The sequence below is a fragment of the Capsicum annuum genome, chromosome 2, assembly GCF_002878395.1.
Source record: "Capsicum annuum cultivar UCD-10X-F1 chromosome 2, UCD10Xv1.1, whole genome shotgun sequence".
NCBI lineage: Eukaryota > Viridiplantae > Streptophyta > Magnoliopsida > Solanales > Solanaceae > Capsicum > Capsicum annuum.
In genome coordinates, this window is record NC_061112.1 from 42,179,619 (window position 1) to 42,251,707 (window position 72,089).

A 72,089-nucleotide genomic window follows, 5' to 3' on the forward strand; every position below is an offset into this window, starting at 1 on the left:
TAGAACAAACATAAGAAATAATCCCCATCAGCTAGTGGCTAATCGTTCCCTGCCACATAACTGGGGTAATACCAGGCATGGATAAGGTAATGGTCCTAGCAAAACAATCCATTACCACATGATAGTGGGATAACCAGTCCATGTTTTAAATCATATTAAAATCCACCATATCCAGAATAAAAAGATCAACATAAGTATCAACATCACTAACTATCACAACACATGATCTAAATACTAGATCCACTACTAAAGAATCAACCATGGGGGTAGATACGCATAATGACACAAATAATAAATTACTAGTCAACTCCAAACATGGTGCATAATAAGCAGAAATATAAAAATAAGTGGATCCCAGACCAAATAAAGCAAGGGTTGACTGTGGCATACCAAAATCATACCTTTAACAACAACATCTAAAGTCTCAGCCACGGGTCTGGCAGTACTGCATACAACTAACCATATCTACCACCTGGCTGGGCATCTGATTAGCCTACTATCCTGCCTGCTTGAGAACCATCTTGAGTACCTTGGAAACTACCCGTGTAACCATGAAAACAACCTCTAGCTGAGGGATAAACTACTCTAATAGGGGAAGCACACTGTGCTGAAATAACAATTGCCCCAAGACTAGGGCACTCATGCATAAAATAATCAAAAGACCTATAACTATAACACACCCTCTAAGATGAATCAGAACCAATAGACCTAGCTAACCTGGGGTATCCATCACGACTAGAATAACCATATGATGAACCCCTAGAAGACTGACCATTGCCCTGAACAGGGAAATCATTAGCACAAGTCTGACCTTCATCGATAATTCAAAGAGCTGCCTAAATCGGCCGACTAGGCTGACTTTAAGGCAGATAGGATAGATGCAAAGAATACCTACTATAAGAACTATACTACCTCTCAATTGGTAACTACTATGGGTCCAACTAAAATTTCCCTGATATCTAGCCCTCTTATTATTGTCCCTTTGGACCTTATGATGTATCTCTTTCATCACTCAGGAATGATCCAAAAAGACCTACCTGTAGTGATAAAAATCTAAGATAGACATACGAAGAAGAAGTCTCAACCCCCTAACAAAATAATAAACCCGTTCATACTCAGTGTCCAAAATAGAAGTCACATACCTAGCTATCTCATGAAAATAGGCCTTATACTCTGCAACTGTCATGGAGCCCTACTCTAATCTAAAGAACTGATCCCACAGATAATCTCTAAGGCTGCGAGGCGTATACTTCTCCAAGAACATCTTAGAGAACTGAGTCCAAGTCAAGGGAGATGATTTAACTAACCTAGAATCCATATAACCTCTCCACCAATGATGAAGCGATAAATCCAACTAAAAATGGTGTAATCCAAACCACGAGCCTTAGCAAGGCCCAAATCACAAAGTCTATCATCACAAGCAGTCAAAAACTCATATACATCCTCTCTTAGAGAACCAGAAAATCTAGGTGAAGCCAATCTCAAGAATCTACCCAATATTTTCTGCTTTTCAAAAGATATAATAGGCTGAGCAACCACTGGATGAGAACTATCGGCTGAGCAACCGCTGGTGCAGAAAGAACCTTAACTCTAAGAGCAGCAGCTATAGGTTGCGTCCACTCTAATCTATAGATTGTCCACCATCAAATGACACACCACCAAATATCCCCCAAAATCTGAATCAATGCATCTTTGAGCAATGAAGAAAGAACAAACCCTAGTGGAACTTAGGCTGGTCCCTGACCTACTGCTAGTTATGGCGGAAGAATCCCTAGCTTAGGTGCAAGAATAGGGCCTGGGGAAGGTGTACTATCATGGCCCCTAGTTGGGGACACATCACGAAGCTTTCCATGACCTCTAGGTTGTCTATTAATAGGAGAAGGATCCTTACGCTTGGTCTAGGGACCCTTATCTCATTTAGCGGTAGCACGTGTCCTGGCCATCAACAAAAGAGTAAAGTCAAGGGAATACTTCTACAAACCAATTTAGACTCTTAGCACAATATGAGTGAAAAAGGTGAAAAACTTCTAATAATGTCTCATAGCCTCCCGAAGATACAAAACAGAAGTTAACATTCAAATCCACAGGACTCTACTAGACATTTGATTTTGTACCAATAATATTAGTGAAATCTAGGCTCTGATACTAATTTGTCATGACCTAATTTACGAGTCATGATGGCACTACTAAACCCTACCAGTAGGTAAGTCAATACTATAACCTAGAGCTAGTGCAATGGGTTAGTTCAATAAACAATGCCCGGCATGGGCCAAATTCAATGAACACAAGTTATAAATAAGCAAAGTTTTATAAATAGATATACAAGCCAATACAAGAATACCAATCCCAAGATCTCTAGAGCCAGTACAATATCTAATGTCAATAATACAACCTAAAAGACTCAGAATATAGTAAATACATCTATCTCAATACAAAAGAATGAATAACGATAGGATAGAATAAAATATATGACTCAAAACTCTAAGAGCTCACTCTATCTTCGAAAGATCAACTCTGTATGAGCAATGGTCAACAGCGAGCGCTAATACTCGAATTTGCATCAAAAGGTACAAAAGTATAGTATGAGTATCAAAACAACAGATACTCAGTAGGCATCATTGGCCTACTAAGACAAATCATAATATAAAGATGATATAATGCAAGATAATCATAACTAAGTCAAGGTACAGAATCGAACCTGAGTCGTATCCATCATCAGTTTACATGAGTAGCTAATAAACTGAAATAATAGTAATGACATAACATAAAGAGATCAAACACGAGCAAACATAATTACAAAATTGGCTCACATACACCAATTGGTGTGAAGAGTAAAGAACTCATCACAACATCATATACTATCAGAGAGTACACATAATGATAGAATAATTTACACATAAAACATTACACTAACCATCACCTCACAATTCATCACCATTCAACATCATGCCATCACATAGAAATTTACTGATAATATTCCACAATTTATTAGTTAGCCATTAATTCCTCTAATCACTAACATTATTTATAAACTAGCCACCATCCATACAATATTCACCATTTTTACCAACTAGGCATCCTCTATCATTAGCCATCCTAATATTAACCAATAATATTTTTAATACAATATTACAATATGGGCTATATATAATCATCAATCGAAAATAAAGCTGGGAGTAAATATAATCAAGACTCAGAATCGAACCAGTCACAAGTATCAATAAGACTCAAAATTGAATCGGTCATAAATATCATCAAGACTCAAAATTGAATCAGTCATAAGTATCATTAAGACTCAGAATTGAATCGGTCATAAGGATCATCAAGACTCAAAATTGAACCAGTCATAAGTATCATCAATACTCAAAATTGAATCGTCCATAGGTATCATAACCATCATCAAGATAACATCATCAATAGTATAAATAACAACAAAGTTACTCCTCAAATGCACCAATATAATAATTAAGAATCAACATTTCTCATTATTGCCTCAATAGGCCTTTTCAAGAGTCTAATAAGCATAGAGGTTCACAAAAACTATCATGTTATAGACAAAGGTATGTTAAGAGTCCACTTTAATCCTTAAATTCCAATTTTGGAAAATTTCTAACCAAACTAGGCTTAAGGTACCTATTTTGCTTTTAGATGTTATACAAGTCTTAACTAGCCCTAAGATAGGAAATTTCCCTAAAACATGAGTAACTAGATTAATTATGTCTAATTGTGAGTGACTTCAATAATTCTCATGTTAATAATGAGTGATGAGGTCCAATTCATCTAAAGCACAAGGAAACAATCTAAAGGTTTCAAGCTTACTGTGTCAAAATTAGCCTAAACGGCCCAACTAATCCCAAATCTTGCAATTCATCAGAAAAAAACACCTAAAACCCCTACCAATACAACATAATATCATAAATATAATATGAAGTAGCTCAATCTAACAAGGGATAAACCTAGCCTACCTCAACACCGAAGAATGCTCAAAATTCTGCTAATCTTTTGCTTTCCCCTTTCGAGAAGCCTCTTCAAGATGTTAAGCTGTAAAAATCACATTCTATACATCAATATAAGAATATCAATACCCATATTACACCATTATGCTTCGGGTCCAAAATTCATGCTAAAACCCCCATATGGGTCCCACTCACAAAAATACGCATTTTTTAGACCAACCCAACATGATATCAAGCTCATGGAATTAAACCCTCATAAATGGGTAAAAACCAAGATAAATTTGGGCTAAATTTAAGTCCTAAAGGATTTGGGGCTTTGGTCAAATTTTCAAGAAATTCAAGCATGAATTTGAAGGATTCTTACCTTAAATCCAAAGATATTCGTGGAAATATATGTTAATCAAGCTACCAAGTCACCCCAAAGATTTAATTTGAAGGTATCACACTCTTTTGGGGTTCTAGGCTCTCAAAGATGAGTGGAAAATGTCCAAAACGCGGCCTAAGGGTATTTTATACCCATGCTAGGTGTTCAGGTATTGCAATCGCACATGGAAGATTGTAATCACACAACTGGCTGCAGGAGGAGATATTACAATTGCAATACTTTCTCTGTGCAATCACACTATCTATGCACATGAGGTATAATTGCGGCCCCACACCAGATGCCAGCTGAAGCTAAAACTTGGATAATTTCCAGGTTTATGCTAAGGCCTCGGGATTCATTCAAAATCCAAAATATACAAATAAACTATGTAACCACACTAATTTGATATTTTGAATGCAATGTCAAACTTGTATTTTCCATCCAAAGTTGTTTCTACCAAATGTGGGTCTCACACCAAAATTTCTAGTTTTTCAACTTTCTGATCAATAGGTCGAAATGAGCTCGGGTGCATTGGGACCCAAACCAAAGGTCTATCTAGTCTAAAATTGATATTTTAAAGTTGTTGGCGTAGCCACAATGTGAATTCGAGATCATTTGATTAAAGTTTTCGCCCAGTGGCCATTTGATACTAACGAAGACTTCTAAATAGGGAATTTTCTCTAAAAATACAATGAACTGCCCGGTAACTAAACTATCAGTCCTAGCAAGTCATAAATGACTTAGAAAAACTATGAAAAGTCTCTAAAAGAAAAAATAAATAAAAATACAAAAAATGACCCGAAGGGTCATTACGAGGGGTGAGCTGTTAGCATTTGATAGGGTGAAGTTGCTATTTTGTTATTTTTAGATAAAGGTAGAAAAAAGTATGGTGGAATTTTTTTTCGTGTGGGAAAATTATCAAATAAGGTAGGGTGTGTGGTAAATGGGTAAATTTGACTTATGGGGGGGTCAAATTTACGTGTCTACAAGGTTTACTGAGTCAGTATGTGAATCCGATCTAGAACTTGCCTGATCAATCTCGCTGATATTATTGGCTAGAAGGTTAGAAAACGATAATAGGCCGTTCTTCAATTAGTCCACTAAAATCCTACTGAATGAGTGTATATATCTTGATCCAGATTTTTAATATAAGTACACCTTTTCTTTGAATTAGCTTATTTATCGTTCTGGTTTTTACAATGAACCTATTTTGTACTTTGTCCCTTCTTGAATACTGAGCACCTCAACTCAGAAAAAATTCTTAAATTGGTAGTGGTTATCGTAGGGGTGCTTAAAATGTTAGGTATGAAGAAAAAGTTAGCAAAAAAAGGATTTGGGTGTGGCATGGTGTGAAAGAAATAAGAAAAAGAAGAAAAATATATATATTAGAGAAACAAAAAGAGGAGAAGAAGAAAAATGAGAGAAAAAAGAAAGTTGTGAAAATAAAATTGCACCTAATGTTTGAAAAAGTTGAAAAGAGAAGGGTAAGGAATAAAAGAAGGTAGAAAAATAGAGCCAAATATATTGTATTATCAAAGATGGCTAGTCATTTTAACCATATGTGTCACATCTGTCCCCCGAGATGATATTACAAGTTAATAAAAATACTAAAGTGATCCTAATCTAACTGTATGAGAACTAACGCATTGAAAACAAGGGCAAGTCTACAGTATCAAAGTCCGAGATTTGTTTCCATCCATGTGTTGACAATTATTGCATATTCTAAGTGATAGGGACTTCAATGTTGTGAGGGCATAGGGGTTGCATTATGATTGTTACTTATTCGGGTAGTGTCATTAGTTTAAGTGCTGAGTTGCAATGTGATGTCATTTCTTGATCCTATTGTGTTATGGTGAATGGTTTGTACAGACAGTGCACTTGTTGAATTTTGATGATGTGGAGGGTGTTGAACGAATTTTTGGTTACATGCGTGCTGAAACTAATTTTGTGAAACATTGTTTGTCATAGTGATCTTAGTTTTCTCGTGGTTAAGTGTCGTGATGGTATAGTTATATTTTTTTAACCCGAGGATATTCAAATAGTCTACGTTAAGGGTATTGATGTGTCGTAAACTATGACACTATCTATGCTTAAAACAGTAAGTATTTACAAGTACAAGGGTATTCCCATATGGATATAATAAGTTTTTGGATTTTTGTAGGTCAAATAGATTTGGAAGAATAGAGTGTTGGATTTTGGACAAATAATACATTAGACATCCTCATGTCACGACTGTAGAACCTGACCATGGTCGTACTCAGGCATCGTAGGAAGAAGCCGAGGATCACTCTCAAGATATAATCTGACAGAAGCTCCCCATGATCGTAGGTTGAAGTCATAATCATACAATCTAATGGGAAGTACTACCCAAAACTAAGATTGCAGGACATCAATAATACCACACAATTGGATCCCATGATCATACCTATAAATGACAGTCATACTAAGGTGTCGTAAGAGAAAGGGTCAGAAAACTAGTCTACAGGAGTTGAAGTATAGGAGGATCAGATAACCACATTGTATGGTCATAGGTAGACGATACAGAGTCATACCGAGTATTGTACCAGAGAAAAGCTGAAGATGACCAAGTCCATGAGCAAACCACGAGTACCAAAGACGATCATGAAATCAAACTACAACCGTACCTTCCATTCATTCGAGCTAATCGACACAGAAATCCTGTTAAGTTTAAGATAAGTTTTGTTTGTCAATAAATACTCTTTTGTGTTCTTTTGTATTAGTTTATATTTTTACATTACTGTAAGGATTCTAAGGCACATTCTTGGACTTGTAATTACATACATCAATTTTTTGGATTTTATAACAAAGTGAGATCTTGGAGTTTTTATAATCTTACAAGTTCTTAATTATGTTTTCATATAAAAATTCATCTTGTGTTCTTGAAATTATGAGTAGCTAAACACCACAACTAGAGTTTTGTGGGAACCATGATGGATTAACGAAATATGTTGTTTCCTTGAGTTTGAATGTCTTATGATAGTGTACAATGTTAAAAATCACCTTATCTCTACTCAAGAATAAAGGGAGAGCATAGATGGGAAGAATGGAATGAACAACATAAACTTGGAGCTACCAACCTCTACTTAGTAGTTTGAGCCGATAATCCATGATAATTATCTGAGATGTAAGATAGGAGTTAGTAAAGCAGGCTCAAGAGAAGAGAAAACGTACTTGAGATATTGCTTAGACAAGAGTGTAAAGCTATTCCAAGTATACATAACCTATCAATTTTCCATACCGTACACCAGGGGAGATTACAAAGTATGAAGAACCCGCGGAGTTATGATGTTATTGGGAAACATAATCCTAGTACCTCTCTCATACTAATTACAAATCCAACAAATCAAAAACTGTTACTATTGAATTAATTACTTAAAAAAAACACTTCTTTCATTGGAGATTGTTATTGATTACCTTGATTACACATTGATTGATATTTCAACCTATTTCCTGTGGGATCCACCCAACCTTAGTTTGGGTTCTTTACTTGACAATGACCATTTTATACTTCATTGTAAGATGTAATTTAGGCGAAATCAAAGACCCTGGATGTTGGGTAAACCAAAGTTTAGGCTAGTTAGGATAACATAGATTTACTTGCATACTTTCTTCTATTTTAGACTGTATAATTAGACAGGACATTATTCTTTATTTCTGCGTGTTTCTTATATGTTTATTTTTGTGTGATCTATTCATTTATAGTGTAAATTTAGTCGTTATGAATCAATGAAGCGACTGTATTAAAACCACGAGATCAAGTGGTGCCTCTCACCTTTTCCTCTGTCAATAAAATTCCTTAACCGAACTCTCTATTTGATGATCAGTTTAGAGTCAAATATTTTTGAAAAGGAATACTTTTAGGTGATATGGCACACCAGAATCAAATATTTTTGGAAAGAAATATTTTTAGGTGATATGGCACACCAAAACTCAATATCAAGTGGCAACTCTGATTTTTATTCTAAATTCCTTTTGAAACTCCTTCAGTCACTTTTAGATTTGGAAAGAAAAAAAATGAGCTTGATTAAATCTTTTGGTAAAAAAAAAGTGTAAAAAATGCTTAGCCATGCAAAATTATCTTGAAATCCCCAAGATTGTTTCATTACTGTCGACCTCGACTAAACAAAAAGCGACAATCTCTCTTATGTTACACGTTAAAACACCTAGAAGATGCCCAAAGTTAGATTCACAATACAATAAAAATTAAAGGGATTCCTCCGCAATATAAAGAGGTACAAAAAGGCCAGAGATGCCTAAAGTCAAATTGAAACCGACTTAAATGACGCAAGAGACCCCCAAAATAAAATAAATCGGTGTCAGCAAAAGTCTTCGATCGTCAATTCAAACAACTCAACACTTACTGACTCGACATTGAGCAAACGGGCCGCGGTCAGGGTGTGACTCCCCGAGAGGCACCCACAAAAAATGCTATCATCGCCTGCCGAAACGGCTTAAATAAAAAAAATGAATAAGCTAAGAATATGTTTGAGAGTTAACAAGTGCTGAGTTTATTTACAAAAAGGAAATCAGTACAAAAACTTCCATATAAATAAATGGCAAATAAGTGTATTGTGTGATTTCTTTCTCTAATATAACGGGTTGCCCGAGTTCACCTCATCAACAAGCTCAGACCGGTCCATCATAATTAGGAGTGACAATTTCAGTCCATATTTATAAAAAAGAGTCTATTTAATTCATATTTAGTGAATTTGATCACTCATATTTCAAATGGGTAATATGGACTTCAAATCATTTTAAAAGCTCATACAAATATGGACAAAATGGGTAAAATATGGATACCTATTTAAACACAGAGATCACCCACTTATGCTTAAAGTTTCAATTTTTTTTCTTTTCTAGTTTCTTTTCTTCTTTTTTTTTCCTTCTTCTTTCCTTTAATTTACTTTTTTTCTTTTTTATTTTTTTTTATTTTTTCATTCATTCCTTATAATTTCTTTTTTTCTTTCTCATTTTTCATCTATTTTTTTATTTTTTTATTTTTATTTCTATTTTCATTGTATTCTTTTTTTTTTTGCCTTCCCCTTTCTCATTCTTATTTTATCATTCGTATTCGCTTGAGACCTAAATGAGTTAATAAATATAAGCTTCTAATTATCTCATTCAGTCTATATAATTCATAACATCTCTTATCAATTAAATATAATCCATAGTCTCACTTCTTTAATATTATTTTTTTCTATCTTTTATTTCTCTTTCTTTTTTTATTTTTTTTTGTTTTTTCTTTCTTTTTTCCTTTAATTTACTATTTTTTCTTTCATTTTTCTTTTAATTTACTTTTTTTTCTTTTTATTTTTTCCACTTATTTTTTACTCATTTCTTACACTTTTTTTCTTTCTTCTTTTTCAATTTTATTTCTTTACATTTTTTTTTGTATTTCCGTTTCCCCCTTTTTCATTCTTGGTTCGTCGTTTTTGTTATTTTTCTTATTTTTTTATATTCTTTTCCTCATCTTTTTTTTTGTCATTGCATTTTAAATTTTTTTACTTTAAATTTCTTTGTATCATACTATATATTACAAATAAATTTATTATTTATATTTGAATAGTTTAGTTGTCAATATGTGCAATTTATCATTTGTATTTATATACAAATAAGTATATAAATTAAAATCAACATGGGTTGTGGTACAGTGGATGGGGCTGATCCACCCTTAACCAGAGGTATATGTTAGAGTTATTAGAATTTACCTATAAATTATTAAATTAATTATGAGAAGACCATTTAAAATGGTATCAGTGAGATATATGTTAGAGTTATTAGAATTTACCTATAAATTATTAAATTAATTATGAGAAGACCATTTAAAAATAGAGAAGCTTTTAGAAAAATTAAAGAATCTTTAATTAGTAATTATTCAGAATATATAAGCCTAAATAAAACAAAAGAAAACCCACAAAGATTAGCCTACTTAATTACATTAATATCTAGTATTGAATCAAAATTAATAATCCATTTAAAATCTAGGAGAATGAAACACATACTACCTAATTATAATAAAATTAGATTTAGATATCTGCCAAGATATTATAAACATGGTTTAAATGAATAAAGTGCAGAAATACAAAGAATTAAAACAAATTATTTCTGAAAAACGTAAAGAATTACAAATAAGAATAAAAAGACTACATTATAATATATTTGCCGGAGTTAGTAAAAATTCAATAAATACACAAAAAGATGAAATATCAAAATTAGAATCACAAATAGATAGTTTAGAATATATATATCAATATGAACTATTCACAATAAAATGAACAAAGAAGAATTTATAATAGATGAAAAAATATATGAAAACCACGAAGGATTAAAAATAAAAATAGTATTTTCTAATCTAGGAAGAAGATATAAGAAAATAGGTGAACATTTATATCTAATGTTAGAAAAACAAGAATTAAAATTAGAAGATAAATTGACAGCAATGGTAAGAATAGAAAGAGAAAACGAAGAAATAGATAGGAAAAAGGAAATAGAAAAAATAAAACAACAAACTACGAAAGAAATAAGAAAAATAGAAGAAACTAAAAATAGTACGATTGCTGAATTAGAAAAAGAACTACAAATGTTAAAAGAGTTGTATGAACAAAGATAAAAAGAAAAAGAAGAAAAAGATAGAGAACAAAAATTACTGAACGAGATAAATCAATTTAAGGAAAAATTGGAAATAAAAAATAAAGAATTAGAAATAAATAATATAGACGTTGAAGAGACAGATAATTATGATTCAGAAGATAGTGAAATATATACAGAAATATTAACAAATACAAAAAATTTAGAAATCAATGAAAAACAAAAAGAAATTAATGAGGAAAACTTAGAAAGTACCCACACAGAAATAAATACTCTTGATAAAAAAGAAGATGAAAATATAATACCTAAAACAGCAGAAATAAGAAAACCTATATATTATAAGAGTAAGTTTAAAAAATATAATAAATATGACAAATGGACACCAAAACAAATAGTTAATAAAAATTATAACTTTTTAGACCTAGACTGTGTAATAGATACAGAAAAAACAATACAATTATGGATAGGATATATGACAAAACAATTATTAGATAATAATATAAACATAACAGATGCACCAGAATATATAGAAAGAACACTAATGGGATCAGTAAAACTATGGTTTTCAAATTTAACTGAAAATAGCAAGAAAGTATTAAGAACTAATAAACCTATAGAAGGAACATCATCAACAACAACTAAACTAACACCTATAGAATTATTAAAAAAATATGAAACAGCTATAAAAGATGAATTTGGTAGTACGACAACAATAGAAGAAGAAGAAGGTGAAGAAAAAGATATCAAAAAGAACAAGTTATGAAACAAATTCAATAAGTAATTTAAACCAATATTACATAACAGGAAAAATAAATGAAAAAGAATATCTAATACTCTTAAATACAGGACAAGAAGAAAATTATATAGTAAAATATCTAGTAAAAAATGAAGAAATAAAGACTGATAATGATATGTGCCCAGATCTACCAAGAAGTTTAATAAATAGTAAAAATATAACAGAAAAAGAAATAATAATAGAAGTTAGAAAAATAAAAATAGAATTCGAAGTAAAGGAAGAAATGCAAAAAGCAAATATAATATTAGGAATAAAATGGCTAGAACAAGTAAAACCATATAATACAGAACATACACAATTAACCTTAACATATACCAAAGAGAAGTTATTCTTAAGAAGAGCCTTAACATGAAATGAAAATATATGTATTAATGAAGATAGTTGTAGAAGGATATTACAGTAGATATTATAGGCCTATGATAGATACAGGAGCAGAAGCTAATTTATGTAGATATAATTGCTTACCAGAAAGTAAATGGGATAAATAAAAAAAAAATAATAGTTAAAGGATTTAATAATGAAGGAAGCTTAATTACTTATAAAGCTAGGAATGTAAAAATACAAGTATGGGATAAGATATTAACAATAGAAGAAATTTATAATTATTAACTAACATCAAAAGATATACTTTTAGGAATGCCGTTCTTAGATAAATTATACCCACATATAATAACTAGAACAGACTGGTGGTTTACAACACCATGTAAACAGAAAGTAAGAGCAAAAAGAGTTAATAATAAAATAAGAAAGAAAACTGATTGGATAAAAGGAAGTGAAAAAATTACACGAAAGTTAGAAAATATAAAAAATACTGAAGATACAATAGAAGTAGTAGTATTTTCGATAAATAAAACAGAAATAACTATATTTTTAATAAATAAAATAGAAATAATTAAGAAAAAATTAGAACAATTATATAGTGAAGATCCATTAAAAGGATGGGAAAAACATAAAACTACTATAAAAATTGAATTAATAGATAAAAATAGCATAATAACCCAGAAATCATTAACATATAATTTTGACGATTTAAAAGAATTTAAAATGCATATAGATGAATTATTAGAAAAACAATATATACAAAAAAGTAATAGTAAACATAATAGTGCAGCATTTATAGTAAATAAACATAGTGAACAAAGAAGAGGAAAAAGTAGGATGGTTATTGACTACAGAAATTTAAATGCAAAAACTATAACATATAATTATCCAATACCAAATAAGATATTAAAAATAAGGCAAATACAAGGATATAATTATTTTAGCAAATTCGATTGTAAATCAGGATTTTATCATCTAAAATTAGAAGAAGAATCTAAAGAATTAACCGCATTTACGGTACCACAAGGATTTTATCAATGGAACATATTACCATTTGGATATAAAAATGCACTAGGTAGATATCAACATTTTATGGATAGTTATTTTAAACAATTATCTAATTGTATAGTATACATTGATGATATATTATTATATACAAAAACTAAAGAAGAACATTTAAAATTATTAGAACAGTTTACAGATATAATAGAAAAATCGGGAATAAGTCTAAGCGAAAAGAAAGCTGAAATTATGAAAATCCAGATAGAATTTTTAGGAATACAAATAGATAAAAGTGGAGTAAAAATGCAACAACATATAGTACAAAAAATAATAAATTCGAAAGAAGAATTAGATACAAAAAAGAAATTACAATCATTTTTAGGATTAGTAAACCAAGTAAGAGAATATATTCCAAAATTAGCAGAAACTTTAAAACCACTACAGAAAAAATTAAAAAAGGATGTAGAATATAACTATAATGAAGAAGATAAAAAACAAGTTCAAAAAATAAAATTACTTTGTAAAGAATTACCAAAATTACAATTTTCAGATGAAAATAAAAAATTTATATATATAGTAGAAGCAGATGCTAGTGAATATAGTTACGGAGGAGTACTTAAATATCGATATGAAGCAGAAAAAATAGAACACCATTGTAGATACTACTCAGGTACGTTCAATGAGACAGAAATAAAATGGGAAATAAATAGGAAAGAATTATGTTCATTATATAAATGTTTGTTGGCATTTGAGCCATATATTGTATATAACAAATTTATTGTACGAACAGATAATACACAGGTATGCTGGTGGTTAACAAAGAAAATACAAAATTCAGTTACAACAAAAGAGATTCGGAGATTAGTCTTGAATATATTAAATTTCACATTTACAATTGAAGTAATCAGTACTAACAAAAATGTTATTGCAGATTACATATCAAGACAAAGCTACACAGACTGAAATAATAGAAGAAGATACTCTAGAAAAAATACTTAACACCCTAACTACGCTTTCAATGAAAGTGGACAGTATGGGTAATGAGATAGAAAAGCTAAAGACTAATGAAGATAAACTGAAGTCTATAGCTACAAATCAGCTAACTCAGCAGTGTGCAGAGCTATGTCGATCGGAAGACATTAAAGTTCCAGAGCTAGAGGGAGATGTTGAGACACTCCATAAAACCCATAACATTTATCAATCTACTTCTGTAGGTACAAGCAAAGGAGTTAGTCGACCAAGATACCAGAATATGAATAAAATATTTGAAAAACCATTTACACCAAAAATACAAAAAGACCACTTGTTCATACCCCCACAAGTTACCACATACCGAGATAGCCTAAACCAAGATAAAAAAGTTTACACCTACACAGCCCAGAAATACATAGAGAATATCTACAGAGTACAAACTTTTCTAAACCATAACCCTAGAGCTACCAACATCAAAAAACCAAACACCAACTATATAACCCAAAAACTACAAGGATATAACAAACTAATTGCACTACCCAAAACTAACCCAAGCCTAGTAAAAATTTGTTTTGACTATGAACTATTAAACACCATATACACCCAAGACGGAGTAGAATTAACAGCTATGGAAGAATTACACAAGATATTCACCACCTACAAAAGGATAACGAAAGGAAATTTATTTTACATAAAGTGTTATACTGCACCAGTAGAGATACTATATGACGAAATAAAACCAGTTATACAAGTTGTAAAAATAAGACTAACTAGAGATATGATCATACCAGAAGATATTACACAGCAATCGGAGATACCCAGAATTGAGATACCCGACTTCTACGCAAATAAATGACTTATTGGACTAGCTACGATTATCCAAGAACTAATAAATAATTATACTAATAGAAACCCAATATGGAGCTATTATTCGAGAGATCATCAAATAATTTACTCTAATTCAAAAGAGCTACGACAAGCAGATATGGAAGATGTCAGACAATGGATAATGACATTACTTAACCCAGAAAAACAATCTACCGCAAGAGAAATTAAAAAAGGATTTATTTTAGACGGACTACTGACAAGATATTGTAAAATAATTGGACACAAATATCTAGATCACCAATGTTCAAGATGTAATGGAGAAGATAACATTATTCCAGAAGTACATCTAGAATAAAAGAAGAAATGCCAGCTGGAAAGATAAGATAAGAAGCAATAATGGAGATATAGCAGATACGACAACATCAATGGAAGACAAGATATTGGATCATTTATGAAGCATTGTATAAATTTTTACGTAGAATTGTCAAGATTGTGAATTATGTAGACTTATAGACTTGGACTTTTTTCTTTTAGCCTTTAAAGGCTATGTATAGACTTTTTAGGTTTAGGTAACCTTTAGTAGCCTTTTTGACTTATAGGATAACATTTAAAAAACGTGTAAAGATATGCTTGTAAAGTTTTTCATTCTATAAATGAAGGCAACTGAAGACATTGCAAAGCAAGCCTTCATGTGTTGAAGCAAATACTCTCTCCATTCCACAATAAATATTTTACTCAGTTAATTAAAAAACAGACATATTTCAATGGAAAAAGCTATGGAGGAACAAACTTCAAAAATATCAAAACTACCCGAACAGGTATATTTATTTATGATTATGAACAGCGAAATTCATAATTCCCAACAATCATGATATGATAAAATAAATTCATATTAGTTACTTTATAGTAGAATTATTCGAAGAATAATATGTTAAGAAGTTTATTAACAAAGTGGAAACGGAGAAAAATTCCTAAGAACTATGCCATCCTAAAGGTGAAACCAATGAGGCAAGAAGCCGTGGCGGGGAGTAACCAGAGTAGAGGCGCTGTTTAAGGGAAAAAGTATCCGGATTACCATGTTAATAGTGACCGAAGAACATATTATTTAAGAATAATCTAGTATATAGTAATCTAAGATGACCATATTTTGTTATGTACATGGTTGAAGGGAATATTTTGAAAAAAAAGCAATTTTATGAAAATGAATAATTATTTATCTGATGTGATGGTAGATAAATTTAAAATACTTATTTTGTATGCACTTAAAGATATAAAAGTAGTAGATATAAGAAAAATCATATTAGAAAAAGTATTTGATAAATATTACATGACTAGAGTAAATTATATACCATACTTGCCTAACTACTCTTACAAATACTTACCATGATAAATTACATAGAATTTTTAGAAAAAAGATATGAGAAACATACAGTTACTAGAAAAACAGATGAAAATAAATATAGACAAATACATGGAAAATAAAGATATAAAATACATAGAATTTCTTAATAAAAATATGCAAGAACTACTAAGGCTAAAACAAACAACTACAAAATATTATAATAAAATCAATTTTAAAAGATAGATCATCTAGATTAACTTAAAGTTTTAATCTTATATATACTTAAAGATATAGAAATAATAGATATTAAGAAAATAATATTAGAAAAAGTAATAGACTATGAAATTGAAACCATAAATTGGCTAGAACAGTTATACGAAGAAATTTACCCAGAAGGATATTATTCAGATTAAGAGATGTTAGAATATATTAGAAAAACTAGAGAAAATCAAGATAATCTAAATAATGAAATTAATTATAAAAACCAAATTAGGAAAATAATAGAAAATCTAAAAGAAAAATTAATATGGATAGAAGAAACCTTAGAAAATTTAGAAAAAAGTACATGTGATAGTTTATATAATTTAAAAAACTCACTACGAAAAGACCAACACAAGATAATAAATAATATTGAAAATCTAGAATTAGATATACATTACAGTACAGTTAGGATAAATTATTATACAGAAATTTGTAACTCTGCAATTACTAAAGGATAAAATAATAAACCAAATAAATTAATGAATATATCTTATGAAAAGAATAAATCATTAAAAGATATTGAAACAAAATTTAAGAAATATCCACGCACAAAGAAAAATAGATTCATTAGATGTATAATAAATCTATTTTATATGTTAGTTAATCGCCTATATCCGCACCTCCCTCCAAAAATCTATTTTATATGTTAGTTAATCGTCTATATCTGCACCCCCCTCCAAATGGTAAAACTCTGTTGGAAGCGCTGCCACCTTAATGGGCCCTGTAATGCTCGATCCGAATTAGTCGGGGCTCTAATGCAGGCATCGAACATCGGATGAAAAATCAAAAAAAGTATATGAATTAATTGTATTTTCTTGAGACTAAAATATATATGACTGAGGATCCACATAGCCCTCGAATTATAAATGTTGGGTGAATATAAATCAATATGTGCTTATAGTATTTTTGTTATCATATAAAAAAAAAAAAAAGGAAACCAAAAATACAAAAAAGAAAAAGTAGAAAGAGAGGTAGAAGTTAGAGATAGAAGAGAGAAAAAAGTGTAAAGAAAGAATTGATTAAAAAAATACAAAAAAATCAAAAATCAAAAATAATGAAAAAGGAGAAAAAGAAAAAAGAAAAAAGATGATGGTGAAAACAAATATACTGAGTGGTTACGATATTTTAGTCATCATCCATAATTTGTACTCGGCTTAACCATGATCTTCAAAAATATAAAAAATATAAAACATAAAATACAACCAAAAAAGAAAAAAATGAGAAAGAAGTAAAAACAAAAAAAGAAAAAAAACGAAGACTAAAAAGGAAAAGGAAAAAAAGAAAAAAGAAAGAGAAACAAAGGGCAGAGGGTAGAGATAGAAGAGAGAGAGAAAAATGACAAAACAATGAAAAAAGAAAAAAAAACTAGAGGCTACGTATAGAAGAAACACAAAAAAAACTAAAAAGAAAAGACAAAAAAAATGGAAAAAAAATCAAGTTGATATGATATAGAAGTTTTTGACTTAGGAGTTAAAATGGGTTGAAACCATTTTTATCCAATTCATATTTGACCAATCCATATTTACCCATATTTATATGGGCAGATTGTAATCCAAACTATTTTTATTCGATCCATATTTAACCTGTCCAAATCTAATATAATCCGCCCGTTTGCCACCCCTAATCATAATAATGACCTCGTAATTGAAATATGATCCACTGCGAATCAAGCAAGCTCGAGTTGGATTGCCTGTTCTCCGAGTAATTAACGGCCTACTGACTCTTACTTCTAACAGTTATCTTCCATTGCCGAGGGATCTTGTTTTTGTTCTTAGCCTACTCCAATGGACCTGATAACCAAGAGAATATCATACTTACGAAATTTAGAAGGGTAAATAATTGAGCAGTGAAGACAAGTGTGATTGCTCTAGTAGAAAGAGTCCTTCCTTTCCAATCAAAAGATTAAGAGTTCGAGTCACGAAAGAAGCACACACGGTTGGAAAGGCAATACTCATATACAATGGCTTTCATTCTTTTTCCTTTTGGGGTGGGTGGATGGGTGGGTTTGGTCTACCCTCAAGATAAAAATACACATACATGCAGCGGGCAGAAAAAAATGAATTTAACTGGAGCTAGATGGTCAGATGAACTCCATAAACTACCAATTGCATGTTGACTGATGATTAAAATTAAATTTTTTATTCATCATAAAAGAGGTATCTATAAGAACTATGAGGCAAGAAAGTGGCATATGTAGTAGATGAAGCTAGCTCTTTCAGATGAGAAGAGAAGCCGTGCACAGTACTGCTAGTTGCTCATGTCATAGAGTCGATAAGAGTGAACAAGAAAATTTTAAACGTGATTCACAGCTAGAAGGTATTATGTAAGAAAATGTAACCAAATTTTTCTATAAAATGCAATAAAAGAAGTCACAAATCCTACCCGACTGAGAAGAAGCCTAAAACAAGGTAATTTGAAAATAAAAGAAAACCTAAAATATGAAAGGTGATTTCTGGATATCTTTCAGTCTATGAAAACTAATGGTAAGGTGATTTTTGGATATCTTTCCGTCTATGAAAACTAATATTCTAACTTTATTTAACTGGAGTATCCCACAAGAATTTAATTTGATTTGGTTAAGTAGTCATTGCTTATTTGGGAGTGTCTCAGCACAGCTTTCTACTGGTGATTATCCTAGAAAATTCTAAGCAGATTAAATGTGTTTATTTTATTTTTTTTTGTCCTTTAAACCAATCTCCTGATAGTACTTTGAATGGTAAAAAGGGTTAATCAGCTAGCATCAGAAAATTGTTCCAGAACAGAAAATTATTAAGAACTCCATTTCCTTAACCCATTCACACCTTAAGTTTTTTCCTATAGAACCTTCAGCATCTTCTGTTCTTCATAAAGCTGAAATTTTACACTACTACCCCAACATGGTAATAAGTGTTAAAATGCATTAGTTATTGATCACTTTTCTGAGTTAGCTCATTAGCTCATTTTTACTATTTTTTGATTTTTACTGTTACATTGATAAAAGGTTGATTAGCCAAGTTAGTTAGTGAAGTTAGTGGAGGCACCAAGTTAGTGGTTGTTGATTAGATTAGTTATCCAAGTTGTTAGAGTTAGTTAGGAATGTTCTAGAAGCTCATGTGACATACATGTGAGCCTATAAATAGCAACTATGCCTCTCTCATTGTATACTCTCACCACTTGAATAACAATATCTTAGCTCTTTCCTTTCTTTTCTTCTCTACTTCAATGGCTTCCATGTGTGTGTGTGAGAGAGCATTGTAATTCATCAGTTTAACATGGTATCAGAGCAACGATCCATGGAGGTTTAGAGAAAGTATCAATACTCCATTTTATTTTGGATTCTGTACTACTATCAGTAAGGAGAAAGTAGATCTCTATTTTTTTTGTAAGCTGAAGTTGGAATTCTGAGTAAAAAAGTAATGACACCTAAGATCGATCCTATAGATCCTTTGTTTCTAGGAGCATCAGATGTTGTTGGTGCTTCATTGATTCCAATCCAGTTGATTGGATCAGAAAATTATGGAATCTGGAGTAGATCTATGAAAATTGCATTATTAGGCAAACGAAAATATGGTTTTGTGACTGGCATGTGCAAAGTGGATATGTATAGAGAAGATCTACATGAGCAATGGGAGACTTGTAATGCAGTTGTATTGTCTTGGTTGATGATTTCAGTAAGTGTTGATTTGCTGAGTGGTATTGTGTTTGCCACAAGTGCATTTGAAGTATGGGAAGATCTCAAGGAAAGATTTAACAAGGTTAACAAAATGCGATTGTCTCAACTGCACAGAGAAATCAACAATCTTCATTAAGGAACTAATTTTGTTTCTACATACTTTACTAAGCTGAAAACTCTCTGGTGTGAGTATGATGCTGTGATCCCAACACCATCTTATGATTGTGCCAAGTCCAAAGACTATGCAAATCACTTAATTCAACAGAGGTTAATACAATTTTTGAGTGGATTGAATGAATCTTATGATCAAGCTAAGAGGCAGATACTCATGAAAGGAGTGACACCTACTCTTAATCAAGCATATGCAATGATAGTTGAGGACGATATTCAGCAGCTGGCTTGTACTACAGTAACTAGTGATAAGACTGATCCCATAGCTATGCAGGTAAATAGAAATTTTGCAGAAACAAGTCATAGTGGTCAAGGTTATAAAGGGAAGAGGTGTGATTACTGTCATCTAAATGGACACACTAGAGATATTTGTTATAAGTTGATAGGATATCCTGCAGATTGGATATAAGAAGAAAAGAAACTATAATAGCAATCCAAGGGAATCATATCAGTCAAGATCAAGTGGATATGGATATCAGGCCACAGGACAATCTTACAATCAGTTCTCAGCTTATAACTTCACTGGGAACCAGTCAGGAGAGAACACAAGTTACATAAATGTAGTAGGCTCATCTAATGGTCAAGGTGGTCAAGAGAGAAAGGATATCAATAATGCAGTGGTAGCTAGAGCATAAGGTTTCTTAGAGGAAGATTATAGACAGATCATGACATTGCTTAACAAAGATGCACATGATTCAAAGCAGGTCAATATGTCAGGTATAGTTACTTGTCTATCAACATATGTTGTTCCATATGAATGGGTAATAGATTCTGGTGCAACACATCATGTTGCAGTACAAAAAGGTGTATTCTCACAGTGTCATAAAGTAGTTAATACAGAAAAAGAAATGGTGAATCTTCCTACTGGAGCCAAGGCAAACATTTCACATATTGGAGAAACACAAATCCTAAATAAGGAAACTGTTAGTGATGTGTTGTTTGTTCCTGACTTTAAACTCAATCTGTTATCAGTATAAAAAATAACCAAACAACTTTCATGCTTTGTGTCATTCTACCCTGATTTTTGTGTATTTTAGGACCTTCACACTGGCAAGGTAAAGGGGATTGGTAAGGAGAAAGGGGGATTATACATTCTTAAAAAGGTATATGGATTGAATAAAGCACACGAAAGAAGTTCTCAAAGGTTATTAGTTGCGGAAGTAGATTTGCGAGACTGCAACTTATGGCATAGAAGGCTTGGGCACCCTTCTTCTTAGACTTTGCAATCACTTAGTCTAATAAGACAAAAAATAGACCTAGAGGTTCTAAATAAATGACATGTCTGTTCGCTAGCTAAACAAACTAGACTACCATTTTCTGTTAGTGATTCTAGAGCTGTGAAGCCTTTTGATATAGTACATATGGATCTTTGAGGGCCTTACAAAGTCCCTACTTTTGATAAGAAGCACTATTTTCTGACTGTAGTAGATGATCATAGTAGGTATAATTGGATTCACTTGTTACAGTTGAAATCTAAATATATTGTGGCTATTTAAAACTTCTTGAATTTGATAAGAAATCAATTTAGTGCTCAAATAAAAGTTCTCAGATCAGATAATGGAGTAGAATTTATAAACTCACAATGTAGAGAGTTATTTTAATCCTTGGGTGAATTGCATCAAAGTAGCTTCCCCTACTAATCACAGCAGAATGGGATTATTGAAAGGAAACACAGGAAAATACTAAATATTGCTAGAGCTATCAGGTTTCAGTCTCAAATGCCTATCAAGTTTTGAGGATTAAATGTCAAGGCTACAGTTTATCTTTTGAACAGGTTACCTTCTTCATCTATTGGAGGTAAGAGTCCTTATGAGGTGCTATTCTATAAAATTCCATCACTGACACATCTCAGAGTTATTGGCTGCAAGTGTTATGCATTAGTACTACCCATAGGAGATAAGTTTGCTGAAAGAGCCAAGCCTGCAGTACTTATAGGATATTCTACTTCACAGAAAGGCTATTTGTTGATGGAATTGCTTACTAACAAACTATTTGTTACAAGAGATGTTATGTTTCAAGAACACTTGTTCCCTTTTGCAGACAAGACTACTTCAGAGTTGTCTATTGACTTTCTCACAATAATTTAGAATGAATGTGCAGATGCAGACATGGATGATCATGTAGATTCACCTGTTATACCAGAGTCTTGTAACCAGATTTCTATGTCTTCATATGAGAATATGAATATTTCCAATGCTCCTGCTAGCATACTAGATGATGTTCCCTCTAACTCATCAGATGCTACTGCATAATCCTCACAACCTGAAGTACCTATTGTACCTGCTCCAAGAAAATCAATCAGAGTACACAAGCAACCTACTTGGATGATGGACTATGCAATACCAGGAAAGGGAAAAGGATCAAGATATCTCTTAGCCAATTATTTGTCTTATGCTGGGACTACTCTTAGTTATCAGTATTTTGTGTCCAATTTGTAAGTATTAGTTGAACCTCAATCATATAATCAAGTAGTTAAGGATGAAAAGTAACTTGAAGCTATGAAAGCAAAGGTAAAGGCACTTAAAAATAATCATACTTGGGAGGTTGTTGACTTGCCACAAGACAAAAATATCACAGGGTCAAGATGGGTATACAAGATCAAGTATAAGGCCAATAGAGAAGTTGAAAAATTCAAAGCCAAACTAGTAGCTAAATAATACAGTAAGCTAGAAGTGTTTGACTATTATGATACTTTCTCACTAGTAGCAAAGATGGTTACTGTAAGAAGTGTCATTGCTCTGGCAGTTTTAAAAGGCTGGTGCATGCACCCGATGAATGTTTACAATGCTTTTTTGCAAGGTAATTTAGATGAGGAAGTGTATATGGAATTACCAGATGGATTCAAAAAAGAAGGGACACACAAGGTTGGCAGATTAGTGGAGTCCTTATATGGACTTAAACAAGCTTCTAGGCAGTGGAACATTAAGATTACTATTGCACTACTTAAGTCTGGTTTCTCTCAAAGCACATATGATTACTCTCTTTTCACCTTGAAGAGATCAGGAGGAATGGTGGTGATATTGGTATATGTAGATGATCTTCTTATTACAAGAAACAATGATGCCATGATAAATGAGGTAAAGGGAATACTACATCAACAGTTCAAACTCAAAAATCTTGGAGAACTAAAGTATTTTCTAGGCATTGAAGTGTTGAGACCTACAAAAGAAGTTATATTAAACCAAAAGAAGTACATTTTGGAGCTCATTGCTGACAGAAGACTTGCTGGTGCAAAACCAGCCCTTACTCCAATGGAAACCAATGCCAGGCTAACATCAGTAGAAGTAGACAATGCAGTGGGATTTATAGAAGATGCTATTCTTTAAGATGTTACATCCTATCAAAGGTTGGTTGGGAAGCTAATGTATGCAACTATTACAAGACCAAATATCAGCTATGAAATACAAACTTTAAGCAATTTATGCAGCAACCTAAGAAGTCTCATTTGGAAGCTGCAAACAGGGTTGTGAGATACTTGAAAGGAACTGTGGGATAAGGTGTTTGGCTTAAGGCTCAACCTACAACTGATCTTGTGTGCTGGTGTGATTCAGATTAGGCTGTATTCCCAAATACAAAGAGATCTGTTACAGGTTGTGTAGTATATTTTGGTGGTTTTCTGATATCTTGGAAGTCTAAAAAATAGCACACAGTATCCAGGAGTTCAACAGAAGTTGAATATAGAAGCATGGCTTTAGCTTTAAGAGAAATTACTTGGCTGGAAGGCCTGTTTTCAGAACTAGGTGTATCTATCAGTAAACTTATCACAGTGTTTAGTGACAGCAAGTCTACAATACAGTTAGTAGCTAACCTTATTTTTTATGAAAGAACAAAGCCCATTGAAGTTGACTATCGCTTCATTAGAGATAAGATCAAGGAGGGATTGGTTCAGCCTGTGTACGTTCCAACCAACCAGCAAGTTGATGACATCCTTACCAAAAGTTTGACTCAATATCAACACATACACCTTATGAGCAAGCTTGGTGTGCTAAATATTTTGCACCCTTCAGCTTAAGGGGGAGTGTTAAAATGTATTAGTTATTAATCACTTTTCTAAGTTAGCTCATTAGCTCATTTTTACTGTTTTTTGGTTTTTACTATTACATTGATAAAAGGTTGATTAGCCAAGTTAGTTAGTGAAATTAGTGGAGGCACCAAGTTAGTGGTTTCTGATTAGATTAGTTATCCAAGTTATTAGAGTTAGTTAGGAATGTTCTAGAAGCTCATGTGACATATATGTGAGCCTATAAATAGCAATCATGCCTCTCTCATTGTATACTCTCACCACTTGAATAACAATATCTTAGCTCTTTTCTTTCTTCTCCTCTCTGCTTTAATGGCTTCCGTGTGTATGTGTGATCATTGTAATGCATCAGTTTAACAATTAGCCATCGATACCTGATGTTCTTCTCAAAGCCACGGTAATAAGCCACATATGGTAGCAACAAAATTTGACCTATTAGTTTAATACCTTCTCATTTGTTTTCAGTAATAATTAAAAAGCTATAATTATGTTAAATCTCAACCGAAGTTCTGAAAAAGTTACAAGGAACAACATTTGACTCCAAGCCAAAATTTTTAGTTATGTCATATAAGTCTTTGATTTAGTGAGTCTCCATTTTACTTATCCTTCCTAGATGAGGGAAGGCTAATGGTTTTCAGCTTTACCACATACCTAAAAGGTCTCTAATAAAGATATAAATTTATTCTTGGAAGGGATGAATTACCAGCACAACAATGAAGGATCTAATAAGACTTAGTACCTCACGCGGCTGGGGTTGTGAGAAGCTGAAATTAACTCTCGAATGAATGACAAGCTTGATATCATCAGAGTCAATAGAAGCATTCCCTACATGCTCTGAGTAGACTTGATCATCCGTCAGTACATCAACAACATAGTAATACAACAGTTCAAAAACTAAGGCACCATACGAGTCTCGTAGTCATCAACACCCATTGACTTTGGCAACGTTTAGACAATCTTTGCATCTTTGGCGAGTCCTCCCCTCCACCTTCAATCCTTTTCAAACTACAAAGAGTCAAATTCACCATCAGCATCATTTTATACACATTAGAAGTGCCAATAAAGATTTGCAGAAACTAGATAGAGATGGACATGTGATGCACTACTAGATTGAAAAAGTATTGAAGTGAGTCGAGAGGATGTGCCTACTTGATTCTTTAGATAGTCACTCATGATATCTTCAACGATCATTTTACTGTTCAAAAATTAAAATAGTATAAAGAAATCAATGATCATTTTACTGTTCAAAAAGCAAAATAACGAAAATAAAAACCAAATTATCTAGAGATTAAGGTTAAGCTAGCATCTTCCAAATACAATAAAAGAATATCTATTACTTATTATCAGAAGATTGGAAAAACAATAGTAAACATTAGGAAAAGCATTAAAGTGAAAGTTAAAGCATTAAGACATTCGTCAAATAGAGCTATCCTCCATATAAGCAAAAAGAGCAAATCCGAAAAATATTCGAGGCACAAAGTAAAAACCATGAACAAGATAAAAAACAAAAATAGATTTAAAACTGAGATTGATACAGTTCCTTTTTTACTATCATTTCTAGTTAGCAGTTTTTGAACATTCCTATAGAACTTTAGACGAGCAAGATAAGAATTCTCTAAATTTATCACAAGAAAATTAGGTATGGATAAATAATATATTTTGATCTATAAGACTGAGTGAATGCCGGCCAGCATTTCGCCAACCAACTACGTCATCCGAATCCAACTGATTGAACGCCAGCCAAAATCTCACTGACCGGTGGTGAAAGTTTCTTCTTCTTTATTAAAAGCCGGCTACCACCAAATATTGCCGGCCGAAAACTGATAAAATACCTCCGGCAAAGATTTTTCCTCTTTCTAGCACTCTTGATTCTCAAAATCTTATCGCTCCGAAGTTGCGAACTCTTTATAGCTATTAACTGCGGTCGGAAATGACTCGATTCTATACGAATTGGTAAGTTAAGGAATAGATCCGACCAGTAGCATCCTCCAGCGACTTCTCCGGTGAGCTATTTTGCACTCCTTATTCTCCATCTTTTATTTTCTTTTCTTTATATTCCCTCCGTTTCAAAAAGAATGACCTACTTTCCTTTTTAGTCCGTTTCAAAAAGAATGACCCCTTTACTTTTTTGGCAATATTTTAATTTTAACTTTCCACAAGAAATGTTTAGGACCACAAGATTAAAGGGCATTTTGGTACATTTGACACAACTTTAATTTAAGGCCACAAGATTCAAAAGTCTTCTTTATTTTCTTAAACTTTATGCCAAGTCAAAGTAGGTCATTCTTTTTTAAACAGAGGGAGTAACTCATTTCAGGTACTATTAAGTCCGGTGCATCTTTTTACGGCGACTACAAATTTTCTGGGGGCCGGCATATTAATTCGACGACCAATATACTTTTTAGCGGCCAATTTTAAGGATGGTGCCAGCAGTAGGTAAAGGCGACGACAACAAAATTCCCATGAACAATTTCTCTACCAACTTGCTACAATTCGATGAACCGATCAAAAAAACATCCTCACTTCATCTTCTCCCCGGATCAGGTGCACTCATTTTATTTTTGGTTCTGTCTTGTTGTATATTTGTAGTTCAGTCCTAACTATCTTAGCTTTTCAATAGGATTACCTTGTTTGATTACTGTTACTTGACTTACTATCTTGGTTTTTCAATCTGATTACCTTGTCTGATTACTGTTACATGATTTACTAGCGTATCTATTTAATGTGGTAGTATAGTTTTTATTATAAATTATTGTTTATCAAAGATTGCGTTATAATATTGGTTTCATTGCTTTTGATATATTTTAGATTGTTGTTTGTGTCCTTAGTAAATAGTTGTCGTAGATTCAAGCTTCTTTACTAAGTCCTTTCATTATAACTAGTGTATCCTTTTAGCCTTACCTTTTTTCCCTTTTGTTCTTTTCTCCCTTTTCTTTTATTCTTTCTTCCCTTATTGGCAATGGTAGACTAGGGTCATATCATAGTTCGGGGTCGAAGTCGAGTCTAGGATCGAGTTTGGGGCTAGGAACAAGGGGCAGTAGGGTTAGGTGGGATAAGGGAGCTTCTAGGTTGTGAGTTGGATCTTGGAACATAAGAAATATGCAGGATAAGTCCATAGAGCTAATGAAGATTCTTAGGAAGAAGAGGATAAGTATAGCTTGTGTCCAGGAAACTAAATGGGTAGGATCTAAGGCGAGTGGTGTGGATGGATATAATTTATGGTACTCCAGTAGCATGTGTTACAGTGGGTAAAAAGTTCAACATTGGCTGGTGAATAGACTGGTGGTGACTTAGGAAATCCTCACCTCTTGAGCTAGTTTTTGAGGTTGAGTATGGGTAAAAATTCCCACATTGATTGGGGAATGGACTGGTGGTGACTTGGGTAATCCTCGCCTCTAGAGCTAACTTTTGAGTTTGAGTTAGGCCCAAGGTCCATTCTTGACTTGGTATCAGAGCAACAAGAGAGATTAAGTCAATGGCCTCTTCCACTCATGTCACCACTGAACCTGAACTTACTCTACAAGTTCTTCATCAGTGTTCCAGCCTTATTTCTCTGATACCAAGAAAAAACTTTATTAGAATTGTAATTCAAGATTTGTATTGCTTTCTCTGTGTCTTAATAAAAAAATTATCAGCATCGAATAAAATGATACATGAATTATCTTGAGCTAATTGTCCCACAGATATCAGATTCTTTTTAATATTTGGAACAACCAGAACATTTTTAAGGTTTAAAGTACCATTTTGAGTCTCAAGTTTACCTTCACCAATATGAGAAATATTTAAGCTTTCTCTATTACCAATAACAATTGTATCATTATCTCTATAATGCATAACTTTAGAGAGTTTACCTGTGTCATTTAAAATATATGTTATTGCTCCTGAGTCTGCATATAGAATTGGATCTTCTTCAGCTTTCAAACTCATCGCAGCTAGTGCTTTTGGAAAATTATCCTCCGATTGGAATTATTGATCAAACCGATTCCAACACTCAAGGGCAGTATGATTGAAATTTCCACATATTTGACATTTCACAATGTTTTCTCCATGTTGGTGAGGCGAGGTTTGTTTCCAGTGGGCATTTTTTGTAATCTGCTCATTCTTTTTGTCATTGAAGTTAGAGTTTTGGTGAGAGTTTGGATTGTACCTTACTGCTGGATTGAATCCTCTACCTCTAGAATTGAATCCGCCTCCACCTCAACCCCGTCCTCGTCCTCTTTGGCTGATAAAGGCTTGGTCATGGAGCGGCATGCTTTCTTTTTTGTTGTCGTTGTTATTAAGCATCTGTTCATAGTATTTCAAGGATAAAACAAATTAATGATAAGTGGGATAAGGTGGTTTGGTTAGCATAGTAGTTCGGAGGTCTTGGTATCTGAGTCCAAGACCTCTAGCCAACTGAAACACCTTTTTTGTTTCATTTACTGGTTTCTTGATTTCTGCAAGACTATCATAAACACTCTTGAATTTCTTAAGATATTCATCTAGTGAGGAACTTCCATTTTTTGAGGTCATTAAGTTATTTTCAAGCATCATTTCTTTTTCTATATTATGAGGAAGATTTTGTTCTTCAATAAATTTCCATACCTTATAAGCTGAGGTTATATTTTCAAGGGAAATCAGTACCTCTGTTTCAATGTTCCTTAGCAGTCAGGCCTTCAATAGACCATCATTCTTTACCCAGCGAATATAATTTGGATTTGAATTAGCTTTCCCATCATCTTTGGCAATCTCCTTTGCTGGCTCGCAGCCTTCGATCAAATGATATGCCATTTCAAAACTTTGAATCAATGGCTCCATCTGAGATCGCCATAGCAGATAATTGAAGCTGTCAAGTTTCAGAGAAATAAGGCTAGGACACTGATGAAGAACTTGTAGAGTAAGTTTAGGTTCAGTGGTGACACGAGCGGAAGAGGCCATTAACTTAATCTCTCGTGTTGCTCTAATACCAAGTCAAGAATGGACTTGGGGCTTAACTCAACCTCAAAAGCTATCTTAAGAGGTGAGGATTGACTAAGTCACCACCAGTCCATTCTCCAACCTGAGAATTTTTACCCATTCTAACATCCCCACTCACGCCTAGGCCCAACTGGCACTAGTGCGTTGTTACGACCCAAAATAGGGCCTGGCCGTGATGGACATCCCGAATCGTGAAGGCCTGAGCATCCTAATCTAACTTGAAATCAAGCACAACATTCACATAATAAAGGAATATGCAAAAATATAATCTGATATAGAAACATAGTCATACTCTGGATTTAGTCTAACAATAAGGAATGGAATCCGAAATCAACTAAACAACATCTGGAACAGTCTGCGAAATCTACACTACATGAAAATTTGACAACTATCTGAAAACTGGGACAAGGCCCCCAGTAGACCAAAACAACGAAATAACATAATCTGAAATAACAGGCCTTCTAGAACAAAGAAGGCTCACCACTGAATGAATCACTTCTCTCTGGAATACTCTACTGATTAGCCAGACCCTTGGACTGAGCCTCTAAACCTAGAAGGTAGAGGGTTCAATACAGATGTACTGGTACGTAGAGCAGATCCAAAATACTAGTTTATATTTAACATATATGAGAGAAATTTAAAATAGTTCATAAACATATCAGATAGTAAGAAATCTCATGGGTATTTTTGAAAGACTCTGTAAAATCATTTGAACTCTATGACACTTTTTGTTTTACTTCTGCGCTAGGTGGTATACCCTACAACTCTAAAACTCCATAGTCTATATGGAATCCATCATTGACTCGGTGGGGAAGCCTCCAACCCAAGTATGCCGCAAGGGTTAGAGTCTCTGACTCTGCTACGCCATACGGCCGTTGCCAGCGTAAAATAATATACCCGAATTGGTAAATCACGATTTTAGACTAAGAGTTACTTGAACTAAATCCCTCTTCGGATAACCACCTAACTCTCTTTAATCCCGTTTTTAACTCTTTAAAGCATGCATTCTCTAAAAACATATTCAGAAAACATACTCTATTATTGCATATATGTTTATGGTATTGTCATACCATTGACTTGCAAGTCATGTATCTGAGCCATTAATAGCATATAATAATCTCTATTTTCAAAACATAAGTTTGGGATCACCATATCAATAAATCAATTCAAAGAAACTCTTTCTCAAACCTCAAGTAAACACATGCAAGGCACTCTCTTTGTCAAGCATTTCAATAATTCAAGGTGGTCATGTCAAACTTTTTAATCACATACAACTCTTTTTCATTTAAAACAAGGGTGTAATTATATCAAGAAGCTCCCTCTCATCATCTCTAAATCATGCTCAAATACTAAGGTATTGAGAAAACTAGTTTCAAAATCATAAATCATGCATTTCAAATCATTCACACTAAGATCATAAACGTGAATTTATCACAAGAGAGGGACTTCATAATATGTGCTCTCAAACAAATCTTAAATTTTAATTTCATACATATACATATAATTGTAAATCAATTTAAGGGGATGAGGCCTAAAGTCCAAAACAACATTATCAATAACATGCATAAAGCATAATGAAAATCATGGATTTCAAACCCCTTTTATGAATTCATGATTTATAATCTTTAAATCATAATTGAGTGTTTCAACAAGCTCATGCATTTTTAGGATAAACCCCACGTACCTCAATTTAGAAATTTGATGAATGATTCTTGAAGCCTATGATTTGGGGATTCCAAATCTTCAATCAATCTTGAAAACCCACGGCTAAATCTTGAGTTATTTGGGTTTTTTTGTTTAAAACCCTAGAGAGTGTTCTTGAGTAACTTGGATGGTTAGATGGTTGGGCCACCGCGACGCGCCACAATCGTGGTGGCTTACTAAAAATTGACAAATGGGATTCTTAAGGTCACCGCGATGCGGAGCCATTGTGTTGTCCCACTGGTTGGGACCTAAAACTTCAGCGCGACATGCCACAATTGCTCTATGCTAATGGAATTTGACAATTTCTAAATAGGCCCCCTCCGCGATGCGCCAAGCACCAAAATGACAGTGTTTTATGACTAGAACTTAAATTAGCCATAACTTCTTGCCCGGGCATTAGATTTGGGTGAATCTTATATCGACGGAAAGCTCATTCAATTTACCACATGATAAAAAGTTGAAATTAGGGAAATTATATATGGTTTAAACTTTACTCACTTTGGAAATCAAAAATAAGACTAAGTTTCTTTAACACAATTCTAGTTGTTTAACTCTAAGAGCATATTACCACGAGGTAACGCATAGACAATTTTTGCAGGGTGTTACATTATCCCCCTATTGGGATCTTTCATCCCTGAATGATGATACGGAATACAGACAAGCACAATTTAAAGTATACTAAGGCCATAAAAGAATAAGACAAGGATTGTACCTTCCATTTCGTCATCCACCGGATCAAACAAGTTTGGGAATCTATCTCTCATGTCATTTTCTGATTCCCAAGTTTCTTCCTCAACTTTTTGATTTTTCCACAACACCTTAACCGACACTATCTCTTTGTTCCTCAACTTCCAGACTTGGTGATCTAAGATTGCAATAGGTTCCTCTTCATATACTAATGAGTTTGTCACCTTGATCTCCTCTACAGGCAACACTAGGGAATGGTCTCCAATATATTTCTTCTGCATAGATATGTGAAATACCGGATGAATAGAGCCCTAACTTGCAGGCAACTCTAACTCATAAAAAACTCCCCCTATCCTTCTCAAAATCTGGTATGGCCCTATATAGTGAGGACTCAGCTTACCTCTCTTCCAAAAAAGCATGACTCCCTTCATAGGAGAAACTTTGAGAAACACCCAATAATTAACCTCAAACTCTAAGTCTCTTCTCCTAACATCCGTGTAGGACTTTGTAGAACTTCTGTCGACTCTGGGCGTCTTAAGTCATTCTCTAATAATTTTCACGCTCTCCATTGCCTGATGAACAAGATTAGGCCCAAACAACTGAGTCTTACCCACTTCATACCATCCTATTGGTGACCTACATCTTCTTCCATACAATGCCTTAAAAGTAGCCATCTTAATACTGCATGGTAACTATTAATATATGCGAACTCTATCAATGGAAAGTGATCCACCCAACTTCCCTTGAATTCAATTATGCAGGCCCTTAATATATCCTTAAGAGTTTGAATGGTGCACTCAGCTTGTCCATCAGTCTAAGGGTGGAAGGCAGTACTTAGGTTCACTTGGGTACCTAAAGACCTCTAAAATTGCAAAAAACTGCGTACCTCAGTCAGATATGATGGATACAGGTGCTCCATGCAAATGGTCTATCTCCTCAATGTACAGCTTGGCATAGTCATCTCCCGAATAGTTAGTTCTGATGGGTAGAAAGTGGGATGACTTGGTCAGTCGATCAACAATCACCCAAATTGAATCATACTGGCTTCGGGACCTCGAAAGTCCTGTGATGAAGTCTATATCAATCATCTCTCATTTCCACAAAGGCAAGGCTATCTCTTGGGAAGTACCACCTGGCCTCATATGCTCTACTTTCACTTATTGATAATTCAAAGACTTGGCAGCAAAATTAGCGACATCAGGCTTCATATTATTCCACCAGTACCTCAAAGTATGAGCTTTATCAAGGATCCTCTTTCGTAACCCATCTATATCTGGCACACATAGTTTGCCCAGATATCTCAAAACTCCATCACCACCAATTTCAAAAAACATCACCTTCTATTGACCCATATCTTTCTTGATCTACATCAAGATGGGATCTTCAACCTTCTTCTCTTTAACTTCGGCACAATTGGAAGATTTAGCTACCTCATGAACAACCACTCCCCCATCTTTGGAATCCAAGATTCGCACTCCTAGATTTGAAAATTGGTGAATATCCTTCACCATCTCCCTCTTTCTCTTTTTAACATGTGAAAAACTACCTATATATAACCTACTGAGGGCGTCGGCTACCATATTTGCCTTACCTGGATGGTAGTGCAGGCTCATATATTAATCCTTTTAAAGTTCCAACCAACATCATTTCCTGAGGTTTAATTCTTTCTGTGAGAAAATATACTGAAAACTCTTGTGGTCAGTAAATATATCAACATGTATCCCATCGAGATAATCCCGCCAGATTTTTAGCGCAAACACCACAGCCGCTAACTCCAAGTCATGGATGGGGTAATTTCACTCATGTACTTTTAACTGCCTAGACACCAAAGCCACCACTTTACCATGTTGCATAAGTACATACCCAAGTCCTATGCGGGACGCATCACAGTACACAACAAACTCTTTCGTACCTTCCAAAAGAGTCAAAATAGGAGCAGTTGTCAACTTATCTATTAATTTCTCAAAATTATTCTCACAGGAGTCAGACCACAAGAACTTCACCTTTTTCTAAGTCAACTTAGTAAGTGGTGCAGCTATGGAAGAAAAACTCTCTACAAATCTTCTGTAATACCCTGTCAAACCCAAGAAGCTCTAAATATCGGTTGGAGTCGTAGGTCTGGGCCATTTTCTCACTGCCTCAATTTTTTGAGGATCAACCTTAATCTTGTCACTAGACACGATATGCCCCAAGAAAGCAATAGCATTAAGCCAGAATTCATACTTGGAAAATTTTGCATACAACTCATGATCTTTGAGAGTCTGAAGGATGATTCGAAGGTGATTGGAATGGTCCTCATCACGCTTGGAATAAATTAGAATATAATCAATGAAAACTATAACAAACAGATCTAGAAATTGATGAAACACCCTATTTATAAGGTCCATGAAAGCCACAAGGGTGTTAGTCAACCCAAAGGATATGACTAAGAATTCATAATGACCGTATCAGGTTCGGAAAGCTATTTTGGGAATATCTAACTCTCTAAACTTCAACTGATGATATCCAAAATGAAGGTCTATTTTTGAAAAATAATTAGCACCCTGAATATGGTCAAAAAGATCATTAATTCTAGGATGAGGATATTTATTTTTAACAGTGACCTTATTTAACTGATGGCAATCTATACATATACGCAGGGAACTGTCTTTCTTTCGCACAAAGAGTACAGGTGCACCCCAGGGAGAAATATTAGGATGGATAAAACCTTTATCTAGAAGATCTTATAGCTTCTCTTTCAACTCTGCAGAGGCCATTCTATATGGTAGAATAGAGATGGGATGGGTATCTGGCAACAAATCAATACCAAAATCTATTTCCCTATCAGGTGGTATTCCTGGAAGATCGACTGGAAAAACTTTTGGGAACTAATTCACCACAGGGACAGACTGAAGAGAAGGGCTTTCGGTATTTGAATCTTTAACCTGAATAAGATGATACAAACAACCCTTAGAAATGAGTTTACGGGCTCTGAGACAAGAGATGAACTTCTCTCTAGGTGCTAAACAATGTCCCTCCTATTCTATTGCTGGTTAATTCGAGAAAGAGAAAGTAACCTTTTGGGTTCTACAATTTAGCATGGCATAGAATGAATAAAGCTAATCCATCCCTAAAATAATAGCAAAATCAACCATGTCTAAGACTATGAGGCCTGCCGCAGTATGCCGCCCATAAATACTCACCACACAATTTCTATACACCCTCCTAGCCATAACAGATTCTCCTACCAAAGTGGAAATAGAAAAAGGTTCAGCAATTATATCGAGCTCAAACCCAAAAGCAACAGCCACATAAGGGGTCACGTAAGATAGGGTAGACCCAGGATTAAGTAACACATAAACATCACGGGAAATAATTTGTAATGTACCAGTAACTATATTTGGTAAGGCCTCTACCTCTTGGAGGTTAGTCAAGGTATACAACCAATTATGGCTATTTCCGGCGGCTGAAGTGGCACCCTTCTGAGGTAGTGGTGGTGCAGAGAAATTAGCCTGTGACTTGGATCCACCAACATTACCCTTTACTGCCAAACATTCTCTCTGGATATGGCATGGTTGGCCGCACGAATAACACATCATAGCGCCAAACTGATATCTCCCTAGATAATTCTGTAACACCCCAAATCTGGTACCCAAAATGCTACACGATGCTCATGACCCCGAAGAACCATAAGCTAATCCATGACTGATATCTGTACCTGTATACTGTAAAAAATATTTTATAATATGAAAACATGAACTGAAAAGCCATAAGGTTCAATACTAAATATGATCTGAATAATATAACATCTGTGTGGGGTAATAAAATATCCAAAATAAAATTGAACATACTAAAGTGTGAAACATGATAGTCTAGAAAGCCTCTAACTGACTGAACTGTCTGAGTAAGGAGTTAATGGGACATATCTCCAACTAACTCCAACTAATAAACTGATTAATGAGATAATAGGGAAATAATCATGTTCTCAAAAGATGAGGACTCACTTCTAACTCTGTCTGCAGATATTTGGAATCTACTGTTACTTTAGAGCTCATGTCTTTAAACCTATGGTATAAGACACCATAGCGCAAATGCATCAGTACTTTGAATGTACTGGTATGCATGTAAGGTAGGCTAAATGCATGGAGTTCATATGCATGAACAATAATAATAACTGACTAACTATCATGAGCATGAGAATACAAGCATGAGACATAACAACTGACACTAATACTGTAATAACATGATTACTGAATCTGAATATAACTGATAACATGAGTGACTGTATCTGACAGTCCTGAATCTGATGGAACTATCTGAGTTCTGTGCTGTGTCTGAGTTGACTATATCTGACAGTCCCAAATCTGATGGAACTATCTGAGTTTTGTACTGTATCTGAGTTGATTGTATCTGACAGTCCTAAAATCAGCAATAATGGTGTCAATTCCTCACCATCGGTAAGAACAACCTGTGGGTGACCCTCGTCTAATAGTGTCCCCTATATAAGAACGGTGGGGCCCTTATCTGACAGTGTTTATCTACCTCATCAACCCTTATCGGATAGTGTTGATGTCTCAACCTATGCTGGTTACATAGTTTTGGAATGCAAGGATGACTTCTAAGAATCAAACCCTCATCTGATAGTGTTGTTCCCATCCTTGGGTTTACTCGGTGCTAATTCCTACTCCCATCTGAAAACTCTGAACATGATTTACTAAACAGAACATGGGCTAAGTTACTGAATTCCGTTGACTAATGAAATACTATTGATATCTGACAGGTGACTGAGATCATGGAGATTTCTCGAATCATAAGACTGTCTTAAGTCTAAGGATCATAGCTTGACTAAAGTTTGAAAAAGGATTCTTGGACTTCATGGATGAAAAGAGTCCATGAATGAACACTATGCATACCTTAGTTCATGATTTCATGAAGATTGACTGTGAAACTTTCTTGAAATTGGATCTTATATGAAAACCCTAGCTTATTCTTGAGAGAAACTTGAGAGAAACTAGTATATTTTGGGTGACAAGTGGCTGAATCACGTGTTAAAAGGCTTAAATAGGAGTGGGAAGTTGACCCTTTTAACCCTGGACGCGTCATTTAATTTTAATAAAAAAATTTCAAATTAAGCCATTGGTGCGACGCGGTGCTATCGTGCCATGTGACAATTGGGAAATTGAGGGATGGCGCGACGCGGGGCCATCGCGTTGCCACTTTCTTTGTGACCTAAACTTTGACGCGATACGGGGGAAATCACGCTGAGACACTGGAAAATGGATAATTCTAAATTTAGGCCCTAGCGCGATGCGCCATAATTGCGGACCCCTACTGGAATTTTCCAAATGCCATTTGCCCTTGTGGCACGGCGCGCCACTGACTAATATGTCATTGTTTTACGATGGGAACTTGAAATGGTCATAACTTCTGACCTGGTTATCGAATTTGGGTGAATATTATATCGATGGAAAGCTTATTGAATTTACCACATGACAAAAAGTGAAAATCTTAAAAATTCCTAATGGAATAACCATCATTAAATTTACAAGCTAATACTAGACATTCTTAAGACAAAATTAGCTAGGAAAAAGTACAGGGTATTATAATATCTCCCCCTTGAGAACATTCGTCCTCGAATGATACTGACTGAGAGGGGAGAAAAGACAACTGACGTACATACTGAACATGAATAACTGGAACATTATCTCATGACTGACATGACTGATAAGCTAAACATATAATATTGAACAGGCATATTTGATGCATGTGTAACTGATTCATGAATGCATGACTGAGTGTTCTGAAGAACTAAGTTTCTCACAATAAGAATACATGTATAATAAATAATTAAATAACTAAAATGATACATGAGTGCATGACTAAATATGCAATGGTACTTGATACCAAGTTTATAATGGGAACATAAGCATGAAATTGCATACCAAGTTTGTGATGAACACTGAACATGAAAATGAGTAAGCTTAAGGAGAACTGTTACCTTGAGCTTGATCTGAGTTGGCGAAGAAGAGGTGAGGATACTTGGTACACATGTCTGCCTCTGCTTCCCAAGTAGCTCTCGAACTAATTTCACCAAAGAACCTTAACTAGAGGGACTTCTTTGTTTCTCAATCTACGAGTCTGATAGTCTAAGATTTTGACTTGAATCTCTTCATAAGAGATAGTGCTCTGAACATCAATACTCTGAATAAGGACTACAACTGATGGGTTACCTAAGCACTTCTTGAGCAAAGAGACATAAAACACTGGAAGAAAATAAGTTGATTTGGTCATTCTATCAACAATGACCCAAACTGAATTATGCTGATGACGAGTTCGAGGCAAACTCATCACGAAGTCCATGTTCACAACTTCCCACTTCCAAGTAGGAATACTGAACTCCTTCATGGACCCACTAGGCTTCTGATGCTCTATCTTAACCTGCTGACATATAGAGCACTTAGTCACAAACTCTGCAATGTCTCTCTTCATCTGACTCCACCAATAGATTTCCCATAAGTCACAGTACATATTTGTGGCCCCTGGATGGATAGAGTAGCGTGCACCATGTGCTTCTACAAGAATTTATTGCCTTAAGTTATCTACACCTGGAATACAGAGACGACCCTGACAACAAAGAACATTATCTCCCCCTTGGGAGAAAACCTCTATTTTCTAATCCTAAACTAACTCTTTCAACTTAACAAGACTGGGATCTCTATCTTGTTTTTCTTTCACCTTGGAAACTAGAGATGATTCTAAACTACTCTGAACCCATATATCACCCTCATCTGTATCAACTAAGCGAATGCCTAGTCAGGCAAGCCGATGGACTTCCTAAGCTAACTTCTTCTTACTGTCCTCAACATGAGAAACACTACCCATGGATAATCTACTGAGAGCATCGGCCACTATATTGGCCTTGCCCGGATGATAAAGGACACTCATTTCATAATCTTTCAAGAGCTCTAACCACCTTCTCTGACGAAGATTGAGATCTTTCTGAGAAAAGACATACTAAAAACTCTTATGATCTGTGAAGACATCTACATAAACTCCGTATAGGTAATGCCTCCAAATTTGTAAGGCAAATACTATGGCAGCTAACTCAAAATCATGAGCAGGATAGTTCATTTCATGGGGTTTAAGCTATCTGGAGATGTAGGCTATGACCTTACTATGCTGCATGAGGACACAACCCAAACCTACTCTTGATGCATCACAATATACTACAAAACCATTTGGACCATCTGGAAGAGCTAATACTAGAGCTGAGGTGAGTCGAGTTTTTAACTCCTAAAAATTCTTCTCGGAAGGATCTGACCACTGAAACTTGACTTTCTTCTGAGTCAATCTGGACATAGGGCATATAATAGAAGAAAATCCCTCAACAAACCATCTGTAATAGCCGACCAAACCTAAGAAACTCCTGATATCTGATGGAGAGAAAGGGCGAGGCCAGTTTCTTACTGCTTTGGTCTTTTGAGGATCCACTCTAATTCCATCACCAAAAATGATATGACCAAAGAATTCTAATGACCTTAGCCAAAATTTGCACTTACTGAATTTGAAAAATAGCTGATGATCTTTGAGAGTCTAAAGTATTGTCTTGAGATGGTCTGCATGATTGCACTCAGTGCGGGAATAGACCAAGATAGTCTGCATGATTGCACTCACTGCTTGAACACAAGGTTTATCAAGTCTATGAAATAGGCTGGGGCATTGATAAGACCAAATAACATGATTAGTAATTTGAAGTAACCATACCAAGTACGAAAAGCTATTTTCGAAATGTCACATTCTCTGACTCTGAGCTGATGATAGCCAAATCTGAGGTCTATCTTAAAGAAATAACTGGCACCCTAAGGTTGGTCAAACAAGTTATCGATTATGGGAAGAGGATACATGTTCTTGACTGTGACCTTATTGACTTTACATTAGTCTACACACATCCTAAGAGAATTGTCTTTCTTGTGCATGGCTAATACTGGAGTTCCCCATGCGGAAATACTGGGCCTGATGAATCCCTTATCTAAGAGATCCTTCAATTGTTCTTTCAGTTCTCTGAGTTTTGCTGGTGCCATTCTGTATGGTGGAATAGATATAAGCTAAGTATCTGAAAGAATATCAATGACGAAGTCTATTTCCCTTTTGGTATTCCTGAACGATCTTTGGGAAAGACATCTAAATAGTCACCTACAACTAGAACTGATTCAAGGCTGAGAGTTCGAAACTAGTGTCTTTAACTCAAACAAGATGATAGACACATAATTTATATATCATTTTCTATGCCCAAAGGTAGGAAACAAGCTGACCTCTGAATGCTAAAGTACTACCCTTCCACTCAAGGACGGGTTTATTCAAAAACTGAAACTGGACTATTTTGTTTTTGCAGTCAACTGTGGCATAGTAGGAATGAAGCCAATCCATGCCGAGAATGACATCAAAATTAGTCATCTCTAATTCGACTAAGTCTGCTGAAGTGACTTTCTGAAATATCATAACTGGGTAGCTCTTGTATACTCGCCGAGCTATGATGGTTTTACCCACTGAGGTAGAGACTAAAAAAGGCTCTGCTAGGATTTTGGGACTGATTCCAAAATCACCTGCTATATAGGGAGTAACAAAAGACAAAGAAGTTCCTAGATCTAGTAAAGAGTAACATGCACATGAAAGATCTATAATGTACTAGTAACTACATTAGGAGAATTTTCCTAATCCTTTTAGGACTGAAGAGCATAGAGACGATTTGGGTGTTGCCCACTAGTAGCACTGGTGGTGGCACCCTGCTGATTTGGGTAACCGAACTGAGCTGAGGAGTGGAGATGACTCTAATAACCTGACTGAAGGTAGTCTCTAACTTTATGGTCTAGCTTGCCACAAACGAAATAGACATCGCTACCAGCTCTGGAAGCACCCTTGTGGTTCTTACCATAAGTCTGACAAAGAGGATTAGTTCGGGCATTGCTAACATTGCCTTGAGACTTAGAGTCTGGCGCTATATCTCTGTTACCCTCCCTGAACTTAGGAACTGGAGCACTAGCTGAAGAAGAGGTTGGAACTGATGACTTAGAACGAAACTGGGAATGGTTTCCTTCTTCTGATTTAGGCTGAGCGAAGTCGAAACTACCTGTCATCGCTCTCTTATTCTGCTTCTACCTCTTCTTAATCTTTTGCTCCTCTATTTGCTGAGCATGATTCATAATTCTAGCTAAAGTCATGTCACTGTTTAGCATGGCAGATCTGCACTCATTTACCACACTATCATTTACCCCTGAAGTGAACTTACTCATCTTAGCTCTACTGTCTGCAACCACATGAGGGGCATATCAGGCTAATTAAGTAAACTTAAGAGAATAATCTTTCACCGTTATATTGCCCTACCTGATTTTGATGAATTGTAGTACCTTAGCCTCTCTAAGCTCTTAGGAAAGACTATATCTAAGAATACAGTGACAAACTTCTCCCACTCTATAGGACCTGCATCATCTGACCTCTCTAACTTCTACTTTTTGAACCAAGTATGAGCCACATCCTGCAAATAATATACAGCTAGCTCAGCACTCTCAACAGTAGTCACCCCCATCATGTCTGTCACCTTCTGAACCTGATCAATGAATTCCTGAGGGTTCTCATCTACCTTAGACCCAAGGATGGATAGAGGATTCATTCGGGTGAAGCCCCGAATCCTAGCTGTGGCTGAGTTGGCCAATGGGTTGGCCAAAATGACTAATGGCCGTTTATTTTGAGTGGCAACTGACTGAGCAAGAGTAGTAAATGCGACCCTGAACTCCGCATGAGAAACATGATCGCCTAAAGGATCTTTGGGATGAGGGGCTGACTAATTTTTGTTTCTTCTTTTATGAGGCATGTTCTGTAAAATATAGGGGAAATAGATTATACTGAGAGATTGACTTAAGATTATGCTCACCGGTATGACATGAATACCGAAAGAAGGGAAACTATTCCTAAAACATCTTACATCCTCTTGCACATAAATGTGGCATGCAATACACCCATGTACAAAAATCTACTAGAAGCAGCTTTTAAACTTGCTAGGACTCTATTGAACCTTAGGCTCTGATACTAAGTTTTTAATGCCCCGAATCTGGTACCCAAAATGCTACACGGTACTCATGACCCCAAAGACCATAAACTAACCCATGACTGATATTTGTACCTGTATACTGCATAAAATACTTTATAATGTGGAAACATGAACTGAAAGGCCATAAGTTTTAATACTGAACATAATCTGAATGATATAATATCTGTGTGGGGTAATAGAATACCCAAAACAAAATTGAACATACTGAAGTCTAAAACATGATAGTCTAGAAAGCCTCTAACTGACTGAACTATCTGAGTAAGGAGTTAATAGGATATGTCCCCAACTAACTCCAACTAATAAATGATTAATGAGATAATAGGGAAATAATCATGTCCTCGAAATATGAGAACTCACTTCTAACTCTGTCTACAGATATCTAGAATCTATTATTGCTCTGAAGCTTATGTCTCTGAACCTATGGTCTAAGACACCATAGCACAAATGCGGCAGTACTTTGAATGTACTGGTATGCATGTGAGGTAGGCTGAATGCATGGGGTTCAAATATATAAACAATAATAATAACTAACTAACTATCATGAGCATGAGAATACATGCATAAGACATAATAACTGACACTAATATTTTAATAAGGTGATTATTAAATTTGAACATAACTGATAACATGAGTGACTGTATCTGACAGTCCTAAATCTGATGGAACTATCTGAGTTTTGTACTGTATCTGAGTTGACTATATCTGACAGTCCTGAAATCTGAAAAACTATTTAGTTCTATTATTAAGACTGATTGACTATATCTGACAGTCATAATTCTGTAATATGAAACTATGGGATGTAGTTATCTAATCGAAATGCCCCTGATATGCCATTATGGCTGAGTTGGGGTCCAATCTGTAACCCCAATTAGAAAGGTGTCAATACCGCACCACCGATAAGGACAAGATGTGGGCGACCCTCATCTGATAGGATCCCCTTTATGAGAATGGTGGGGCCCTTATCTGACAGTGCTTATCCACCTCATCAACCCTCATCGAATAGTGTTGATGTCTCAACCTATGTTGGCTACATAGTTCTAGAATGCAAGGATGACTTCTAATAATCACACCCTCATCTGATAGTGTGTGTTCCCATCCTTGGGTTTACTCGGTGCTAATTTCTACTCCCATATAAATAGACTCTGAACATGATTTACTGAACTAAACATGGGCTGAGTTAATGAATTCCGTTGACTGACAAAATACTACTGATATCTGACAGCTGACTGAGTTTATAAGATCATGGAGATTTCCTAAATCATAAGACTATCTTAAGTCTAAGGATCATAGCTTGACTGAGAGTATTGTGAAAACATGACATGGCTTTAGGCACACCGCTAATGTTTTGAGTACAAGTACCCCCAGAACTCGATAGAAGGAAACTGACAAAGCATGACTTGCTTGAATACATTATAATCACCATAATGCATTTACTGAAGTATTTCATCAAACATGTGATAGGCATAAGCTTGTACATACATGGGGATTTCATGAAAACATGTTAGTTAGGCACTTTTCCTTCATTTAGGTATTAAATAAAACATATTGTAGGCATGGTACATGTAAACATCATTGTACAACAATTAAACATCATGGTCACATTCTAATTTCATCATTCAAGGGTTTAGTCATTGGTTTGCATGAATCTATATCTATAATAATTAAACCCACATAGAAATTATCACCCAACATGGAGTAGAATTTAATTTCTCATTTATCAACATGAACAAGAACAGCCCAATCATGAAATCATAAAGAAAATCCATAACTTGAAGTTGGAAAAGGGACTCTTGGACTTCATGGATGAAAGGAGTCCATGAATGAACACTATGCATACCTTAGTTCATGATTTCGTGAATATTGCCGGTGAAACTTTCTTGAAATTGGATCTTCTATGAAAACCCTAGCTTGTTCTTGAGAGAAACTTGAGAGAAACTAGTATATTTTGGGTGAAAAGTGGTTGAATCACGTGTTAAAGGACTTAAATAGGGGTGGGAAGTTGACATTTTTAACCCTGGATGCGTTATTTAATTTCAATAAATTTTCCCGAATTGGACCCTTGGCGCGACGCGATGCTATCGCGCCGTGTTACTGGATTTTGAAAATTGAGAAATTGAGGGATGGCACATCGCGTTTCCACTTCCTTTGTGACCTAGAACTTTGGCGCGGCGCGGGGAAAATCGCTCTGAGACACTAGAAAAAGGACAATTCTGAATTTGGGCCCTGGCGCGATGTGCCATAATAGCGGACACCTACAAAAATTTTCCAAATTCTATTTCCCCTTGTGGCGTGGCGTGCCACTATCTAATATGGAGCTATTTTATGACGTGAACTTGAAATAGTCATAACTTCTGACCCGATTATCAGATTTAGGTGAATCTTATATCGATGGAAAGCTTATTGAATTTTCCACATGAAAAAAAGTAAAAATCTTAAAAATTCCTCATGGAATAACCATAATTCAATTACAAAGATAATACTATACATTCTTGAGATGAAATTAGCTAGGAAAAAGTATGGGGTATTACAGATTCCTCCCATATTTCTCACAACGCGGGTATGTCTGAGAGGTCTAAGCTACACTTCTTTGTTACTATGAACCCTGCATCCACGACCCCTGTCTATACTAAAAATCCTGAGTGCGTTGTCCGACTGGGGTCTGGTCACTGGTGCACTGGCTGCAGACTGTGCATTACCCCAATTCTTATTCTTTTGCCATCTGTTACCCTAATTCCTACTCTGCTGCTGACTGTAGCTCTGGTCTAATATTTTGGATCTCTTTGCCTGTCTGTCCTTCTCTCTAGATCCAGTAATTTTGTTTTTCTTCTCCTCAACTTGTTGTATGTGGACTAATATGCTAGAAAAATCCATGTCCTGGTTTAACATTGCTCCCTGACATTTAAGAACTAAGTCATCTGAAAGGCCGGATGCAAATTTCCTCATTCAGGCTCTCATGTTACTAGTCATATCTGGAGCATAACGGGCTAGTTGGTTGAACCTCAGAGTGTACTCCTGGACACTCATCTTACCCTACTTTAGATGCATAAACTCTTCGGCTTTGGCCTCCCTTAGCTCGAGAGGAAAGAATTGATCAAGGAAGGCTTCCACGAACTCGGCCCAGACTGTGGGCTTAACATGCTCACTCTTTGAATCTTCCTACTCATTATACCATTGGTTATCTACATCCTTGAGCTGGTAAGCCTCTAACTCAACCCCCTCCACCTCATCTACTTGCATCACCTTAAAAATCTTCTCCATCTCATCCATAAACTTTTGTGGATCATCTTCTACCTTGGTACCAGTAAACTTGGGTGGGTTCATCCTCATGAACTGGCCCACTCTAGTAGCTTCAAATGTAACAGATGTAGAACCAATATGTTTCGACCATTGAGTCGGTGTGGCTACGAATTGGGAAAGCATGTAAATGGACTATCTGAATTCTACATTAGATACCTTCCTCTCATAAGGATGAGAGTGGTTAGTCCCCATTCTGGGAGCTCTGGGTTCCCTAAGTGGGTTGCTCTAAGTTGGTGGGACTCTCAGAGTAGCATCAATCTTGAAAGTCTGAGCTCTATTTTGGGTCCTCACCTCATGAGTGGGATGGACCTCATCTGTCTGTGCATTCTGATCTATAGTACGACGGGGAGGCTTAATTATTTTTATGAAACATAAGAAATCATTGATAAGGGGACAACTCAGACTCTGAAGCATGAACTAAACTACAAAGAATAGAAATATTCCTAAATGCCTAGTGGCCTCCTGCTTATAAGTATGGCAAGCAACACACCCATAAATAAGATTCCACCTGATGCAATTTCGCAGACACCCTTGGACCATGAAGCGTGCTCTAATACCAAGTTTGTCACGACCTAAACTAGGTCCTGGCCATGACAGACATCCCAAAACATGAAGGCCCGGGCGTCCTACTCTAACTGGTAATCATGTACAACCTTCAAATAATAAAACAAAATGCGAAAATATAATCTGATACAAAAACATGGTCATACTCTGGATTTAGTCTAACAATAAGGAATGGAATCTGAAATCAACTAAACAACATCTAGAACAATCTGCGAAATCTCTACTATATAAAAATCTGACAACTATCTGAAAATTGGGATAAGGCCACCAGTAAACTAATACAACAGAATAACATAATCTAAAATAACAGGTCTTCTTGAACAAAGAAGGCTAACCACTAAACGGATCACTTTTTTCTGGAATACTCTACTGATTAGTCGGACCCTTGGACAGAGCCTCCGAATCTAGGAGGTAGGAGGTCAATACAGATGTACTGGTATGCATAGCGGATCCAAAATACTAGTTTATATTAAACTTATATGAGAGCAATTTAAAATAGTTCATAAACATATCAGATAGTAAGAAATCTCATAGGTATTTTTGAAAGACTCTGTAAAATCATCTGAACTCTGTGACACTCTTTGTTTTACTTCTGCACTAGCTGGTATACCCTACAACTCTAAAATTCCATGATCTATATGGAATCCTCCATTGACTCGATGGGGAAGCCTCCAACCCAAGTATACCTAAAGGGTTGGAGTCTCTGACTCTGCTATGCCACACGGTCATCGCCAGCATAAAATAATATACCCGGATTGGTAAATTATGATTTTAGGCTAAGAGTTACTTGAACTAAAGCCATCTTTGGATAACCACCTAACCCTCTTGAAGCCTATTTTTAACTCTTTAAAGCATGCATTCTCTGAAAACATATTCTAAAAACATACTCTATTATGACATACATGTTTATGGTATCGCCATACCATTGACTTGCAGGTCACATCTCTAAGCCATTAATAGCATATAATAATCTCTATTTTTAAAACATAAGTTTGGGACCACCATATAAATAAATCAATTCAAAGAAACTCTTTCTCAAACCTCATGTAAACACATGCAAGGCACTCTCTTTGTCAAGCATTTCAATAATACAAGGTGGTCATGTCAAATTTCTTAATCACAGACAACTCTTTCTTATTTAAAACAAGGGTTTAATTATATCAAGAAGCTCCCTCTCATCATCTCTAAATCATGCTCAGATACTAGGGTATTGAGAAAACTAGTTTCAAACCCATAAATCATGCATTTCAAATCATTCATACTAAGATCATAAAGGTGAATTTATCACAAGAGAGGGACTTCATAATTTGTGCTCTCAAACAAATCTTAAATTTTAATTTCATACATATACATATACTTGTAAATTAATTTAAGGGGTTGAGGCCTAAAGTCCAAAACAACAATATCAATAACATGCACAAAGCATAATGAAAATCATGGATTTCAAACCCTTTTTTACAAATTCATGCTTTATAATCTTTAAATTATAATTAAGTGTTTCAACAAGCCCATGCATTTTTAGGATAAACCCCACGTACATCAATTTAGGAATTTGATGAATGATTCTTGAAGCCTACGATTTGGGGATTTTCAAATCTTCAATCAATCTTGAAAACCCATGGTTAAATCTTGAGTTATTTGGGTTTTTTAGTTTGAAACCCTAGAGAGTGTTCGAGTAATTTAGATGATTGTGAATGTATTCTGGTGTCTTTGGGATTAAATCCCATGTTTAGGCTAATAAGGGGGTGGAAAATACCTAATATACCCTTAATAAGACGGAATAAAAAATATATAACTGAGAGTCCGATTTCATGGGCCACCACAACGCGCCACAATCGTGTTGACTCACTGAAAATTGACGAGTGGGATTCTTAAGGTCACCGCGATGCGGATCCATCACGTTGTCTTACTGGTTGGGACCTAAAACTTCAGCACGATGTGCCACAATCGCGCTATGATATTGGTATCTGACAATTTCTAAATAGGCCCACTCCACAACGTGCCAAGAACCAAAATAGTGGTGTTTTATGACTAGAACTTAAATTAGCCATAACTTCTTGCCCAGGCATCGGATTTGGGCGAATATTATATCGATGAAAAGCTCATTCAATTTTTCACATGATGAAAAGTTGAAATTAGGGAAACTATATATGGTTTAAACTTTAATCTCTTTGGAATTCAAAAATAAGACTAAGTTTCTTTGACACAATTCTAGTTGTTTTAACTCTAAGAGCATATTACCACGCGCTAACGCATGGACGATTTTGTGGGGTGTTACACGTGTGGACCGGTAGCCTAAAATGGGGATGATCCTGGATCTGATACCTTATTAGAATGGATCTTGGGCCTAACTCTACCTTAAAAGCTAGCTCAAGAGGTAAGGATTACCCAAGTCTATCTAAGCAAACTACCAATCCACTCCCCAACTAATATGGGACCTTTTACCCAATCTAATATCATGAGACATAGGAATAGGGTAGGTATCTTAGTAGATAAAGATCTTAGGAGGTAGGTGGTGGAGGTTAGACGGGTCAACAATAGGTTGATGTTGATTAAGTTGGTCACTAGAGGATCTACAGTGATTGTTATTAGTATATATGCTCTGTAAGTAGGCTTGGACAATGAGGAGAAGAAGATATTTTGGGAGGTATTAGATGAGATGGTGAGAGGCGTTCCGAGCTCGAAGAAGCTTTTCATTTGAGGGGATTTCAATGGGCATATTGGGTCTATAGCGAAAGGTTATAATGATATGCATGGTGGTTTTTGTTTTGGGGAACAAAATAAAGGAGGAGCTTCTCTTTTGGATTTTGCTATGGTTTTTGGGTTGTGGATAGCAAATTCAGGCTTTTCGAAGATAGAGGCACACCTTATTACCTTTTATAGTTCAGTGGCCAAGACTCAGATATACTTTTTACTCCTTAGGAAGGCTGATTGAGAGCTAAGTAAAGACTGTAAAGTAATACCTAGAGAGATTCTTTCAACCCAACATAAGCTTGTGGTGATGGACTTGGTAATCAAAACAGACAGTAAAAAGAGGGGAGTAGAGAATCGACCCAGGATTAAGTGGGGTAGCTTAACTTTGGCCAGTGCATTAGAGATAGAGGAGAAGTTGACAAATCGAGGGCATGGGAAAGTAAAAAAGATGTGGACAGTATATGGAAAATGACTGCCAATTGAATTAGGGAGATCGCTAAAGAGGTGTTGGGTGTTTTGAGAGGTCAATCGGGCAAGCACCAGGGGGACTAGTGGTGAATTTAAGAAGTCAAAGAAAAGGTGGAGACTAAGAAGGTAACATATGCTAAGTTGGTAAAGATTAAGGATGACAAGGAGAAATGGATGAATAAAGAGGAGTATAAGTTAGCTAGGAAAGAGGCTAAGGTAGCAGTTATAATGGCAAAAATAATGACTTTTGAGAGCTTGTATGCAGATTTAGAGGAGATAGATGGGAATGGAAAGTTGTATAGTCTTTCCAAGGATAGGGAGCAGAAGACTCATAACCTTGACCAAGTGAAGTACATCAAGAGAGGGGATGACATAGTATTGGTGGAGGATTCCCTCATTAGGAAGAAGGGGCAATCTTATTCTTATAGACTCTTGAACGACAAGGGGGGGATAAAGTTTTCATGTTGGGGGAACTTGCAGAACTCAGAGGTGTTGAGATTATAGTTATTGTAGGAGTATGAAGGTGGAAAATTCAAGGGGGTTATTCATAGGATGCGTAGGGGCAGGGCGACTAGGCCAAATGAGATTTCGATGGACTTTTGGAAGAGCATGGGTGGGTCAGGCTTGGAGTGGCTGACGATATTATTTAACATCATTTTTAGAACGGCAAATATGCCTGAAGCCTGGATATGGATTACGATGGTTACTTTATATAATAACAGGGGGGATATTTAGAGTTGTAATAACTATAAGGGTATCAAGTTATTGAGTCATACTATTAAGGTTTGGGAAAGGGTGGTAGAGTTGAGATTGAGGAGGATCATGACTATTTTTGAGAATCAGTTTGATTTCATGCCAGGTCGCTCAACTACTGGCGGCCATTCACCTCCTGAGGAGATTAGTAAAGCAGTTTAGGGGATAAAAAAGGACTTGCACATAGTGTTTATCGATCTTAAGGGGGCATATGAAAAAGTTTCTAAGGAGATTTTGTGGAGGTACTTGGAGGCTAGAGGGGTTCCCGTGGCATATGTTAGGTCGATCTAGGACATGTACGATAGTGAGAAGACTCATGTGAGGATAAAAGAAGGGGATTCGGAGCACTTTCTGATTTTGACAATGTTGTGCCGGAGATTGACTCTTAGCCCATTTTTATTTTCCTTGGTGATAAATGTTTTGACGCGATATATCTAAGAAGAGTGCCTTGGTGTATGTTATTTATTGATAATGTTGTACTGATTGATGAAACTCGGTGAGGAGTTAATGATAAGTTGAAGCTTTGGAGATAGACCCTTGATTCTAAAGAATTTAGGTTGAGTAGGACTAAGATGGAGTACTTAAAATATAAATTTAGTGTTTTGTCGCACGAGGCAGATATGGTAGTAAAGCTTGATTCCCAGGTCGTTCAGAAGAGGGAGTGTTTCAAGTACCTTGGGTCTATGATTCAAGGGAATCGGGAGATTGATAAGGATATCACACACCATATTAGTGTAGGATGGTTCAAATGGAGGCTCACTTCAGGAATCTTGTGTGATAAAAAGATGACTCTTAAACTCAAAAGTAAGTTCTACAGAGTGGTAGTTCGACTGGCTATGTTGTATGGAGCGGAGTGTTGGATAGTTAAGAACTCCTACATACAGAAGTTGAAGGGGCAGAGATGAGAATGTTGTGATGGATGTGTGGACTTACCAGGAGGAATAAGGTTAGAAATGAGATTATCCGAGAGAAGATGGGAGTGGCTTCGGTAGAGAACAAGATATGGGAAGTGTAGATGCAATGGTTCAGACATGCGGATGCTCTAGAACTGAGGTGTGAGAGGCTATATATGGATGGTTTTAGGTGGGTTAGGGGTAAGCCTAAGAAGTATTGAAGGGAGGTGATTAGACATGACATAGAGCAGTTACAGCTTATGGAGGACATAGCCCTTGATAGGAAAGTGTGGAGGACACGGATTAAGGTAGAGAGTTAGTGTGTAGGAGTATTTCTGTAGTGTATTGGTGATACCTATGTCTTTCGAATAGATGGTTTTTTAGTATTACCTTATGCGTGTCTTATTTCTGTTGTTACCTTTTACTATCTGTTATTATAGTAATACCTTGTTGTTGCATGTTATTATGTGTTTTGTTTGTTATATTGTTATTTGTCTTGAGCCATGGGTCTATCTGAAATAACCTCTCTACTTCACCTAAGGTAGTGTGATGGACTGCGTACACTTTACCCTCCCCAGACCCCACTTTATGGGAATGTTGTTTTTTGTTAAAAACATAAAACAATAGCCAAGTTCCATCTATGTTATGTCTAATTGAATCCTGCTGAGGTCAAATAAACACTCAAACAAATTAATACCATAAAGTACAATAAAACATTAAAACATCGACGACGACATTTCAAAAAAAAATTAGGTCTCTTTCTCTGTTTCAAGAAGGGTGGTAATGGAACCCTAATTGTTTTGTAATTTATGAGATAGAGGAGTGAGGACACAACAACATTTGATACCCTTAAATTTCATCTGTAAAACCATCAAAGGGAGAGAGCCGGGGAATGAAAAGCAAAGACAAGTATTATTATTTTCTATTTTAACGCACATCCTCACAAAATATCTCACTCATTTCCCTTGATAATAACACATAAAGAATAGAGCAATCTTTTCACCTTCTTCAGCTTCTTATTACTACCTAATTTTAAGACCATCTAAAAGATTTCACTTCACAAAGAAATAGAAAATAAAACAACACGAGAAAGGTATGTGGGAGAAGAAAAATAGATCAAAAAACCAAGAGTTCATACTCCATATCAACAAGAAACAAAAGGCAACTCGGTGTATTAAAATTCTTATTATGCTCGGGGTCCCGAAAGGGACGAATTAGAAGGGTTTATTGTACGCAGTCTTACCTTGTATTTCTACAAGACACTATTTCCATGGCTTGAACCCGTGACCTCCTAGTGGCATGGAGGCAACTTTACCATTTACCAAGGCTCCCCTTCAGTCCATATCAGCAAGCAAATCAAATAAAGGAGCTACATTAAGTAACCAATTTCAACTCCATCAATTTGATAACTAAAATGGCATTCATGATATAAGCAACAGATGACATAAAAGATAGAGACAACAGAAACAACACCCATCTCAAAAGACTTTAACCTTCTCATTTTATCCTTAACAGCATATTATAATAGTCATAAAAATCTCATTTCATGTTTAACACCACAAGCTTCAAAATCCTTTCTTTCTTTTAAACTTCACACCCAATCAAACTATTTCAGATAGATTGAAATAAAGGGAGTATATGTTATCCCAGCAACCTATCGGCAAACGTATGCCTGTTTTGCTTCCTTCACATATTGTTCAATTTACTTACTTTAGCATCCTCATTGTTAAGAAATTAGTTTTGCTCAAACATTATACACACTCCTCTCAGAAAAAGAATGACCATCTAATTTTTGGTACAAAAATAACACTGATTCTTCAACACTTGCTATGAAATTTACAATTTTAGAAACTTTAAATAACAAACTTCTGTAGCAAAAGATATTCGCAAAAATACTAATTGAAAATTGTTAAATTTCCACAAATATTAATAATGATATGAAAAAATGAAATAGACAGTCTCATCCATTAACTCCAGCAACCAAGACCATGATGTACTAAACAGTTAATGAAGAAACACTTAAGTAACATCAGTTTGTTCACCCTTTACTACAAATTTTAGGTAAAAATTCAACAGTAATATCCGATATGCCATAAAGCCAAACCATAACTAAGCGTGTGAAATAATGAGGGGAAAAATAACCCCACAAAGAAATACTTTAAGTAACATCAACTTAGTCAACCTTCAGTACAGATTTTAGCTCAAAATTTCAGCACTAATATTGATATGCTGACCCATAACTGATCTTGCAAAAAAATGAGAAAAGAACTAACCCCACAAAGAAACACTTCATTAACATCAATATGTTCACCTTTTACTACAAATTTATCAAACAATTAAGGGTTTGTTTGGTATGGGAATGGGATAGACAAAGTTATCTCATGGATTGGAATATACCATGGGATTAGTTATCCTATCATATATATGATATAACTGTTGGGTTCAATTGGTGTGAATGGAAAATGAAGGGATACAACCTTAGAGAAAAAGATATTGGTTTGGAAAAGAAGTGTCTGTTCAGATAGTTGTGTCTATTCAGAAAAAAAAATAATGTTTCGAATGAACAGACATGACTCTTCCAAAGGATACACCTTTTCGGATGAACTATTGCCACCTTTTGGAAGGGGCACTTGATGGCTATATAATCCTGTATTTATCTATAGGTTTAGGTACGAAAATTTTTCTGCAATAAAACTCTTCTTGTTTTCTGAAAATATACTCTGTGTGATCATCTAATCGTTGAGTGAGTTCGAAGAGAATCCGATAGTTTGAGGTACCACTACAGTCAGATTATTAGGCCATTTTATCCTGGAAGAAAAATTTAGCAACCTCGGGTACTTGAGGGGAATTATTTCCTTAAGTATACTTCGTGAAGTCGAAGGACTTGGACTTTTCTATTACATCTAAATTTCTAAAAAAAAAAAACACTTCTTTGAAAAATCTTTTTGATCTTGTGTTGAAGGTGTTATATAACTTCACAGGTGTTCTTGTTTTTAGACTTGAACTTGTGTTGAAGTTCTTGTGTCTAAATACAGATTCTTGTACCCAAAAACATTGTAAACAACAATCTTAAGGAAATAACTTTGGAAAAAAAAATTTGCTTGTTTGGTGAAATTTTCTTTTCACTAAAGTTTTTTTTTTTGGAATCTGTATTGCTTGATTTTTGGAGATTAAAGCTTTTAGCTTTCTGCTCCGTTTAAACTTAAATAGTGATTTAAAGAAATAAAATCTTCATCACAAGTTAAAAATCACTCGGTTGACGATTGGAAGTCATAAAAACTTCATTGTTAAACTAAAAACAAGGGGTGTTTAAAGTTGTTGCAACTTTATTAGTAGTATTTTGATATACTAAATTTACTGTCTTGTTGTGACAGTAAAATGACTAACGATAGTCAAGTGCATGATACTGCAACGACTGTAGCAGTGACTAGTATTGCCACAACTAGTCGTAATAATGCTCTGCAAGCTATGGAACCAGCGGAGAACCCAAAAAAATCACGGGTATTGATTTCAATAGGTGGCAGCAGAAAATGTTTTTCTACCTCACAACTCTATGTCTTTAAAGGTTCACATTTGAGGAAGCTCCGGAGGTACCCGAGGAAACCTCTGAACAAAAGCGATTGTGATTATGGAGGCTTGGAAATACTTCAATTTCCTTTGAAGGAACTACATCTTGAGTGGTCTCCAAGATGACCTCTATAATGTGTATAGTGGAACAAAGACTGCAAAAGAGTTGTGGGGCCGCTAGAATGGAAGTACAAGACAGAGGATGCCAAAACTAAAAATTTCTTCGTTGTAAGATTCCTGGAATTTAAAATGATAATCAATAAGTCTGTTGTATCCCAAGTGTAGGAACTTCAAGTGCCTATCAATGATCTCCTTGCAAAGTCATGACTTTGACAAATACCTTCGTTGAATAGTTTGAAAATGTACTTAGTATTCACATAACCTTTATTGTAGGATTGATCGTGAATGGAGCGTTTCAAGTAACAGCAATAATAGAGAAGCTACCACCTATGTGGAAGGACTTTAAGAACTATTTGAAACACAAACGTAAGGAGATGTCTGTCGAAGATCTAATCGTAAGATTGCGCATTGAAGAAGATAATAAGGCTACAGAAAGAAGGTCAAGAGGAAATTCTACAATGAATAGAGCAAATATTGTAGAAGATGAACACAACTCTAAAAAGCAAAATAAAACTAGAAATGAAAGCAATCAACCCAAGAAAAAATTCAAGGGAAAGTGCTTCAACTGTGGCAAGATTGGCCATAAATCAATAGATTGTCATGCCCCTAAGAAAGGCAAGAAAAAGGGCCAAGCAAATATGGCTGAGTCCAAGAAAAAAACTAATGATCTGTATGTCATGCTTTCCGAATACAACTTGGTAGGAAATCCTCGCGAATGGTGGGTGAATTCTGGTGCGACCTGCTATGTTTGTGCTAATAAGGAGTTGTTTTCAATATTTGCTCTGGCTCAAGGAAAAGAAAATATCTTCATGGCTAACTCCACTACTGAAAAAGTAGAATAAACAGGAAAAGTATGCTTGAAAATGACTTCAGGAAAAGTGTTGACACTCAACAATGTCCTGTATGTACCAGAGTTAAGAAAGAACTTGATTTCTGTATCACTTCTAGATAAAAATGGATTCAAATGTGTAATTGTTTCTACAAAAGTTGTAATTAGTAAAGGAGAAGTGTATGTAGAAAAAGGGTATCTCACCGAGGGCCTATATAAGATGAATGAAATAACTATTAAAATCAATAAAAGTTCTGCTTCTTCTTACTTGCTTGAGTCTTATGATTTGTGGCATGAACGATTAGGCCATGTTAATTACAAAATATTGCAAACACTGGTTAACTTAGAAGTTTTGCCAAACTTTGAGTGCAATAAATCAAAATATCAAACGTGTGTGGAATGAAAGTATGCTAAGCATCCGTATAAGTCTGTTGAAAGAAAATTCAATCTCTTAGACTTAATCCATATTGACATTTATGATATGAAGTCAACACCATCTCATGGTGAAAAAAAGTATTTTATAACTTTTATTGATGATTGCACTAGATACTGTTATGTCTATTTGATAAATAGTAAGGATGAAGCAATAGATGTGTTTAGACAATATAAAACTAAAGTTGAAAATCAGTTAGAGAAAAAGATAAAAAACGATAAGAAGTGAGGAGAAGAGAATATGAATCTCCCTTCTCCAAAATATGTGTAGAGAATGGAATTGTCCATCAAAATACAACCCCGTATTCACCTCAATCTAATGGAATTGCGGAAAGAAAAAACCAAACTTTGAAGAAAATGATGAATGTCTTACTTATAAGTTCAGATTTATCGCAAAACTTATGTGGGGAAACTATCCTTACGGCCAACTGAATACTCAGTAGAGTTCTCCATAGTAAGACACAATCAATTTCTTATGAAAAATATAAAGAAAGGAAACCCAACTTGAAATATTTCAAAGTGTAGGCTATCTGGCCAAGGTCCAAGTTCCTATGCTAAAAAAGGGTAAAGATAGGACCTAAGACGATGGACTGCGTGTTCATAGGATATGCTAAAAGTAGTAAAGCATGTCGGTTTTTTATTTATAAATCTGAACAATCGGATATTAATGAAAATATGATAATTGAATCAGATAATGTTGAATTCTTTGAACACATTTATCAGTATAAAACTAGATATGAACAGTCTAGTGGGGGGTCTAAAAGACCTCGATATGAACCAAGTGAGGTTGTACATAATGATGAGAATCCAAGACGTAGTATACGTTAAAGAACGTCAACTTTGTTTGGATCCGATTTTGTAACATTTCTCCTAGAAAATGAGCCTCAAATATTTAAGAAAGTGATGGCATCTTTAGACTCATCCTTTTGGAAGGAGGCAGTCAATAGTGAGATTGATTCAATCTTAAGCAACCATAAGTGAGATTTGGTTGATCTTCCTCCAAGAAATAAATCTTTAGGTTCTAAATGGATTTTCAAAAGAAAAATGAAAGTTGATGGTATTATTGAAAAATACAAGGCAAGACTTATTGTAAAAGGGTTTAAACAAATGGAAGACCTTGATTACTTTGATACATACTCTCCAGTAACAAGGATAACGTCAATTCAGATGTTAATAGCCTTGGCGGCAGTATATGGTCTTAAAATTCATCAAATGGATGTGAAAACAGCATTCCTAAATGGAGAATTGGAGGAAGATATTTACATGGAATATCCTAAAGGTTTTGTGGTTCCAAGAAAAGAAAATAAGGTGTGTAAACTTGTTAAGTCACTTTATGTACTAAAACAAGCACCTAAATAATGGCATGCAAAGTTTGACCAAACCATATTAGCAAACAGGTTCAAAATTAATGAATGTGATAAATGTGTTTACATTACAGACACTTGAAATCACTAAGTCATTATTTGTTTGTAGGTGGATGATATGTTGATCATCAGTAGAGATATTTTGGACATAAATTCTACAAAACAAATGCTAGAGAGCAAGTTTGATATGAAAGACCTTGGAGTTGCGGATATGATCTTGGGAATAAGAATCCATAGAACTCCACAAGGGTTGGCTTGTCACAGTCTCATTACATAAAAAAGGGTACTTGACAAATTCAAGTATTTGAAATTTGGTATTGCCAAGACTCCATTGGACGTGAGCTTCGCACTTCAAAGGAATGAGGGTCAAAGTGACTCACAGTTAGAGTACACAAGAGTATTGGAATGTTTAATGTATACAATAAATTGTACACGACCAGACATAGCATACGTTATTAGTAAGTCGAGTAGGTACACAAGTAATCCCAACAAAACTCATTGGATGGCAATGAAAAAAGTTTTGAGGTATCTTAAATACACTCAAGACTATGTTTTGCATTATAATAAATATCCCGCGATACTTGAAGGATATAGTGATGCAAATTGGATCACCGGATCTAATAAAGTAAAATCCACAAGCGGATATGTATTTACTATCAATGGAGGAGCGGTATCTTGAAAATCATCCAAACAAACATGTATTGTTCGCTCTACAATGGAACCTAAATTTATCGCATTGGATAAAGTCGGTGAAGAAGAAAAATAACTCTGGAATTTCTTGGAAGATATTCCTTATTGCCCCAAACCAGTGGCACCAGTATGTATATACTGTGATAGCCAAACGGCAATAGGTAGGGCAGGGAATATGATGTACAATGGTAAACCTCATCACATAATACGAAGACATAATATTGTTAGAGAACTTCTCTCTAGTGGAATTATCACTGTTGACTATGTAAAGTCAAAGGATAATGTGTCGGATCCATTTATAAAAGGCCAGTCTAGAGAAGGAGTTAAGAGGACATCCAAGGGAATGGGTTTAAGGCCTAGGACAAGTCAGCATGATGGTAACTATACCTAGCAGACTGGAGATCCCAAGAGCTAGGTTCAAGGAGATCAAATAAAGTTGTGTCTGACAGGTTCAACATTGTTAATTCACCCCTCATGATATAGACAATGTTTAGTAAATGAGGATAAGACTTATGGTGTAAAGTCTTTTAATGATTATCTAAATTTGGCAGATTTAACCAAATAGTTTAATCTACAAGATTGAACGTTTAGAAATTACCTATGTGAGAAAGAAGTCGAAGCCGCTTCAAGGAGAATATTAGTAAAGGCCTATTCTCTAAGCTCTCATGAGACCAAAATGTGTTCATGGCTGAAATGAACAAAACCGTGAGAATCATAAATGGTAAAAGGTTGGTTGTGTGGCATGTGTTATCTAGGTGTACATTAAAGCTCGGCGGTTCAAAGATATCAAATCTACCGATTGATCGAGTGCATCCGATGTATGTTCACTACGGACAGTTCAAAGGGAAACCTACTTATCCAGATGCAATTAGTCTTTGCTTGATGATCACATACTTGTTCATAAAGTTGGGTTCAATTGGTGTGAATGAAAAATGAAGGGACACAACCTTAGAGGAAAAGACATATTGTTTTTGAAAATGAGTGATTGCTTAGATAGTTGTATCTGTTCAGAAAAAAATGTAATGTTTCGAATGAACAGACATGACTCTTCCAAAGGATACACCTTTTCGGATAAACCATTGCCACCTTTCGGAAGGGGCACTTAATGGCTATATAATCTTGCATTTATCTACAGCTTTAGGCATGAAAATTTTTCTGCAATAAAACTCTTCTTGTTTTCTAAAAATATACTCTGTGTGATCATCTAATCGTTGAGTGAGTTCGAAGAGAATCCGATAGTTTGAGGTACCACTACAGTCGGATTGTTAGGCCATTTTATCTTGGGAGAAAAATTCCGCAATCTCGAGTACTTGAGGAGAATTATTTCCTTAAGGATACTTCGTGAAGTCGAAGGACTTGGTCTTTTTTGTTTCATCTAAATTTCTGGAAAAAAAATACACTTCTTTGAAAGGTCTTTTTGATCTTGTGTTGAGGGTGTTATCTAACTTTATAGGTGTTCTTGTTTTTAGACTTGAACTTGTGTTGAAGTTCTTGTGCCTAAATACAGATTTTTGTACCCGAAAACATTGAAAACAACAATAACTTATCTCATCATTATAGTGTAAATGATGAGATAAATAATCTCAGGACTAACTAATGTCTCGACGAAATTCGCGATAAAATAATCATGCATTTCTTCCCAAGTTATTATCCTTTATCCCACCTACCAAACAATCCATAATAGTAACATTTGATATGCCAAACTATAAGAGAAAATTTGGCTATCAAGCCTCTTCAAATTTTCAATTAGCAAAATGGCCTACTTCTATTTTCTCATTTATCGAATTGATAATCCATTTGTCTATATCTCTGTCGAACAGATAATAGATTTGTCTCAAAAATGGGTCATCCCCTAAATAAAAAAAGGGCAAAATTCAAAAATAGCATACTTATCCCCTTTATTATGAATTTTATTGCAACAGTTTCATAATTACATAATATAGCAAGTTGTATTTTATATTTTTGCAAACTGTTGCTACAAAAATACAAATACATATGATTTTTACTGCCTTTATGATCGATATGTATTTTGTATTTTTGCAAACTGTTGCTACAAAAATACAAATACATATGCTACAAAAGGTAATTTGATAAAAGTGTTGTTATTTTTGTAATTTAATACTTAAGTATGCTACTTTATGTATTTTTTTCATAAAAAACTTATGATTTATTTAATTAAAAAAGACTTAAAAGATCTATTTAACAAAGAGTCCCAAACTATAACTAAGCTTGTGAAAAATGAGGTAAAAAAAAGTAACCCCACAAAGAAATATTTAACCAACATCAATTTGATCACAAAAATTCAACATTAATATCTGATATGCCAAACCATAACAAAGCTTGCGATAAAATGAGGAAAGCAATCAGCCAAGAACGTAACTTCAGAATTTCTCGTGGTTGAGTATTTCGAATGGTTTCCAACTTTATCTCCTTAATTGTATAAGGAGAATAGTTTTGGGCCAAATGGCCGAAAGAAGAAAATAAATTGGGTCAACTGGCTCCAATTGTTCATATTTTTATAGTGTAGGTCATTTCTTTTTAAAATGATCAATCCATGTCCTTTTCCCAAAAAGAAATTCTAAGAATCTTCTAGCATATATTTATCAAATTATATGCTAGATTGATGGAGTCATAGACATATTTTGTAGGTAGGCTAGAGACTCTTAAGCAAATAACTTTAACTATAGGGACTTCACGTAGTCAATTTCTTGTCATCAAATAAATATCATATATGCGTAACTTAAAAAAAAAAATTGACTGATTTATTACTTTACTTAGGAGACAAGATAATATTTAATTACTATGGACCACACAAAGTCTCAAAAGAGAAGTTTATTTTTCAACAATTTATCAAAACTATTCTCTTAATAGAAAGGCATGAACGTTTGGCTGACAGCTCAAGATCTGACTCACGAAAATCTTATATTTGACAAGGTTCTATCATATGGAGACACTTTAATACATTTTAGTCTTAGAGCTAAAAAATCACTAATCTTACTAATTTTAGTTGGTGGATCGTAAGTGGCCGACTTATCAATTTAACTCATAAACTACTAGGGATTTATGTAGCTCATCCTAGATCAATTATATTCTGGATTGAAGGGATGAATCTATGTGAAATGGTCCATTTAGTCTCGAAGAAATCTATACATGAATAAGGATAAGTTTTTACTTATATTAGGTTTTTTATAGAATGTCTTCTGGTCTGGGTTTTGAATCAATGTCTCTCTACTACATACTACTTTTCACCAAACTCAGTTCTCTTCTTGATTAAAAATTTATATTTGGGTGTCTACTATGTTCAGTGCCAATTATTATCCGATAACCACACCTAATTAAACCAACAAGCATCTACATGTTTAGTTCTGTATATCAGGATTTCTATATTTTCTGGTATATATATGGTTTGGATTATATTCCATATAACCTATGAAACCAAACTGGAAAAGAAATCACGATATAAAAATTAAACATGCAATAGTTGAGTTATTCACAAAATTAAATTCAGTATCCTTTTACATGTGTAACATATATTTAAAATTATTTTTACAAATATATATAACTCAAAGTCCATAAGGGTTGGCCAACTTGAGAAACAAATCCCCTACTTTTAGGTTCCTATAACCGCACAAAACAAAATACCTCCTCCGTCTCAAATTATCATTTCTAAAAATAATTATCTATGCTATACATTTCACTCGTAATAAAATTGTTCTTGGAGATTATAAGTTCTAGTAATTTAATTATGGGGTGATGGCATGCAAATAAAGTCAATATTCATTGGACAGAGATTATATCATCTGAGATATAGCTTAGTTAAAATACTTCTTAATTCTATTTTTCTCAGAAATGTGTTTAAAAAAGAAACAGAATTACTCCAACAAAAATTTGAGACCAAGGAATACTTAATATTTTAAAAGAATTTAATTTTTGTACACTGGCATAACCTTAATTATTTCATCCCACCATTTTCACTTGACAGACTCTCTCTCTCTCTCTCCCTACCCTCTCTCTCTCTCTCACGCCTCGCCCCGGTCCACGGCCTTCGGCGCCGTCGCCGACCGTCGGCGCCGACCCGACCTCCGGCCCCGACCATCGGTCCCCGACGTCGACCGCCGTTGCCGTCCGAACGGCTTCCTCTCTCTCCCTACCCTTTCTCTCTCTCTCGCCCCGGTCCCCGACCCCATCGCCGTCGCCGACCCGACCCGACCTCCGGTCACCGGCGCCGACCCCCGTCGCCGAACACTGGTTCCAAGCCGTCCCCTCCCCCCCCGCTGTTCACCCCCCCACCTTTTTCTGTCCATACCCCTCCACCCCCACCCCCACCCCTCCGGTGCCGGTACAACAGCCCAACAGTCGAAGCTCGGTCTTCAGCCGCAGCTCCGTCTGCACCCGCCGCTCGGTCGCCAGCAGCCGCAGTTCCATCTCAGCAGCGGAACCCCTCGGCAGCAGGTCGACACTGGGCTTGGTTGCCGGCTTGGTCTACAAGCGAAATCTGGTGACTTCTAACCTTTGTTATTTCATTCTTCATTCTGCATTCTTTCATTCTTCATATTATGCTAGTAGTAGCCCTGTACCTTGACTTGCATGGGATTTGTGGATATTGTCTGTTGTCTGTTGTCTATTGTCTGTTGTGGATTTGTGTGAGCCTGGTATTACTTGCTGCTGCTTTGCTATTACCATCGTTTATATCTTTATATCTTTATATTATCTTTATATTCTCTTATACTTTCGTATAGTTGTGGCTGTGGGCGGTAATGGGTGGATAGGGTCATGTCCGAGGGGGTTGGGGCGTGGGGCCGTGGTGGGGGCGGGGGATGAGGAAAGTGCGGGAGTGGAAGGGAGGCCAAGGTTTGGCCGTGGGGGGAGGGGTAGTGGAGGGCGTGCGGATAGTGACGGTAAGCTGAGGGTTGGGTCTTGGAATATAGGGACCCTTCAGGGTAAGTCCATAGAGCTTGTGAAGACCCTTAGGAAGAGGAGGATCAACATTGCGTGTGTTCAAGAGACCAAGTGGGTAGGGTCTAAGTCTAGGGATGTGGATGGTTACAAGCTGTGGTACTCTGGGAGCGAGAGGCGTAGGAATGGAGTTGGCATCTTAGTAGATGAAGAGCTTAGAGGTCAGGTAGTAGAGGTGAAGAGGATCAACGATAGGTTGATGATTATTAAGTTGGTCATTCGGGGGTTTACCCTGAACGTGTGTAGTGCCTATGCGCTGCAAGTGGCATCGGAGGGGGAGGAGAAGATGCAGTTTTGGGAGGCTTTGGAGGAGGTGGTGAGAGGCGTGCCTAGCTCGGAGAAGATTGTTGTAGCAGGAGATTTCAACGGGCACATCGGGGCGCTACCGGGAGGCTTTGGTGATGTGCATGGTGGTTTTGGTTTTGGGGAGAGAAATGAAGAGGGGGCTACCCTATTGGAGTTTGCGAGGTCCTTTGGGCTGGTGGTGGTGAACTCGGGCTTCCCGAAGAAGGACGAGCACCTGATCACCTTTCGAAGCGCAATAGCCAGGACCCAGATTGACTTTTTGCTGCTTAGGAAAGGGGATAGGGCGTTGTGTAAGGACTGTAAGGTCATCCCGAGTGAGAATCTTTCGACCCAGCATAGGCTCTTGGTTATGGATTTAGGTATAAAGAAGAATAGAAAGAGGAGGAGTAGGGAGTGTAGACCTAGAATTAAGTGGGGCGGCCTGACGCCAGTGAATGCGTGGGAGATAGGGGAGAAGTTGGCGGGAATGGGGGTGTAGGAGTGTAGGGGAGACGTGGATAGTATGTGGGATAGGGCGGCTAGGTGCATCAGGGAGAATGCAAGTGAGGTGTTGGGTGTTTCTAGGGGCCGGGCCGGGCACCATCGGGGGGATTGGTGGTGGAATGAAGAGGTAGAGAAGAAAGTGGGGACCAAGAAAGGGGCGTATGCCAAGTTGGTGGAGAGTAAGGACGAAGAGGAGAAGCGGGTAAACAGGAAAGAGTACAAGCTAGCGAGGAAGGAGGCTAAGTCAGCAGTCACGGCAGCTAAGACGGCCGCCTTTGAGAGCTTGTATGCAGGGTTACAGGGGAAAGGAGGGGAGAAAAAGTTGTTTAGACTCGCTAAGGCTAGGGAGAGGAAGGGTCGTGACCTCGATCAGGTGAGGTGCATTAAGGGGGAGGACGGTAGAGTGTTGGTGGAGGACGACCACATTAAGAATAGATGGCAGTCGTACTTTCATAGGCTCTTGAATGACGAAGGGGATAGAGCTATTGTGTTAGGGGAACTGGAGCACTCAGAGGAGTGTCGGGATTTTAGCTATTGTAGACGTTTTAAGGTAGAAGAGGTTAGACAGGTTGTTCGCAGAATGCGAAGGGGTAGGGCGATGGGGTCGGATAAGATGCCGGTGGAGTTTTGGAAGTTCGTTGGAGAGGCTGGTGTAAGGTGGTTGACTGGATTGTTTAATGAAATCTTCAAGACGGCAAAGATGCCCGAGGCTTGGAGGTGGAGTACCATGATCCCTCTCTATAAGAATAAGGGGGACATCCAGAGTTGCAATAACTATAGGGGGATTAAGTTATTGAGTCACTCTATGAAGATCTGGGAGAAAGTGGTCGAGGTGAGGCTGAGACGGATAGTGTCTATTTCAGAAAACCAGTTTGGATTTATGCCTGGCTGCTCGACGACGGAGGCAATTCACCTGGTACGGAGGTTGGTGGAACAGTATAGGGAAAGGAAGAAGGACCTGCACATGGTGTTTATCGACCTGGAGAAGGCTTACGACAAAGTCCCCAGGGAGGTGCTTTGGAGATGCTTGGAGGTGAGTGGAGTACCGCTGGCATATATCAGAGCAATTAAGGATATGTATGATGGAGCGAACACTAAGGTGAGGACGGTTGGAGGAGACTCAGAGCATTTCACTGTCCTGACAGGGTTGCATCAGGGATCTACTCTTAGTCCCTTTTTGTTTGCGTTGGTGATGGATGTGTTGACGCGGCGTATTCAAGGGGAGGTGTCGTGGTGTATGCTTTTTGCAGATGATGTAGTTCTGATAGATGAGACTCGAGGGGGTGTGAGTGACAAATTAGAGGTGTGGAGGCAAACTCTTGAGTCTAAAGGGTTCAGGGTGAGCAAAAGCAAGACAGAGTATGTGGAATGCAAGTTTAATGACGTGAGGCGGGAGAATGAGGTAGTAGTGAAGCTGGAATCACAGGAGGTATGTAAGAGGGAGAGTTTCAAGTATCTCGGGTCCGTGATCCAGAGTAACGGTGAGATTGACGAGGATGTCTCGCACCGTATTGGGGCGGGATGAATGAAGTGGAAGCTCGCATCGGGGGTGCTGTGTGATAAGAAGGTGCCGCCCAAGCTTAAAGGAAAATTCTACAGGGCGATAGTCCGTCCGACCATGTTGTATGGAGCGGAGTGTTGGCCAGTTAGAACTCCCACATCCAAAAAATGAGGGTGGCAGAAATGCGGATGTTGCGCTGGATATGTGGGCTGACTAGAGGGGATAGAGTTCGGAATGAGACTGTCCGGGAAAAGGTTGGAGTGACTCCAGTGGAGTGCAAGATGTGGGAAGCTCAATTGAGATAGTTCGGACACGTGAAGAGGAGGGGCATGGATGCCCCGGTCCGTAGGTGTGAGAGGCTAGCGTTGGATGGTTTTAGGCGGGGCAGGGGTAGGCCGAAGAAGTACTGAGGTGAGATGATTAGGCGGGACATGGAGCAGTTACAGCTCACCGAGGACATGACCCTAGATAGGAAGGTCTGGAGGACGCGAATTAGGGCAGAGGACTAGGGCCAGTTTGAGTCGCTAGTGTAGGGAATTACTTGGTGGGGGTTTTATTCCTGTTATGAGTCCGTGTTCCATGTTTTATTACGAATCTGTGTACTTTCCTCTGTTTTATATTACTTATGGGTGCCGTATTTATGTTATGTAATCTTGTGCTGTGCTTTACTATGTGTTTGTGTGGTATCTCGTGCCTTAAGCCGGGGGTCTATCGAAAACAGCCTTTCTACTTCTTCAGAGGTAGAGGTATGGACTGCGTACATCTTACCCCCCAGACCCCACTAGGTGGGAATACACTGGGTTTGTTGTTGTTGTTGTTGTGTAATTTTTGTACACTGTTGGAGTACAAAATAATTTACACTGTCAGCTAAATTTGATCTGCTATTTGTTAGTTTATTCATTTTTTTCTTTTTTAATTTTTATATTAAAAATTGATAACTTGCATTAACAAATCAAGTTTACCTGATAATATAAAATATTTTATAGAGTAACAATGTCATGTTAAAATTGCCTGCACTTTGACAAAAGCTAACAAGTAATTGAGCCACAGCACTTTGTGCTCAATTAGTGAGTACTATATTAACGAATTACTGCCCCGTAAAACTATGAGGCACAACATCCGTGATAAGACACACGTGTTTCAAAATATTAGCCGGCATTTGTCAAGTAAAAACTGCAAGTGAGTACTCTATTTTGTTTTATATTATTTGACCACTGTATATATATTAAAATAGTTATTTTAATTTGTTTGTCTGATTATAAAATTAAGATGATTTTTTATATTTTTCTTTTTTTCATCCTTAATATTCAATAAGAACATAAAATAAAAAGCAGTCAAATCTAAAATTATAAAGCATCATTAATACAACAACACCGCCCAAATTAGTGGAATTTGATTAGTGCCTAACTAAAAAAGACCTCCAGTTAAAGAGGTGTATTAGGTCAACAAGGATAAAGTGTATATCAGTGGCAGAACAATAATGAACATTCATTAAGTAAATTAATACAAGTGCAACAAGAATTTCGTACATTTGATAATCCATATTTAAGAACAATTAGACGACTCATAGCCCAGATTAGTGAGTTTGATCAGTGTCTAATTACAAGCAAAAATATAAGGAACAATAAGCTGAGTAAATAAATGGAAAATGAAAAAAACTAGTGTGTATATGTATGCCTGGCTCCCTTCTGTATGCCTCTTCGCAAGCTTCATTTTAGGAGATGTACTGAAGGTCCTCCATTTGCTTTGTTTCTGCCAACTCTTTTCCATTTCTCTTGTGGCCGGCCATCTCCTTCTGTAAACATGGATTCAAATTAAAAATTTTAAGACTATTAATATTATTCATAGAAAGCAATCAATATGAAATATGTAAAATCACTTAATTCCTCTTCTTGGGTAGCAACTGAGTTTAAGACGTCTTGGAGAAAGTAATAGACTATATATATACATGTAGAGGAAGACGAATGGGCATCTTGTCCATGCGTTTTGTTTCTCTAGTCTTGCTTGTTCACTTTTACTTGTCCACTACTAGGAGTAAAAATTACAATAGACTTTCATTTTTACATATTAAAAAACGATAATTATTTTTCCTTTTTTTTTTTGCATTAGTTACTTCTGTTTTGCATTGTAGTAATCCCTTTTATTTCATTTTATTTGATCTCTTACTTAGAAAATAGTTATCTCAATTTATATAATCAAGAGAAATCTACTATTATATTACTCTTGTCATTAAACTACTTACATAAGATATTAGTAGTCAAATTTAAATTTTTAAAAAAATAAAAAAAATTAATATAGCAAAATAAATCTTAAATAAATATCTTCTTAACTGAAATGTAAAGTCACAATTAGTCACGCACGTTCAAACGAAGGGAGTATTAACTAAATCAAGTGAACACAATTCAATTTCACATCATTTTTGCAACCCCCAAAAAAGCGAATGCAATACAAATACCCAAATTACTCGTTCCAAATTTCCTAGTTTGATTTCTCATTTTACTTGTCTTTTTTAATTAATCAAGACAAGATTTAAAAAAATTTCATATTTTATCCTTTGCATTAATTATTTTTTCTTCAAATTAAATTGTAAATATTATTTAATAGAAGTATTATAGTAAATTAGATATGTTATTAATTATTTTTTTAATTAATGTGTCGTTTTAATTTGAAACGGATAATTACGGACAGACGGAGTACTAACAATAATATTGCAAGTTTCACATACTTTGCCCTTTTAGTACCGTCCGTGCAAAACACAATGTTTTGGGAATTGAAAAGGGTGGCTTAGGATCGTGGATTCATTCAACCCATCAATTATCATAATTTTACTGCACTATTGACCAAATCCATTAACGCGTGAGCTGTGTCTATTCAATTCCTCTTTTTTGTCCACCCAAAAATCTTAAGGGAATAAAATCATGTTTTTCAGATATTTCTGTCAAAAATAAGAGACAATCTTTGGAAATTTTTCTTCTCTGTATATTCTTTATCAATTACATTTATTTATACAAGCTAATAAAAAGAACCTTCTATTTTAAGTTAAACAAGAGCCTTCTACTCTAAACTAAACAAGTGTCTTCTATTTTAAGCTAATGAATTGTTGTTGCGCTGGCTATGTGTTGTTTGTTTATAAAGCTCAAATGTTGACCCATGTTAGAGCTGGTTTTTATTTGATGATATGGATGATGAAGATGAGCCATCTTGATTGCTAACATCCCCCTCAAGTTGGAGGGGAAAGAAGCGACACCCAACTTACACAAATTCTGATAGTGAGGAAGTCCGGCAAGGGACTTGGTGAAAATGTCGGTGAGTTGAACCTTAGATGGAACAAAAGAAAGAGATATTAAGCCGGAGAGATATTATTGATGAACAAAATGGCAGTCAAGCTCGACGTGCTTCGTGCGCTCATGGAAAATCGAATTTCGAGCTATATGGAGGGTTGCTTGACTGTCGGAGTGAATTGGAATAGGAAGAGGGAGGAACGGATAAATCAACAAGCAATCTTGTCATCCAGGTCAATTCCTCGACTAATCTCCTCATTGATCAATATTCAGCCTCTACAGATGAAAAGGAAACGAAAGATTATTTCTTCGATTTCCAAGATACTGGAGAACCTCCAAAACTTATAAAAAATCCACTGACAGACCTTCGTGTAGTATGGCAAGAGGCCCAATCAGCATCGCAATAAGCAGCGAGAGAAAAGGATGATGAAGCATTGAGAAAGATGCCCTGATTCGGATATGATTTTAGGTAACTTACGACTCGCAATCCTGCTTTGAAATGTTCGAGACTAGAATGTTTCATAAATTAACTGAGATTCAAAATAGCAAAACACAGATTCGATCTAGTGTAAGTCAAATAATTGAGCTTGCCAATGAGATGTCTGTAAAGTGTAGGATCTGACATGTGATTTTATGAACCTGCAGAGAACTTGACTGAAGGATCTAATAGAGAGGAAGCTGGAGGAAGGTGTGAAACATCAAATTCATTGATCAAATCTAAGGTATACTTTCATTGACTTACTATGATTCCCTGTTCTTCCTGCAGAATTTTCATTCCCAAAAAATAATGCAGTGAGCCAAGATCCTTAATTTTAAACTCAGAATGAAGAAACTCCTTAAGGTTATGTATCTCATTAGTAGCATCCCCTATAATCAAAATATCATCGACATAGACAGCTACGATAGAGATTAGTCCTCCTAATTTCTTAAAGAATAAAGAATAATCAGTGAGGGAGGCTGTATAACCTTTGAAATTTAGAGCTCCGACAAGCCTGGCATACCATTGCCTTAAAGCTTTTTTTAATTCATAGAGTGACTTTTTAAGTCGACAAACCATATTAGGTTGAGGAGGTTCCATTCCTGCAGGAAATTTCATATAGACCTCTTCTTGCAAAGTCCCTTGTAAGAAGGCATTATCATATCAAGTTGTGATATTTTCCATTTCTTTTTAGCTGCAATTGCCAGTAAACATCTGATAGTGGTTATTTTGACTATTGGAGAAAAAGTCTCATTGAAATCAATCCCCTCTTGCTAAATATCACCTCTGATTACTAAGCGTGTCTTTAGCCTTTCAAGAGACCCATCTACATGTTGTTTCACTTTATAGACCCACTTACAAAGCAAGGCCTTTCTACCTTGTGGAAAATGGACAACGTCCCAAGTTTGGTTGAGTATTAAAGCATTAATCCTATCCTGCATTGCCTTCACCCAACCTGGATGTGTACATGCCTAAGAGTAATATTGGGTTCAATGATGGAGGGAACAGAATGTAGTATAGCTCTACTGGCTGTGGAAAAAGTAGAAACTAATAAACATGTGGGTTTAGTAGGAGTAGCCAAACAAGATTCAGTAACATCACTAAGATAAATAATGTTGTCGATATAGTCTTTGAGATGTGAAGGTAGTTCGCCAATGTTTCTCCTATGTGATCTTCTAGGAGGAGGTAAGGGTTGTGAAACATTCTAAAGAAAAAGATGGTGTGACGGTTGGAGCATAAGAATTAGAATGATCAAGTGTTGGTTTAGAAAGGTTAGAAGGTAGTAAGTTAGAATTTGGTTCAATGGGGTTAGAAGAAATGAGAAATGCTGGAGTGAAATAATGGTATTCTTCTGTATAGATTGGAAAAGTAGGAGTAGGGATATGTCAATGGTCAGAAGAAGCAAAAGGAAACACATGTTCTACAAACTGAACATCTCTTGACACAAAAAATTTCTTAGAAGTCAGGTCAAGAAGTTTCCACCCTTTTTGATCACTTGGGTATCCTAGGAAGACACATATATTGGCTCTAGGGTCAAATTTACTCCTTCCATAAGATAAAGTGTAAGCAAAGAATAGGCAACCAAAACATCTTAATAATTGATAAGAAGGTGCTTTGCCAAATAGAATTTCATAAGGTGTTTTACTTTTAAGAACCTTGGAAGGCAGTCTATTGATTAGAAAAATGGCAGTGAGTATACATTCTCCCCAATAGATCATAGGAACTCTACATTGAAACATCAAAGCCCTTGCAATTTCAAGCAAGTGTTTGTGCTTCCTCTCAGCTACCCCATTTTATTGTGGAGTAGCAACATAAGATGTCTGATGTATGATTCCTTGAGACGTTAAAAAATTTGATACCTCTGCACTCCTATCCAACTCCATTGCATTATCAAATCTGATAATCTTTACCCTTTTGTGAAACTGTCTTTCAGTTATTTTCAAGAAATATTGAATAACAAAAAATGCATTGCTCTTAGTTGCTAGCAGGTATGTCCAGGTTCCTCTACTGTAGTCATCTACTATAGTCAAGAAATATCTATAATTGTTATGAGTAGGTGACTTGTAGGGACCCCAAGTATCTATATGAACAAGATAAAAAATAAATTGAGAAGTAACTTGACTGATAGGAAAATGTAATCTAGTTTGCCTAGCTAAAGGACAGATTTCACAATGACAATCATAATTAGAGGGAATTGTAAGGAAATGGAACAAATGCCCAAGTCTTACATGCCATAACCTTACATCAAAACTAGCATTGGAACAGACTGGAAAACTATGTGAAAATGGACTGGGACTAGAAACAGTACTGTTAAAGTTAGAAAGGACTTTAGAATCCTTGTAAATCTCTTGGTTCCCACTAGACTCCTTAGGAATAATTTGAAGCAAGTATAGACTTCCTTCACTTCACCAAAATCTTGAGGCCTCTTCATTAAAGGGCCCTGCAAGACACAACTATTAGAAGTGAGAGATAGAGTATAATTGTATTGGACATTAAATCTATGAACTGATAGCAGAGTTCATCTGAAACTTTGAACATAAAGAGCATTATACAGTATGAGGTTATTAGGAATTAGAACACTTCCTATGTGAGTCACAAGAATGGACTGAGAGTTAGGCAAATTATATTAACGGGAACTTTAAGAGCTGTCATGAAAAGAAAAGAATTAGAGTTGTAACACATGTGCTCAGAAGCACCTGAGTCTATTGTCCATGTTCCAGAATTAAAGACTGAAAGACAAGTTTCAATATATTTAAGTACAGTACCAGCAACTGTATTAGCATTTATCTCAGATCCCTTGTTCATGGATGATCCCTCTGTTGATTTCTGTTTTGTCATTTGAATAAAATACTTGAATTGTTCTTTGGTGACATGTTGATTGATTAAATCTATGTCAATCTTATGCTTACTGTCACCTTCTTCTCCAAACATAATAGCATTTTCTCTAATCTGAACCTGCCCATCTCTATTGTTTGTGAACTAAAAATTATCAGGAAAATCATGTAACCTGAAGCAATCATCATTAACATGTCCATTCTTACCATAAAAATCACAGGATACATTAGGATTATACTTCTTCTTAACCCTAAATTTCTGTTGTGGATGGTTTGTCCTTGTGTATTTGGGTAATTGCTAATGATTGTTCATTCTTGGATAATTGAATGATCTAGTTCCAAAGTTAGGCATAACACCAGGGGATTTCTGGACCTTCTTGCCAAGTTTGTTTTTATTCACATTGCTTACCATAAAAGAAGAAGGATCATTTGGAATCAACCCACTCATATAGGTTTCTCTCTGATTTTCATTTTGCAGAATCAGAGAGTAAGCAATATTTATGTTAGGTAGTGGATTCATTATTAAGATATTTCCTTTTGCCTGAGCATACACATCATTCAAACCCATAAAAAATTATATAAGTTTCTCATCTTCAAGAGATTTTTCTAGCTTCACTTTACCTTCATAGTTACACACACAGGTACACTTATCAAACTTGAGAGAGTCTAGCTCATCCTAAAGTCTCTTAAGTTTAGTGAAATATCCTGCAATGTCATTATTTCATTAAACTAACCTATTTTGTTTCTTTTGCGGGTGAAATAATTTGGCTCTATTAGATTGTTCAAATCTATGCTCTAGACTTATCCATAAATATTTAGTAGTCCTAGAGTATATAACACTATCAGCGATATC